Source organism: Patiria miniata, unplaced genomic scaffold (assembly GCF_015706575.1).
Source record: "Patiria miniata isolate m_02_andy unplaced genomic scaffold, ASM1570657v1 HiC_scaffold_19, whole genome shotgun sequence".
Lineage (NCBI taxonomy): Eukaryota > Metazoa > Echinodermata > Asteroidea > Valvatida > Asterinidae > Patiria > Patiria miniata.
The window spans coordinates 4,140,975-4,213,063 of NW_024037057.1; the positions used below are offsets into that span (position 1 = coordinate 4,140,975).

The 72,089-nt window shown below is 40.4% G+C and overlaps 1 protein-coding gene across 1 annotated transcript; it reads right to left on the bottom strand.

The window, feature by feature from the left end:
* Positions 1-28,751: 28,751 nt before the first annotated feature.
* Positions 28,752-32,416, bottom strand: LOC119726038. The gene is made up of 5 exons (XM_038197656.1): positions 32,171-32,416; positions 31,757-31,940; positions 31,315-31,417; positions 30,216-30,476; positions 28,752-28,915 (listed from the first exon to the last, which is right to left on the bottom strand). The coding sequence occupies exons 1-5, from the start codon at positions 32,404-32,406 to the stop codon at positions 28,752-28,754; spliced, it is 948 nt and encodes a 315-aa protein (XP_038053584.1). The 5' UTR covers positions 32,407-32,416.
* Positions 32,417-72,089: the final 39,673 nt, after the last annotated feature.

Below are 72,089 nucleotides of genomic sequence, written 5' to 3' on the forward strand. Positions count from 1 at the left end.
CCGGTCTTTTAATTCACTCCTGCAATGATCAGCAGCATCACCCGCTCTGGATATAGCTCTTCCCGTATCGGCTGTTGAAAGAAAAGAGGCAACATTACTGGTGTATCTTGCAGCGGCACCGGCGTAAACAAAATTTAATGATTCGCTAAAATTCAGTGTCCCCACCATTAAAATCATTAAATGAATCCCATTAAAACCAGTTCTTTTGAAGCAAACAGTATACAATCGCACTTCATGTTTTTGACTCGTAAAAGCCGTTTTTCAGCCATACTATCAGTTAGTGGCACAATTGGTGTCTTCGTCACTTTTTATAGCCTAATATTTAAAGATGTCATATTTGCCAGTTAAACCCCATATAATTCACTTTATTTTTAAATATTTTCTTGCAATAAAAACAGTAGTTTTTGACATCAAAACAAGATCCCACCTTCAACTAAAAAAAAAAAAATTAGGTGTCGATAATGTAGGGACCGGAAACAAGTCTACTTGCAAGAACCCCCCTCCCCCCTCCACCAAAAAAAGGTTTTTTTTTTCCCCGGAGGATTGCAGCTGACCAAATAGACATAAAGTAGTTTTTTTGTAGTGGAGTGGCGTAGCATTCGGGGATATTCAAAATCAAAATGTCCTGGCTACGCAGCTGTGTTGTCTTTAATTATAGCATTTTAAAAATATATCTATAGAATTTTAGTTGAGTATTCGGTGGTAGAAAAGGAGAACATTTTGTTGGGCACGGACAGTGCATCTTCAAAACAATTTTCGACTTTGATAAAGAGGGGGAAAAGAGTGAAAATAGCAAGCGAGAGAAAGATACGAAATATGTGTACAATTATTTACCTGGACTGCTTTCTGTCGTACCCACGCTCTGATTGATAATCACAGTTGGTTCATAAACAGGTCCCAAGAAGGTCGGATTATTTGTACCGCCAATATGCATGGATCCCAATGACTCCTGTTGCAGAGGTCCACATCTGAGGACAGCAGGTGATGGGGATGAGGCTTCAAGTTGGAGTCCTACAGGTGCAAGGTCTTGAACTGAGCTTGGACCCTGCATTATCTGTCGGTCTTGTGATGTCCCTTCTCCGACCACTGTCTGTTGGATCGCTGAAGGATTTCTTGGTGCAACACCCCCTTGTTTCTGATGTGTCGACCATTGTAGTCCCTGGTCCTCGGATGATTGCAACATCTGAATGCTAGGATCTGTTCCGGCTGCTTCTTGCTGGCTTTGTAATGACTCCTGCTGGCTTTGTCTTTGTCCCTCAGATGATGTAGTCCCTTTCTGCTTACTCTGTTCTTTTGCCCGTTCCTCCTCTTTATCCAGGTCAGGTTTGTCTCGATGGGCCACTACCTCCTGTCTCGGTCTCTGGTTCTTAGACGACGTAGTATCTTTCTGCTCCTTCTGCTCTTTTGCCCCTCCCACCTCTATGTCTAGGTCAGGTTTGTCCCGATGGGCCACTTCTTCCTGTCTTGGTATTAGGTCTTTAGATGATTTAGTCTCTTCCTGTTTGCTTTGTTCTTTGGCCCCTCCTACTTGAACCTCTGGTCGAGGTTGGTCTCGATGACACTCTAATTGCCCATGTCTCGATTCAGGTACTTCAGGTGACGTCATCCCCTTTTGAGCAGTCTTCTCGAATTGACCAAGCTTTTGTTTTTTCTGTAGGAGCCCCTGACTCGGACTATGTTCCTCATTAGACGGTCTTGCCCGCTTCTGCTTGTCCTGGTCTTTAACAACTATTCCCTGTCCCGGTGTTTGACGATTGCTTTGCTCAGCAACGTCCTCCTGTCTTTGTCTTTGGCCCTCAGATGATGAAGTGTCCTTCTGTTGTCTTCGTTTCTTAGCCCCTCCCATTTGTGACGTTTTCTTACGTTTGTCCCGGTGGCCAACTCCCCTCTGTTCTGGTGTTTGGTCTTCAAATGATGTAGTTACTTTTTCTTTGCTCTGTTCTTTAGCCCCTCCCTCGTTAACCTCTGGTTGAGGTCTGCAACTTTGTTCTTCCTGTTTCGGCTCCTGCTGCTCAGGAATCATTGAGGCAAGCTCAGCACGCCCGATTGAGTTGAACGCATCTCTCAAACCCTGAAATCCTTTCTCTCGATTTGTTTGCTTTCTCCACCAAGAAAGCAGCATCTGTAGGCTCCTTTCTCTGTTTTCTTGGGAAGTGGTTTGGATTTCTTTGATTTCTGCTTCTTCATATCCTAGTAATTTTGCCAATTCTTCCCAGCAAGATACAATTTTCGAAGCCAAGACGCGGAAGAGCTGATCATCAAGAGGGTGTTTGTCTGCCAAACAAAAAAACCTTTTTCTTCAGTATGTAATTATAAGTATGAGCTTGTTGCTGCCTTTTTGGTTTGAAAGGCAATTAACTTGAGACATTGCATGTACTAAGGTTGAAGAAAAAGCTAATTATTAATCAAATTTCCTTAAGACGCTTTAATTATCAATGCAGATCTTATTTTGCTGTTGTGAAATTACATGGAATGAAGCGGTGTATAACATTTATTAAACTGCATTAAGAATTGTTGTCATTGCTACTCACAATGCTTAAAAACAGTTTAACGCCTGGGCATCGATAACGTTTTAACACTTTCACTTTCCAAGAGGATTTCGTAAAACTTGCTTAGGTCGCATTGTCGTGAGGTAAATCTAGAGAAACGGATGTGTCAACCCCAGCTTAATCGTCAGGGTCTAACGCCCGTGGATCCTACTCTATCTTTTAAGGTAATGTAGCATTTACCTTTTGGTCCACCGCCCAGTAGGCCATCAGTAGACAGACGAAGTGAGATGTTCTCGTCCTGATGAATACCGCAGTCGTTGAGTGTCAGCAAGTTACATAGCTGAAAAAAATGCAAGATCCTTAAATATAATAAACACTCTTTGGAAAGGTCCAATTGAATTAAAGTGCCAATGACATGATTTGTACTCGGGAACAGTTCTTATGAAACTTTCATTTCCTCTTAAATGAATAAACATTTATTTGACATACCTTTTTGGTTAATTTAATTGATAAGGTAACTTCTTTCAACATTTAAAACAAATTTTTTCCTTTTCCTGACAAACGATGGCGCAGCTGCTGTGATGTCATTTCAAAGGACACTGGTTCAGTTTAGAGGTTTTTTGTTCAAATAATTGTGCACTTTGCACTTTGAAAACATTGGCGAAAAAGATTGCTGATAAACCTACTGTCATGCATTTACTGAAACAACAACGAATCGACAAATGTAAATGTTAGTAAATTATAGATGTATATATAACGTTGAAGTTTCTGCCTGAAATGACATCACACTTTTGCTCATGAATATGCAAATTTGCATGAGAATAAAAACGAACAAGGACACCAAATGCGGGGGGGGGCAGAGGGGGCAGCTTGCCCCCTCTCCCGGCTGATGTTTGTATTTATATATTTCATTTTTGTTTTAGTATATATAAATGGTATAGAGAAGTCTGACATGAACGACAAATAAAGAAAGGTTAATTGGGACGCAACGATGCATTTACAAGGACTGAATTAAAAAACAATATCTTACATGGGCCCAATAAGGATACAATTAACCTTTTCCCAGTTCATTATTATCGTGCGACTACATCAGCAGAGCTCACATCAACAACTAGTTGGTTTTTTTTCTTATAATCGTTTATCATTTTTCGAACTTAAGTGTTTGAACTCCATTTTATCGACATTAGAAGCAGCCCTTTTTAATATACACGGCTGATATCAATTGAATCATAACAGGTTGTCACTAAAACCCACAATGCATGGTCTTTAATTCGATGGACTGTTGATTGATACTGTTCAACATGGTTACTTTGTAAAAGATGGAGCTATCTTTACCTCAAAGTTGCGAAAGTTTCTTCGGATGAACAATCGCTGTTGTTGAGGCTGCACACCCATTTTCTCGCTTATTATCACTTTCAAGATCAAGACAGGTGTCTCTGGATCCACTTGCAAACACATTGTCTTCGGTATTTGTGAGCAGTGGCTTTGGATGAAGACTTGCACATATCTGCGACTGTCAGAAAAGAAGTACTGCATGCTTAGGGTCTTCGAATTGTTTGAATTTACATATTAAAACAAAGGAATAAAGGAAAGGTCATCAACTATTACTGTAACCATCTTCTACGCTATAATTAAAGTGAGGACATTTTGCTTTCCAAAGGAGTGAACTTATCCTAAAAAACAACCAAAAAAAAACAGCAATAAAACACGAAATTTGATGCGTCGGTAATTTTCAAACACCAGGTGTTTTACGAATACCAGCGTTCAATCATGTTTTACCTGACAAGCTGAGGCTTTTCTTGATCACACACTTGTTCCTTTTTCAGTTTCTCTTCCTCGGTTGATGCCGCTCCATTTTGTTTGCTCTCTTCGTCTGCTCCTGCATCTTGACGCCTTTCTGGCTCGGGTCCAGCTGCTTCGTCTCTCGATTCACTCGTTACTGAAGTAAAGAAGGCAAACAGAGTCGACATAATTTTATTGTTTACCAATTGTATGAAACTATCTCTACTGTTTTTTTAAACCATTAACAGTTTGTAACAATTAGGCAGTTTTTAATTGCTTATTTGTTTAAGTAGTTCGGTTTGAGAGCAGGGTACCATATAAACAAATTGTATCCAAAATGTAGCGTATAAAGTAAAGTTTAGTCTAAAGCCACTCCCGAATATAAGAAATCTGCTTGTTCACATTTTTGCTCACCCGGTACATTTTGGGCCAAATCAGTCATTCCGACGGCCTCCAATGCTCGTCTCAGCTTCTGGGCTGCTTCGTCGCGATCTGTCGTCTTTTCCCACCAAGTGAGTAGCATGTGACGGCTCCCTTCAGTGCTGCCTTCGTTGGTGGTTTGGAGGTCTGCAATTTCCGCTTCTTCTAGTTCTTCATATCCTAGGTGTTTGGAAAGTTCCTTCCACGATGATTCGATTTTTGATGACAAGTCCCTGAGGTACTCATCGTCAATGCTGGCTTCGTCTGTCAAAAGAAAGAGTTACGTCAGTGAAACATTTTCAAATACGACCGCCACGGTATTATAAGTTATCAACAACAGGTTCAACAAGAAGAGACTCTTGGTCTGAATATTGAATTTTCTGCATTTACCGACAGTCCAACTCCCAGCTCCGATGAAGGCCTAGTCAGGCCCAAAATTTAGCGACAAAAATTCTTGGTGAGCACTGCTTGAACTTATTTTTATCATATATTTTCAAATTGAGATTGTTTTTTTTTACTAGGACATTTATTCGTACCCTCTACCATTTACCTTTTAGTACATCGTCGTCATGTGCGTCATTTAAGGATAGACGAAGAGAGATGAGTTCATCCTTGTCAACACCATTCTCCTCAAGTGTAAGCAAGTCACAGAGCTAACAAAGTAAATCATGTAAAAAAGTAAATTACACAATCAGAAGAGAAAGTGAGAACATTTTAGTTGTGCATTGTTTAAACAGCCATCAAATTACGTTCGTTCAAGCCTAGTTGGAAGGAATGGATACTGATTTTCAGGGACGGCGGAACACGCGGGGAGGGGGTGGCGGGGGAACTCCCCCCCCCCCCCCCGCCCCTCAGATTTACCCAAGTGCCCCTCTTGCGGACATAAATGTACCCCTTCGTGATGCCCCCAGTTGGAAAATATATATTCCCACAATGCAAACATTAGATTTGGATATATTTGAAATTGATACCAACCTGGACGTTTTCCCTGATGTACAGACGCTGATGTCGTGCCTCCACACCGATCTTCTTCTGGATTGTTTTTTTGAGAGATGAGACGGATGTCTCAGGATGGAGTTCGAAATAAAGTGTCTTGGATCTATGTGAGGAGGGAGTCCGGACAAAGACCTGCAGTTTCTGTTTTACGTCTTTGGTGTTACTGTGAAAATAGGGGGAAATCCCGAGTAGTTTTAGAAATGCATTATTCTAAAATAGAATGGGATCAATGAATAATTTATTTTGAAGCTATAGCCAAAGTTACATTCACGGTCATGAGTCTCGCAAAATTAGAAGTATTGCACAAGTTCACTCAACTTTTACACAAGTAGCTGGAAAGAGTCAATGATTCAAACAAATCCTTCGATATTAACTTACAGTTATAACCCTCATTTTAAATGAATAATGTCATTGCTGTTTACCTCTGACTTCCACGTGTCTGCTTTGATTGTCTTCGAGTCCATCGTTTCGATGGTCTCCTGTTTGCACAGCAATCATCCGATGACGTTTTCCTGTAATGCAGTACAGACAGGAAAGCTTGTTTCCTCCTTGGTTTGACTTTAGTCCTCCTGCTGATGAGTTTGGCGTTGGAGTGGTCGTACACGACGGTTGTTGCCTTAATGTATGCATTCAACTGCTGAACTGTCTTTTGCGCCATCTTGGTAGAGATCAGCACGAGTTAAAGTATCCTTACTGAAAGAATAGAAAAAAAAAAAAACCAAGTTAAAACCAGTGAAGTACTATCCACCGGTTCTGAGGAGCTGTACATATAAGCCATTTCACAAACACCGCAATCTTTAAATTTGTGTTCAGGAGGAAATTCAATATAGCAACGCGTCCCATCACATCGAAGATACTACGATGTACATCGAGGATAGTGACTTTGAATAGCAGGTGAGTTGACTTGAGACGGCACAGCTTATGATGGATTTGTAACTGACTTGTGATGGACTTGTGATGGACCTGTGATGGACTTGGGATGGACTTATGATGGACTTGTGATGGACTTGGGATGGACTTGTGATGGACTTTGGATGGACTTGTGATGAACTTGTGATGGACTTGTGATGGACTTGTGATGGACTTGGGATGGACTTGTGATGGACTTGGGATGGACTTGGGATGGACTTGTGATGGACTTGTGATGGACTTGTGATGAACTTGTGATGGACTTGTGATGGACTTGGGAAGGACTCGGGATGGACTCGGGATGGACTTGGGATGGACTTGTAATGGACTTGGGATGGACTTGTGATGGACTTGTGATGAACTTGTGATGGACTTGTGATGGACTTTGGATGAACTTGTGATGGACTTGTGATGGACTTGGGATGGACTCGGGATGGACTTGGGATGGACTTGTGATGGACTTGTGATGGACTTGTGATAGGCTTATGATAGACTTTTGATGGACTTGTGACGGACTTGTGATAGACTTGGGATGGACTTGTGATGGACTTGTGATGAACTTGTGATGGACTTGTGATGGACTTTGGATGAACTTGTGATAGACTTGGGGTGGACTTTGGATGGACTTGTGATGGACTTGTGATGAACTTGTGATGGACTTGTGATGGACTTGGGATGAACTCGGGATGGACTTGGGATGGCCTTGGAATGGACTTGTGATTGACTTGGGATGGACTTGTGATGGACTAGTGATGAACTTGTGATGGACTTGTGGTGGACTTGGGATGGACTCGGGATGGACTTGGGATGGACTTGTGATGGACTTGTGATGGGCTTTTGATGGACTTCTGATGGACCTGTGATAGACTTGTGATGGTCTTATGGATACTTACAGGGACTCGAAAACAACAATGCCAAAGACCACCCCACGTATACCATCTTTGAAGTTGATATGTGATGTTTAATATCAACTTAACGGTTTATATACGAATTATTTTGTTGGACATTCGGCTTAATGTATTTCTAATGTTTGAACCATGACGACCTTGACCTTCAACCTATCGTGCTTAAAACAAATAGACTTTGGGGGTACCCCGAGACGGACTCCCACACCGTCTGAAGTTAATACGTTCAGTAATTCTAGAGATTTTCCTCTTAAACCATTTTCATTGTCTGAACCATTATGCTACAGCATAATGAGGTCCACAAATAGCTTCTGGTGTCCCCAAGACCAATTCCCAAACCCAAGGCACAAGAAATCGATGTTTGATTAGTGTTCTTTTCAACCGATGTCAATTATAATAAATACATTTGAATTGTGATTTATTTGTGAATCCTTTTGTTTGAGAAATCCGCTGGAAAAGTAACAATATTTTGGGTCGAATGAATCAAAATTAGGATATGCTTGGAAGTACAAGCACAGAAAAAATTAATTCTGAGGAGTAAGCTCATTTATGACAAGCAAATGCAATGAATCAATAAGCCTCTGTACTAATGACGTCACACTTTGATTATTTGAGCACTTTCCTATGGAGCCAGTGGGGGCCCACGGTCCACTGAGAACCATAGTAAAGTGCACATGTAATCAAACTGTGACTTCATTAGTACAGAGACTTCTTTAAACAGATATTTTTTTTTTTACTGCTAGGCATTCACTATACTGTAGGCAGCAGATATGCGTCCTTACTGTTGGATCGATTGCACGGACGAGTGGTTGCCAACAATAGGCTCTCTTGTATGTGCACGAATTCGCACACACACGGGGTTTACATGTAGGGTAACCGAGTCCAAAACATCATGGTGCAGGTGATGCATACAATGCTGTGATTACTTTGAGTTTTAAATTAAACTCGAATGATACAGAATATTTTCGACATTTGCAGAATGCCGAAAGTAATTTCGGGAAAAATGTAAAACACAAGTGTCCTGTAGACTAAGTCACGGTTGCCGAAAAAATTGTATTCATCCAGAAATAAACCGGACGCTTATTTCAGTTTGATAAAAAAACTTCTCCTTATTCTACTGACTCAAAAAATACACTTCTCAGATCTTTAAGTCACGAAACAATTTTTTTTCTAGTGATGTAATTAATTATTTAAAAAAGTGTATTACTTTTGCTGAATGTGATTAAAATAAAGTGTATCATTAATAATATATAAATTATTTTTTTTGGAAGTGCCTCATGCTATTAGTTACTGTCGTTTGAGGTGTCGCACTGATATACCCCTGTTCATACCACGTACCTTTTATCTCTCTTTCGGTCAGTTTCACGGCAAACTCGCACTCTACACTTTGTAACGACAAATCCTCATCATGTCTTTTAAAGTTCCATCTCCATTTTACCTCTACCAAACTGGACGAGTTGACTTCATCCACATTACATTATTCAGAAGAAACAACCTATTACAACTACACGATGGCGATCGAAGAAGGGAAGAAACAGTCATGGAAACAATCACGAAATCGTAGGCAGATATGATGTTGCAAGCGCAACGTATCCTATTTTACGCCCAGTTTCATATTTCCGCATACCGATTTCAGAATTTCCCTGATATAATATTACTATTAATATAATATAACAATAGGGGCAACGTCACAGTGCGCGTGCGCTGTACCGCCCTGTAAACTTGACTGGTTCCCAGGCCCTCCATCATCGATTATAATTTGAACGGAGCGGGAGCCAGCCTACCTGTTCACCTCCTCGTCGTTACGGTCCAACAGACTCGTTGACCTGATTGTTGCACAGAATGCAAGCCCTCGCACATATAATAGTCTCTATTAGTAAAATTTTCTGTTACCTTGAAGAAAACTTGATATGCAAGGTAGTTCTTGAGATATCTTGTTGAAATCATTTCCTTATAAACAATATGCCTAAGTTATTCTAGAGATATTCTGTTCAACCATTTCTATTGTTTGTGCAGAATGACATTGATCTTTGATATTTGGGGGTTTCCAGCTTGAAATTAACGTGCCAATTAATTCTTCATACATTCTGCTGAATCCACTTTATTTGTTTGAGCCATGATGACCTTGACCTCTGACCTATCGTTCCAAAGCCAATAGAATTCTGGGGCACTCCGAGACCAAAATTAAGTTGATATTCACAGTTATTCTAGAGATAGTTTTCTAAAACCATTTCTGTTGCTTGAACCATCATGACCCTGAATTTCGAAAATATCGAATGTTTGTATTGGTGTTCTTTCAAAATTTTTAAAATACCTTTAAATACTGAATACATTTAACTTGCCAACAAAATTAGCTGGCCCGTGGCATTTCGGTCTTTGCTTCAGAGGCAAATGACAGGCATGGCCAGAAACAAACATGCAGGGGGACACACAAGCATGCAAGGGTGGAATGAGAAACAGAAAGGAGGAATTAAACAACTAAGGGGATTGAACAATGGAGGGTGGCGGTTTGGCAGATCAAAGGGAGTGGTTCAGGAAGGAGCAAGGGGGTTGAGAAGGGAGGGATGATGCAGCTAAGCTGTGGGGGGGGGGGGGGCAAAGGAATGTGGTAATGCATGAAGTGGTAGAGCACGAAATTTGACTTGTGGTGATTAATTTAATTTATGTAAGAAATTTTAAAATGAAAAAAAAAGTGGTAGAAAAAAGTAATAATTTCATCACCTCCCCCCTATAAAACACCCAAAAGTTAAGAAAACAAATTAAATTCTCAGAATAGAATGACAGTCTCACAAATTGTCTTTTTTTACTTGGATCTCGCTGTTTACAAACAACTGTAACATATGCGACTTCGCTGATCACTCACGAAAGTGTGCCATCCAGCTCTCATGTTGAAAAGACACTATAAAACGCACTTTCACATGAGGGCGCAATAAAAGTATCTTTGTTTATATTACTTTTCAAAGTACATTTAAAAGTAAACAAAATTCAAGGGGACAGGTTCAAATTTTGACAAGCCGATTTTAAGTTAAGCAGGGTTGTATATCATAGTTTTACTACTGAAGGGAATGGATTCTTTGTTTGACTTAACAAATGTTTTGAGTTATCAGAGTTTGCCTTATCGAGATGTCACAGTACATTTGTTTTGACATTCAAAATGCTTCATGCTGGTCCTGCCAATTGAGGGCGCCGTTACTGTGATGTCACTTCAGGGCATAAACCAGGCAAGGCGAAACTAATGTGCAAATAAAGTGATATTTAACACAAGTTTGAATTTCCATATTCATGCACATTTCATATTCATGCACATTGGTCTGGGGCATGAAATTCGTGGTCTGCAGTTTATTCTGCAGGTTTTTGGTTCGAGTCCAGCCTGGGGTTATGGTGCGTGCGCCCTTGGGCAAGGCATTTTGTCACTCATTGGTTCTCCCCACCCAGGAGTAAATGGGTACATGTGGTTATTGTGATTGATTGCAGCTGCTTTGCTCTGAAATTGCTGCATCGAGCTGTATACTCCCCAGGGAGCTGATTTGGTACGTTTAATTGGCCCAATGATCAGACTCATAGGTAATAATGATGTAAAACACTTTAATCTTAGTTAAAGCACTATACAAGAACCCGTTATATTGTTGATGTACCCTAACGTGGCGCGGCCCCCAACGTGGCGCACTTGGATTTTTCGCCGGTAGCGCCTACCTAGAGCAAAATTTTAAACTGAAATTTCACAGAAAGTGAAATTTCATCAAGTTCTAAACCGTCCTGTTCATAAATCGCGAGTTTATTTACCCGTAACAAAGTTAGAAGGAAAAGCTATTTTGGCGTGATTTTCCGATTTTATTTTCAAGGGCAAAGTGAACCCTTTGAAAATGCCCAGAAAAATAAGAAAATAATTTTCTGACAAACATTTGGCTGGGTATGTAAGTAAAGATATTAATTATTTATCAGAATTTATCAAGTTTACAGTGCAGTGTTAATTTGGAATTTCCAAGATTTATTCAAGTGCGCCACGTTAGGGAACACTCCGCCAATTTGTTAGGGAACACTCCGCCAATTTGTGCCCAATTTCCGGACACCACCGTTTTTGAATTTTGGATTAAATTTTATGAAACTGAAATTGTTCACAGAGGTAAAATACCAAGCATTGATAAGGTAAAAGTACTAGTATTTCATTGCATGCATTAGAGGTTTGTCAACAAAGAGGTTTGGCAACACTACACGAGGAAAGTCGGGTAAGCTTCGAAGTGCGCCACGTTAGGGAACACGACTATATTATTATTCAAAAGGCAACTAATTCAGAAAAGTCAACAAAATACCTGGTTTTGCCTTTTCACTGCTGTTATTTCATGAGCACGGTATAGCCTACTCGGAGATATAATAACTTTTAGAAATCACTTAGAAATACTGTGTTTCTCTCATCCCCCCCCCCCGAGCTGATATGCCCCTGATTAAAACCTTTACCTGTTATCTCTCTTTCGGCCAGGTTCACGGCAAAACTGCACCCTTCACTGTGTAACGACAAATCCTCATCATGTCTTGTAAAGTTCCATCTCCATTCTACCTCTACCAGACGTGGTGAGTTGACTTTATCCGAATAACTTTTTTCAGAAGAAACACATTATCAAGACTGCACACAGATCGAAGAAGGGAAGAAAAAGGCACGGGAAAAATCACTAAATCCTAGACGTATATACTGCAAGTGCAACGGCCAAGTTGAATACTTCCGCATACCGATGTTAGAATTCACTTGTAATGCTAATGTCGTTTAACAATAGGGGCAACGTCACTTGTGTGTATGCCCGCCTTTCGACTAGACTGGTTCCCATGCTCCCCTTTGTCGATTTTGACCTTCAACGGAGCGGGAACCAGTCTATACCTGTCACCTCGTTACCGCAGCGGTCAAACAGAGTCAATGACATTGATTATGGCACAGACGTAGCTCAAGCGTGCAGACCTATATACAGGCATGCAACTGGAAAGTCCCCCCCCCCCCCCAAAAGAGCAAATTCCAGTCTTTCCAAGACTTTGTACAGTGTTTCTCTATTTTTAATGACACACATGGGAGGTCAAAAAAGAGGAAATCAGCTGATCTGAGGATAGGTTGCATGCCTGTATACATAGGCCCAGAATTGCCCCTCCAGGCCAAATCACAATTTGTATGCTCTAAAAAATTCATTTTGTGGGCCATGAACGTGAAGGTTTGAAAAATAAAAAAAAAATTTGGAAGCCGTGCAGAAACTATTTCGTATTTCTGTGAAATTCGCATGAAATTGGGTCCTGAAATTTTTACCATTTTGCAAAGGAGCGCAGGCATCATTTTTCAAAATGGCGATGTGCCAAAGGACTACTTTTCAAGTTGATCATCTTTGGATGGAATTGAAAGATTATGAAATAAGCCTCAAACACCTTGAAGAGTTGTGATATTTTTAATAATTTTCGGAAGTACCCGTAGTTATCACTGAGGTCTATGGAAGTCGATTTGCAGGTCTGCACCCCTCACGTTTCATAGTCGGTATAATCATTGTCTGCTTATTTGGGGGACAGCAATAAATCACAGTAATGAACAGCGTATTTTAACTTGTAAAAATGCTGATTATGAACACAGATCATCCAATCAAGTTTCCGCTCTGATGTAAACGATGTAAATCAAAACTCTTCATATGGATGGAGGGTTACGAAAAAAATAGTAAGATTGAAAATGTATCAGTGTAACCGGAAATGAACACGCAAAAGGTTCGAACACCTTCACTTCAACAGCCTAATACTATATAAGTAAGCATGATGACAAAAACGTGAGCGCAGTATGTTAAAACTTTATTTCGTTACTAAAACATATGTTCGTCAAATAATTAAAGCATAATGAAACATGTTGTAACAACAACTCCCAGATTCTTGGGACTCCGAGATAAACAACCCGGCATGGCAACTGAAAAAAAAATCACAATCTAGTCAAATGAAAATCAACTACAGTCTTGATGATTTTCTGTAAACCGTATAGACTGCTTTTCCACTTTGCTTTTTGCATCTGATATACAGGGAAAAGGAATAAATATTTCCCATAATGAAAAAAAAATTGTTACAAGAAATACACCTGTTAAAGTACATTTCCATTGTGTTTTGTCTATACATAATTATGTACTCCAACTCAATAAACCCAGTATTTCACTTTAAGAACTTTAAAACATAGATAGAATGAACTGGCATTCACATGACAAGTTTTAAAGCGAACAGCGATTGATTAAAAAAATATTTCAAACTTCTTTTTAGAATGAATTATGATCACTATAATTATAAACTAAACCAGTGTTATATATGATAAATACAATATTATGTCACGTAAAAGTAGCCGGACTTACTGAAAGATAGCGGTATACATGTATTCATACCATATTTTATTTCAATCAACCTCTCAGAAAGCAACACTTTACACACTGACACAGCTGTCGAGAAATCTTTGTAGAATCTTCTTAACTCGCAATATCTTCAAACTCAAATTAAGTTTCTCTTCAATATCGATGTATAACAAACTCTGGCGTTGACCAAACAAAAATCTGACTTTTTATGAAGTAAAAACGAGACATCGCAGTGACATAATATGCACTTACCAATAACAATTGGTCACTTTAACAGTAAATAAAAATCAGAGAACAAATTTGGTATCATCAGTATTTAAAATCTAATATCAAATTGAATTATTATTGCGACTGTGAGTGTAGTCATACGTTATGCTTGGCATGCGCATCAGGAGGACTTCCTAAAAGACTGGCTGCAATATGGTTATACTGTCTATAACAGTTGACTAATAATACAGTTAAGACCAACTGTATTAATCAGGTGACCTCTTAAACAATGAATTAAATGCACATTTTGATTTTTGTAAGCATTAAAATCTACGACAGAATCAGCCACATACAAGACATACATAGTTATGCTAAGACTTTGCAGTACCACAGTATGAAACGTATAGAAAATGCACACTTTCAGATTTCAGTTCGATTTCTCTTATACAAGGTTGGGTTAAGCAGAGATATGTACAAGTTATGAACAGTTAATATACAGCTTATAAAAGTTATTTACAGGCATGACACATCCTGAAATTTAAATTTGTCTAACTGATTGCATGTCATACTCTTATTGTTCCACAGATTGATATTCTCATATATTCCATACTGAGAAAACTCTTTACCAGGCTTACAAAAATAATATTCAAACAGGAAAAAAACCCGGCGAGTATATATAGACATACATTGCATACGCAAATATTTAGCTGAAAATATTTCTATTAGGCTGTTCACCAATTAACGAGAATTAACCAATTCATACAGCCGATGAGATGATGTCGTTTGAGACGGTATGTAGAATGAAATATATATTTACAATCTTTACAATTTATTTTCAGGATTTCTGAAGTTAATAATTATTTATCTCATGTTTCACATTTTTAAGCAAGCAACAGAACCGATGTTAATCCGTCCTCGATTCTATTACGATGTCATTTACGCTGAGCCTGCATTTTAACTCTCAATTACACTGATATTAAATTGTCACAAATGCCGATGCGCGTTGGATATTCATTGTTATCAATCTGTGAAGCGGGTACAAAAATAATTCAACCCGTATAAAAAGGAGACCGGAGAATGCTTACGATCCCCTTCCCAAGAATTATCAGAGGTCCACTTGTCTTTGTTATACACAGAGGATTGTTCAGGAGACAGTGTTGAATGATATACACTCCATGTGTCTGTATAATGTGTTCAGAGCAATCAATTCTTTCACGACCTGCACACGGCCCCTCCCTACATTCCAACCATTTTATTTGAGCTCCAAAACAAAAAACTGGAGAAACTCCGTTACCACAAATACTTCATCCGTGGATGGCGGGCTGCGATATTTTGACTGATGAAGCTCAAGGTTGCTGATATTATTCAGCAACCAAATGATACATTCTGCGACATTTTATTTATGGGATATACATGTATTATGTCAGCGCTATTTCCGAAATTCTTACAATTATGAAAAAGGAGAAGCGTTTTCAGTTTACCGTGAATTTCACTAAGTACATATTGACATCAATCAGAATACCCGCCTTTTACCAAAGTTGTGTACCTATTAGTTATTGCTAGATATTCGGTCGAATGATTTTTATTGGAAAAATGCGTCAGATCACAGCTTGTTCCCCCCCCCCCCAATGTTTCGATATAATTCACTGCATTCAAACAAAATGTCTGGATTCAATAAATATAGAAAGCCTCGTTCCCTGCGTTTGTTTGCTGGATTTCGGGCAATTAGTGACGTGAAACTTTTGGCCTTGCTTGTGGATTGGAGCACAACTTGATCCTACTGCGGGACCATACTCGAGACTCTGAGACTGACTCGATCCAAATGATCACACTCGTGCTCGCTCATCTTGTACTTAAGCATGCTCATCACAGATGTCAGTGCAGTCATAAATCGTACACGTCCTCTCGCGAGAAATCCTTAGAAGAAGGGTCCTCTTCAGAGGAAGAGTTCTCATCAGGAGAAGAGTCCTCTTTAGAAGAAGAGTCCTCTTCCGAAGAATTAAGGTCCTCTTCAGAAGAAGAGTCCTCTTCACAAAGAAAGGTTTTCATCAGAAGAAGAGTCCGCTTCAGAAGAAAGGTCCTCTTCAGAAGAATTAAGGTCCTCTTCAGAAGAAGAGTCCTCTTCAGAAGAAAGGTTTTCATCAGAAGAAAAGTCCCCTTCAGAAGAAATGTCCTCTTCAGAAGAAAAGTCACTCCCCCAGTCGTCATCGAACTCAAAATCCACTCCACTTCCCAAGGACTCAGATATGTGTTTCTTATCTTCTTCTGTAAGTGCACATCCGCCCAATTTTAGGCTACTGATATGTTTCATTTGTGTCAGACTGGGAGCCCACGTTTTTGCAGAGCCACCCAATGAACGATTTCCCACAAGGCTGAGGGATTGTACTCTTGACATTCCACTTAGTGCTGTAGCAATTGGTTCAATGTCAGTACTCTTCAATGAGCAATGAGTTAATCTTATCTCTGTCAGGCGCGTCAGGTTATGTAATGGTATGGTCCATAAATCTGTGGAACCACCCAGACCATGAATGTGATCAAGGTTCAAACTGACTAAATCTTTGCGATTACTGAATGACTGTAAAATATCAGCCATATCGTTGCCGGTTAATGAGGATATCTCAATGCTCAGTTGTATGCCATCATCGCATGGTTGTACAGAGAAACTAGCAACATGACATTCCACCAGATTCCCCATGCGACTGACTGATTGAGCGACGTATTTTATATCCCTACTGTTTAAGTCACAATCCCTCATTTCCAGCATTTTCAGGTGAATCATCGACTGCAAACTAGCCGCCCACGTTCCTGCGTTACCACCCAATTCCTCATTGGATGAAAGGTCAAGACAGGCCAGGTTTGCTATTTGACTGGAAATATGTTCAATGTCAGTGCTTTGCAGAGAGCAATTTCTTAAATTCAACTTCCGAAGTCCCGTCAGTCTTTGAAAGGGTGGTATCCATATATCCGCAGAACCACCCAGACCATGAATGTGATCAAGGTTCAAACTGACTAAATCTTTCCGATTACTGAATGACTGTAAAATATCCGCCATATCGTTGCCGGTTAATGAGGATTTCTCAATGCTCAGTTGTATGCCATCATCGCATGGTTGTACAGAGAATCTACCAACATAACATTCCACCAGATTCCCCATGCGACTGACTGATTGAGCGACGCATTTTACATCCCTACTGTTTAAGTCACAATCCCTCACTTCCAGCATTTTCAGGTGTATCATCGACTGCAAACTAGCTGCCCACGTTCCTGCGTTTCCACCCAATCCCTCATTGGATGAAAGGTCAAAAAAGGCCACGTTTGGTATTTGACCAGAAATATGTTCAATGTCAGTGCTTTGCAGTGAACAACCACTAAGATTCAACTTCCGAAGTTCCGTCATGTTTCGTAAGGGTGGGGCCCAAATATCCGCAGAACCACCCAAACCATCAATGTGTTTAAGGATCAAACTGACTAAATCTCTCCGATTACTGAATGACTGTAACATATCCGCAATATTCTCAACGGTTAATGGGGAAATCTTAATGCTCAGTTGTATGCCATTATCGCATGGCTGTACAGAGAAACTACCCAAGTCACAATCCACCAGATTCCTCATGCGACTGACTGATTGAGCGACGCATTTTGCATCCCGACTGTTTAAGTCACAATCTCTCATTGTAAGCTTCTTCACGTGAATCATCGACTGCAAACTTGCCGCCCATGTTCCTACGTTACCACGCAGATTCGGATTAAGGATCAAACTGACTAAATCTCTCCGATTATTGAATGACTGTAAAATATTCGCCATATCCTCGCCGGTTAATGAGGGTCTCTCAATGCTCAGTCGTATGCCATCATCGCATGGTTGTACAGAGAAACTACCAACATAACATTCCACCAGATTCCCCATGCGACTGACTGATTGAGCGACGCATTTTACATCCCTACTGTTTAAGTCACAATCCCTCACTTCCAGCATTTTCAGGTGTATCATCGACTGCAAACTAGCCGCCCACGTTCCAGCGTTACCACCCAATCCCTTATTGGATGAAAGGTCAAGACAGGCCACGTTTGGTATTTGACCAGAAATATGTTCAATGTCAGTGCTTTGCAGTGAACAACCACTAAGATTCAACTTATGAAGTTTCGTCATGTTTCGTAAGGGTGGGGCCCAAATATCCGCAGAACCACCCAAACCATCAATGGGTTTAAGGATCAAACTGACTAAATCTCTCCGATTACTGAATGACTGTAACATATCCGCAATATTCTCAACGGTTAATGGGGAAATCTTAATGCTTAGTTGTATGCCATTATCGCATGGCTGTACAGAGAAACTAACCAAGTCACAATCCACCAGATTCCTCATGCGACTGACTGATTGAGCGACGCATTTTGCATCCCGACTGTTTAAGTCACAATCTCTCATTTTGAGCTTCTTCAGGTGAATCATCGACTGCAAACTTGCCGCCCATGTTCCTTCGTTACCACGCAGGTTCGGATTAAGGATCAAACTGACTAAATCTCTCCGATTACTGAATGACCGTAAAATATTCGCCATGTCCTCACCGGCTAATGAGGGCATCTTAATGCTCATTTGTATGCCACCAACGCATGGCTGTACAGAAAAACTACCAAAATCACAATTCACCAGCAGATTCCTCATGCGACTTACACAATAGGCGATGAATTTTACATCCCGAATATTTAAGTCAGAATCCCTTATTTCGAGCTTGTTCAGGTGAATCATAGACTGCAAACTAAGCCCCCACGTTTCTGCGTTTCCACCCAAGTTTGAATTCTTTGAAAGGTTAAGATAGGCCAGGTTTTGTATTTGACATACTGCTGCAGCAATATGCTTAAAGTCCGCACTTTGCAGTGAACAATCACTTAACTCCAACTTACAAAGTTCCGTCATGTTTCGTAAGGGTAGGGTCCAGATATCTGCGGAACCACTCAAACCAAGAATGCTATTAACGATCAAACTGACTAAATCTCTCCGATGACTGAATGAAAGTAAAATATCTGCCATATCCTCACCGGTTAGTGAGGACTTCTTAATGCTCATTTGTATGCCACCATCGCATGGCTGTACTGAGAAACTAACAAAATCACAATTCACCACCAGATTCCTCATGCGACTTACAGAATAGGCGATGTATTTAACATCCCGAATGTTTAAGTCACAATCCCTCATTTCGAGCTTTTTCAGGTGAATCATAGACTGCAAACTAGCCTCCCACGTTTCTGCGTTTCCACCCAAGTTCGAATTCTTTGAAAGGTTAAGATAGGCCAGGTTTGGTATTTCACTTGTTGCCGCAGAAATATGCTTAAAGTCAGCACTTTGCAGTGAGCAATCACTTAAATCCAACTTACAAAGTTCCGTCATGTTTCGTAAGGGTGGGGCCCAGATATCTGCGAAGCCACTCAAACCACGAAAGCTATTAAGAATCAAACTGACTAAATCTCTTCGAATACTGAATGACTGTAAAATATTCGCCATATCCTCGCCGGTTAGTGATAGCTTTACCATGCTGAGTTGTACGCCATTATCGCATGGCTGTACTCTCCACGTCCCCATACTACCGAAATCACAATTCACCCGATTCCCCATGTGACTAACTGATTCACCGAAATGTTTCAAATCGCGACTGTTAATGTTGCAATTCCTCATAGTAAGCTGCTTTGAGAAAATCGTCGACTGCAAACTAGCCGTCCACATTCCCTCGTTACCACCAAAGTCCCTATAGCCAGAAATTTGAAGGTCGGTCAAGTTTGGCATTCCCACAACCGAAGATGCAATGTCTACTACATCGCGCTGGTCTAAGCTACATTCCCGTACGCGGAGTGTTGCAAGGGATTTTATCTCTCGCAACTGGTCCGCCCAGTCTTTGACAGAGCCAATCGAATTAATTCTTTCAAGTTGTTTTTCAGTCGGGTTACTTTCTTTAAGAATTGATAAAACATTGCTAACAGTTAGTGAGCATCCATCGAGATGCAACTCGCGAAGACTTTTCATTGTGGTCAAACGCAAAACTACGACTTTACTCAACCTAGAAAAGTCACACCTGTGAAATGTGACATCATGTACTTTAGCGAGGTAATCTACCCCTGAAAGCTCGGCAAGAGTCTGCTCGGCAACATGCTGCAGCAACCACACGAGCGAGTTCATTGAGTCGTTGCTATAACCACCTATCCTCATAGATGCAGTCAAAAATGACTTGATGAAATATACTGATAACACCTCTTTTGACTGACTTTCAAAGTAGCAATTTAAGGCCAACTGTTTTTCTTCATTGCAAAGCTTGTTCAACATCTTCAATATGTGTCTTGTACACTGCTGATTGTCGCCGCAGCAGAAGCGCAACATGACCTCAAAATTCTCTGGGTAGTCAAGTTTATCAAGAATCTTCTGAAAGTCCCCGTGGTCCTTGCCTAACAGACTCTGGCAGTACATAGCTGCGCAGTACTCTTGAAGCGTCTTATGGATAAACTGCACGTTATTGTGCGTGTTAATCCACTTCATGACTCTCTTACTAGTGAGAATGCCCGCTTGCAATGCTTTATCAAGTACACTCTTCTCAAACTCTCCCTCCTGAAATGAAAGCCTTTGCTCTGGGGAAACAAGCCCTTCAAATGCTACTTTGCCGATTGCAATCACTACTTCCGATATTTCTTCTTCTGTTAAATCAGGCATCTTTCTTCGAAATATGTAACTAATTGCTTTACTGAACAATCTTGACAAAGTATCGGGTAGTGTTTCATCTTCCCTCCATAAAACACACATTAGAAGGAGTAGCATGGGACTCCTTGCTAATTCAGACAGGACATCGGATGATTGAATCCTTTCAAGAAGTCCCCCAACCATATGACGTTCTTTAGAAAAAAATTTGTTCACATACTCTTCAATATCTTCCATCCTAAAGCCAAGAACATTCACGTGTGTGAAAGGTTTAGTAATGAGTGATTTGCTTGCCAACTTAACAAGGTGGGATGGGCGTGTTGTTACGACTACAAAACATTCTTTGCCAAATTTTCGATTGAGCATTCTCAGAATGGAACCAAACTTCTTTGGTTCGAGGTTAGTTGTCCTAAATTCATCAAAACCGTCTATGAGAACGAGCACTCTACTACCATTGTTCTGAATGAATCCTTCCAAATCACGCTGGTTAACGTTTGTATCGTCTGATAAAAGTTGATCAAAGACTGACTCAACAAGATCCGAAGTTTGGTCGAGAGCGGACATTTTCAAAACAAACAAAAGTGTGAACTGTTCATGTAAAATGGAACCAACAGCCCAGTCGTATGCAATTTTGTCAATAATAGTGGACTTGCCCAACCCAGGTAACCCACACAAAATGACGCGTTTAATCACTGTCCCGTGTTTTGTAATGAGAAAAATGTCCCCATACTCATTAACATACCCCTCAATGTCATCCTGGTCACCCTTTTCTAATTGCAACTCTGTATATATATCCATAATATGTTTCATGTCATCATCGACCCAGGGAATTAACTGAACGTAACTACCTGTGGTAGTATACAAGTGTTTTAATTCACTCCTGCACTGATCAGCAGCAGTATCACTCGGACTGGATTGCGCTCTTCCCGTCTCGGCTGTTAAAAGAAAAGAGGCAATGTTAGGAGTGTATGTCAGCGGCGGCACTTGCAATGGGTTCAAATGGATTCATGATTTTTCTTCCTGTTGATGTTTCTTAAGGGTATTTTAAGCCTTCATATGTTTTTTTTTTTTGGTAAAACGCAATTTTTCTGGCAGCGGGTCTATACTAAAATGTTATGTCTTGATTTCCTTCTTTCCCACAAATACTCTTAGTGAATATTTTTTTTTCTCCCGATCAGACAATTTTGCTTGCCAGTTTAGCACAGTGCGAGGGTGGTCTACCAAAAACCAATTTGCCGAACTGTGACTTCAGGCAGAAGAACACTGACGTTTTGATCATCTACTAGCAACTATACTACAGGCTACACATGCGCATCTCTAAGGAAGAAATTAATGCACCACCATGATGGATGTTATACAAAGGATATGTTTAGTCAGTATCTAAGTTGGTTAGTAAAAGTAAGTCTTGTTGGATGTAGTTATTGTTGGATGCAGTTATTTGTGTCGTATCCCAGTAGGATCTCGTAGACTGCAGTTTCCTGTGCCCAGTTCGCCTTCAATATACACGTATGTCGAGTGGGTGGTTCCATATGGAACACCAATAATAAACTGGTGGTTCTATATGTAACACCAATAATAAACTAGACAATAATGCTATTAATTGAGAGGTCTGCCCGAACCCAAAAATCTTGACTGTAAGATTTTACTGAAAAATCTTTGCAAATTGGGTCCCTTGTAAAAGCGTGCTGTTTAGGTTAATTCATTAACAGAAATCGTCATGCGAAATTCCGATACAATAACTGATTTAATAGGATCTCATTCTGCCATTCAAATCACAACTAATTATTGAGTTACTCTTTGCCACTATTTCATTAGTTTCATTAGTTTTAACACACTCGATAAGGCTGCGTTCCTTTCAAAATCCTTTTGGGTACTTTTTCTTCGTGCACCTACAAATTTGTGAATTTGGTATGAAATGGAAGTGTACGATTTGCACAACTTTCTTCAGTTACTGAGCGTACCTAATGTGCCCCGAACCAAGTCGTTCCTGCCTGAATCAATCAGAGCCTTCTCCAACGTCCGCCATGCTTCCGTGTAATTGTCCTGCTTTCTCCACCATGTGCTTAACATCTCAAAGCACTGCCCTACAACATCATTGGAATGATTAGCCTTAATCGTACCAATATGTTCTTTTGAACATTTCAAGTATAAGGCCAATTTTTCCCAGTCTGCTGCAATCTTCTCAGCTTGTTTCCAGATTGCTCTGTCGTCAGGTAGAGTATCTATAAATGAATAAAATGCCAGTACACCATAAATAAAACGTGTACAGCTTTAATTAGAAGTCATTATTATCGTTAGAATGTATTCTTTGGGAACGACTGCGATAACATCCCGAAAAAAAACAGGTTGTAACGTTGCAACTGTACTGCAAGAGACATGGAATTTATATGACGCTATTTAAAATCGTAAAGGTAAAGGTCCCATAGCCATTACTGGCCGTAGGGGCAGTGGGATGTTAGAGGTCCACTGTGTCTTGTCCGCGGCATATGAGTTGCGGGGCCCAGTCCTCTCCTCTCGCCTTTTTACCTTTCCTGAACGAATCAGGTACCCATTTTTACTGTTGGGTCGTCAGAGAGAGTTTTCCAGCTTTTGGTCCGAATGAGATTCGAACCGCCAACCTTCCACTCCGTAGCTCCACGCTCTAACCGCTCGGCTACGGGGCCCCTCTTTGAGATCATATGACATACTAAATAGTTCAGTTTCATGATGTCTCATTCACACATATATTTATATTAACGTAAAGGATTTTTACTAGTCTGATGCAGAAAAAATTCTTCCCACCACATTTCAGTAAATGTATAGGAACCGAGAACAAGTCCACTCGCAGACCGGATACGTTCGCGCGCAAAAGGAACCATGAATAAGTTGTTTGCAGCGGCCCAAAAAAGTCGTTACTTCTTACTTTACACTTTAGATGAAACGAGCAATACATTTTAACAAAATTGTATACCTTATAGTACAGAGGGAAACTATGAATGAAATTCAGGGAGAGACCATACAAAATATTGGATTCTGTGTAATTATTTACCTGATCTGCTTTCTGTATCAGTCACTCCCACATAAACCCCTGGATTAGATGTAATCTCTTTCTGCTTGCTCTGATCTTTAGCCCCTCTCAGTTGTACCTTTGGTTGTGGTTTGTCTTGATTAGCAACTTCATCATGTCTTGGTCTCTGGTACTCAGATGATAAAGTCTCTTTCTTCTGGCTTTGTTCTTTTGGCCCTTCCCAGTGAACATCTTGTTGAGATTCGTCTCGGTGACCAATTTCATCCCGTTTCGGTCTCTGGTCCTGGGTTGATGCAGCTCCTTTATGCTTTCGCTGTTCTTTGGTCCCTCCCACTTGTATCTCTGGTAGAGGTTTGTCTCGATGACACTGTAATTGCCCCTGCCTCGGTCCATGTGCTTCAGATGACGTCGTCCCCTTTTGAGCATTCTTCTCGAATTCTCCCATATTCAGCTTTGCCCTGGGAAGCACTTGACTCAGTCTATGTTCCTCATTAGGTTGTTTTGTCCGTTTCTGTTTGCCCTGTTCTTCAGCAACTACTCCTTGTTCATGTATCTGAGGTTTAGCTTGTTTAGCAACTTCCTCCTGTCCCGGTCTCGGTCTCTCAGTTGATGTACTTACTTCCTGCTTGCTCTGTTTTTGAGCCCCCTCCACATCTACTTCCGATTCAGGTTTGTCCAGATTACTAACTTCCTCCTGGCTAGGTTTCTGGTCCTCAGATGATGTAGTCGTTTTCTGCTTGCTCTGTTCTTTAACATCTTCCGCTTGTACTGATGGTTTGCGTGTGTCTTGATAGCCACTTTCCTCCTGCCTCGGTCTCTGTGCCTGAGATGATTTAGTTCCTTTCTGCATGCTCCTTTCTTTTGTTGGAGCCACAAGAACGTCTGTTTGAGGTTTTCTTCGTTTACCAATTTCCTTTTGTCCCGTTCTCTGTCCCTCAGATGATGTAATCCCTGTCTTCTTTCTAGTTTTGTCTTGATTACCACAAAACTCCTCCTCATGTCGTCTTTTCTGTCCCTCAAGTGATATATACCCTTTTTGTTTGCTGTGATATTTAACCTTTCCAACTTGTTGAGGTTTATCTCGATTATCATCTAATTGTCCATGCCTCAATCCACGTTCTTCCGATGAAGTCAACTCCTTCTGAGCATTCTTCTCAGATACCCCTAGTTTCTGCTTTTTCTGTGGAAGCTCGTGACTCGGTGTTCGTTTTTGTTTGGCCTGTTTTTTTAAAAGATCTCCTTGTTCATGTATCCGATGTCTGTCTTGTTTAGCAAGTTTCTCCTTTCTCTGATCCTCATATGATGTATCCCCTCTCTCTTGTACTGATGGTTTGGGTTTCTCTAGATGGTCAACTTCCTCCAGTCTTGGTCTCTGTTCCTCAGATGTTGAAGTCCTTTTGCGCTTTCTCCGTTTTTTAGCATGTCCCACTTTCATCTCTTGTTCTGGTTTGTCTCGATACCCAACTGCCTCCTGTCTCAATCTCTGTTCCTCAGATGTTGGAGTCCTTTTGTGCTTGCTCTGCTCTTTAGCCCCCTCTTGTTTTACTGATGGTTTCTCTTCATGACCAACTTCCTCCAGTCTTGGTCCCTGTTCCTCAGATGTTGAAGTCATTTTCCGCTTTCTCCGTTTTTTAGCCCGTCCCACTTTCATGTCTTTTTCTGGTTTGTCTCGAAACCCAACTTCCTCCTGTCTCAATCTCTGTTCCTCAGATGTTGAAGTCCCTTTCTGCTCTCTGTGTTTCTTAGTCTCTCTCTCTTGTACTGATGGTTTGGGTTTCGCTAGATGACAAAGTTCCTTCTGGCTTTGTCTCTGTTCCTCAGATGTTGATATGCTTTTCTGCTTTCTTCTTTTTTTAGCCCGTCCCACTTTCATGTCTTGTTCAGGTTTGTCTCCATACCAAACGTCTTCCTGTCTTGGTCTCTGTTCCTCAGATATTGAAGATCTTTTCCGCTTTCTCCTTTTTTTAGCCCCTCCCACTTTCATCTCTTGTTCAGGTTTGTCTCGATAACCACAGTCCTCCTGTCTCAATTTCTGTTCCTCAGATGTTGAAGACCCTTTCTGCTCTCTCTGTTCTTTAGCCCCTCTCTCTTGTACTAATGGTTTGGATTTCTCTAGATGGCCAACTTCCTCCTGTCTCAATCGCTGTCCCGTAGATATTGAAGTCCATTTCTGCATGCTCTGTCCTTCAACCCTTCTCTTTTGTACTAATGGTTTGGGTTTCTCTACATGACCAACTTCCTCCTGTCTCAATATCTGTGCCTCGGATGTTGAAGTCCTTTTCCGCTTTCTTCGCTTTTTAGCCCGTCCAACTTTCATACTTATCTCAGGTTTGTCTCGATACCCACATTCCTCCTGTCGCAATTTCTGTTCCTCAGATTTTGAAGTCCCAGCTTTCTGCTCTCTCTGTTCTTTGGTCCCTTTCTCTTGTACTGATGGCTTGGCTTTCTCTGTATCACCAATTTCCTCCTGTCTCAATCTCTGTTCCTCAGATGTTGAATTCATTTTCCGTTTTCTTCGTGTTTTAGGCCGTTCCACTTTTATCTCTTGTTCAGGTTTGTCTCCATACCCAACTGCCTCTTGTCCCTGTTTCTCAGATGATGAAGGCCTACATGCAGTATCTTTCTGATTATTCTGTTCTTTAGAGCCTCCCATCTGAACTTCTTGTTGGGGTTTGTCTGGATGAAGCTGAAATTGTCCAAGCCTCGTTCCATGTTCTTCGGATGATGTCATTACCTTTTGATTATTCTTTTCAAATTCTTCTAGTTTCTGCTTTTTCTGTGGAAGCTCTTTACTCGGTCTCTGCTCCTCAATAGATGGCCGTGGCCGTTTCTGCTTGCCCTGTGCTTTCACAAATACCTGTTGTTCATGTATCTCAGGTTTGTCTTGTTCAGTTATTTCCTTCTGTCTTGGTCTCTGTCCCCAGGATGTAGTCCCTTTCTGCATGTTCTGTTTTTTAACACCCTCCATCTGCCCCATCGTTTTAGGTTCGACTAAATGACCAACTTCCTCCTGACGCGATCTCTGACCCTCAGATGATGTAGTACCTTTCTGTATGTCTTGTTCTTTAGTCCCTCCTGTTTGTATTGATGTTCTGGCTTTCTCTTGATTAACAATTTCTTCCTGTTTCAACCTCTGTCGCATATCTGATGGAATCATGAAGGCCAGCTCTTCACGCCCTATTGAATTTAACGCATCTCTCAAACTTTGAAATCCTTCCTCGCGATTTGTTTGCTTTCTCCACCAAGGAAGCAGCATCTGAAGGCTCCTTTCTTTGTCGTCTTGGAAGGAGGTTTTGATTTCCTTGATTTCTGCTTCTTCATATCCCAGGGATTTGGCCAACTTTTTCCAGCATGATTCGGTTTTCGAAGCCAAGTCCCGGAAGAATGGATCATCAGCAAAATGTTTGCCTGCCAAACAAAAAGAAACCTTTTTCGTAAGGATAAAAGTGCAATGCATTTATTATTTTATTTATTATTTCACTTTCAATGAGTTGTCTATCTTTGGGAAGCAAAAGCAGGGTAAGGTGAAACATTACAGTAGAGGAGGTGGCACAAACCTTCCGACGCAGAAAGCCCATTTGCTAACACACTTACAGTAAGGGATCCCTCCGGGGACGCAGATATTTAGCGCCTTGGTTTGAGGCTACACAACACTGTATCTATTTGAACACAATCTCGACATGTCTGTAGACTATAAATAAGGAGGTCATTGACAGGTAACAGATGTTTTATACATGCTCTGTGGTCAAGTCGTGCACTGGCTACCAGCAAGTGACTTTGTTTTGTGCACGTGTATATGGACAGCCCAGGTTGTCAGGCTCAGATATGCCTGACCCGGGGTCACACACTAAAGGTGACTGCATATATCCGTAGTGGGTGTCTCTGGCTAGGATTAGATGGAAGATCACCAGAATTGGTTTAATTTTTTTTTTAATTAAGGTAATTAACCAAATTGGGTCCCCAAAAGGGCCAGTTTCTGCGTCGGAGGGTTAGATCGCTCTTTAAATATAAGTTTTTGCACCAGTACTCCTCATAATGCACCCCCCCCCCCCAAAAAAAAAGAGAAGATGCTACAGGGTCAATCATGTTCTCATCATTGCACTTTCCAGGATGCATTTTCAAATGCAGTTGCTTTTCCCCCGTGACTTACAGAGGAGGATGTGGTATATCCGGCCTATGAGGGTAAAATCCCACAGGTTGTTCCCCATCTAGAAAGATACTGTACATGTTTTCCTAGAGCATTTACCTTTTAGTCCACCGCCCAGTAGGCCATCGGTACACAGACGAAGTGAGATGTTCTCGTCCTGTTGAATTCCATAGTCGAGAAGTGTCAGCAAGTTACAGAGCTGGAAAATAATTTTTAATATCCTGATATAACACACTCTTTGGAACCATTTTCATCATGAGACTAAATCGGTAGTGCTAAAACCAGCAAACTTTAGTGCTAAAACACCATTATACTGGCATCAGACGTAGCACTACTCTAGAACTCTAGAGCCAGAAGAGGTTATCACTAAAACCCACAATGCATGGCCTTTAATTCGATGGAATGTAATGGTAATTTCGTTATGGCTACTTTTAAAACATGAAGCCAACCTTACCTCTAAGTTACGGAAATTTCTTCGAATGAACAGTCGCTGTTGTTGAGACTGGACACTGATTTTCTCCTGTATTTTCTGTTTCAAGGTTGATACGGATGTCTGTGGATCTATTTGTAAACAAAGCGTAGTTGGTTTTTGCAGGAGGGGACTTCGAATGAAGACCTGCACTGCCACATATCTGGAACTGTTAGAATGGAAGTTTTGCATTTTAAGGGTTTTTAAATAGTTATAAATAATCTTTTTTTAAAGTACATCAATTATTCTTGGAAAATGTTTTCTATTGACACCAATTTAAAGTAATTGTAATCAAACGGAGTTTAGTATACAATGCAACATTTGAAGAGCTTCATTGGCTTAGGTAATTTGTCAAACACGAGGTGCATAACGAACAGGAGTATTTAATCGTGTTTTACCAGATAAGCCGAGGTTTGTCTTGATCACCAACTTGTTCCTTCTTCAATTTCCCCTCCTCGGTTGATGCCGCTCCGTTTTGTTTGCTCTCCTCGTCAACTCCTGCATCATGACGCCTTTCTGGCTCGGGTTCAGCTGCTTCGTCTCTCAATTCGCTCACTACTGATGTAAGAAGGAAAACAGAGTGATCATCATTTTTTTGTTTACTAATTGTTTTAAACTATCTCTACTGTTGTGGGTTTTTTTTAAATTAAGAGTCTTTTTTTTTTTACACTTTGTGGGATCAAAGGACTTTAGGAGCCAGTATCAAAATATACTTTTTAAACCGATATTTTGCTCGTTGCCATGATTACGGGCCACTATTAGTTTTGGCCATTCTGAGGCTGCAAAAATTCTTCTTTTTTTGGCGTTATTTTCAAAGGTCATCGAGCCAAACTGCGAAGTAATGTCACAAAGGTAACTATATCACGACAAAGTATCGTCCTTACCCTTACGAGAAAAAAATAGAAACACTTCTGAAAAAATCTCTTTTATATTCCCTTCTTTAATTTCCCTTCGTCTATGGTTAGTTCAGACATTGGTCTTTTCATATCTGGTGAGAAAATGTTGGCTTATTGTATATCCTTTGTGCAGTAGCGCCCCAAATTGGTAATGGTAAATTTTACAAAACCTTAAAAAGTGTATTTTCAGTGTTGTCCTTTGTTTTGAGTAATAACTTGTATAATTGGTATTGTTCTGGAATCTCGCACATTTTCACAAACAGAGCCAGCCTGTGTATCATTTATAGACCAGTGGATGAATAGTAGGTCGTGTACTCCCCCCACACCTAGCTAGGCCCCGCCCACTCCCCCTGTGCCACCGAATTTAGAACTTGTATGTTTCATAACGAAACAAATGTAAATAAATGATATGCAAGTGAACGCTTTAGAAATTACATAGACATCCTTTTCACAGCCCCCATCCCCCACCCTGGGGGCATTGCTTGGGGTTGAGGGTGGGGTGTGACCACCCACCAATAACTTGGCTTTGTTGGTAAAATCATTGTCACATGGGCAAAACTCATGTGTTTGCAAGCCGCAATGAATAATAATGGCCATATCCATTGTCCTCTGATTGAAGTGCATTCATTAATTGAAATAATGATGTCTAGTCCTCCCCTCCCAGCTAGGCCCCGCCCCTTCCCTTGCCACCAAATTCAGATTTTGATTGCTACTTGTATTTGCCTACATTAAAATTGTAAATAGATATAAATGTGCAAGTGAACCTTTCATAATTTACACCTATAGGCGTACCCGCCTCTTAGCTCACCCTCATGCCCCCCCTCTTCCTACTCCAGTGCTCATTATGAGCAACAACCCCTCCCCCTCCCACAGAAATCCACATGTTAATATGAAATAATGTAAAGATTAGTCTTAAATCACTTCTGAATATAAGAAATCTGCTTGTTCACAATTTAGCTCACCCGGTACATTTTGGGCCAAGTCAGTCAGCCCGATGGCCTCTAATGCTCGTCTCAGTTTCCGAGCTGCTTCTTCGCGATCTGTCGTCTTTTCCCACCAAGTGAGTAGCATGTGACGGCTCCCCTCAGTGCTGCCTTCGTTGGTGGTTTGGATGTTTGCAATTTCCGATTCTTCATATCGTAAGTGTTTGGCCAATTCCTTCCATGATGATTCGATTTTTGAGGACAAGTCCTTGAGGTACTCATCATCAACGCTGGCTTTGTCTGCCAAAAGAATGTTCCAAGTGAGCCTTCAGTTACATACTTTGAAGTGCATGCACTACAGTACACTATAGGGTGAAACACCCTCCTCCCCCCCCCCCCAAAAAAAAAAAAAACCAATTAATTAAATTAAAAAAGAGGCAAGCCTTAAATTTTTGCCTTTTTTTAAAACGTGATCTGTGAATTTTTTATGTTTTGGATATCAAAGTAAAGCTGAGAGTTTTCTTCTTTCAATTATACTAGAACAAATAATGAAAACAGTACATTAGGCTGCAGAGAAAATACTAATTATGTAAAAGAAGTGATATTTTCATTTGTTGCAATGTTGCTTGAAACAGCATTCATTCGTGTAATTTCTGTAATATTTTGACATTTATGATGCTGAAAAGGTGTAAAATAGGACTAAGAAAGATAAGATACCTTTTGAGTTTGAAAATGAATGGAATTGCCATCATTATGTGCCGTGTTGTTTGTAAGGATCACAACACAATGCGCTACATGCATTTCATGCACAATTGAGGTAAAGTGTAAATCCCTTAACTGTGGTAATGGCATTGGAATGGACCAAAAAAGAGTTGTGTTACAGAATTGACATTTTCCTAGCAACCCAATGTGCTGTTTTCGTGATATTTAAGTATTGAAAGTAAAAAAACCCAAAACATCAGCTTTAATCTGATAACCAAAACATAACAATTCAAATATCACGTTTTTGAAGAAACCCCCCCCCCCCAAATGTTTCAGGGTTGAAATTTTTTTGGATGGGGGGGGGGGGGGTTCACCCTGTATAAGATATTCGTGGTTAACTTTTTAAACTACAGTAACAACAAACTTTGTCATTTACCTTTTGGTACATTGTCGTTATCCTGCTCATCTGTTGATAGACGGAGAGAGATGATTTCCTTCGTGTCGACACCATTCTCCTCAAGTGTGAGTAAGTCACAGAGCTACCAAAGTGGATTATTAATATACAGTAAGTTACATGATTCTGGAAAAACATAGAGGATTTCAGTTGAAAGATAGTGGATTTCAGATTTTTGTTATCTTTTAAACGTGTAGCAAATTGATTTAATTTGTTTTAAGCTTAGTTGGGAGGGAGGGATTGTGATTGTGGGCAGTTTGTCATAAATAAACAAATTGTGAATTAACTATGGAAATGTGAGATTTTGCGTTGTATATTATGAAATTCCACAAAACGAAAAAAAAAATCTAGGTGGACCTTTTAGATATTTTAAATTATCGAAGTGCATGTACGGCATCTTCATTTTAAACAAGAGTATACTTACCTGGACATTTTCCCTGATGTACAGACGCTGATGTCGTGTCTCCACACCGATCTTCTTCTGGATTACCTCTTTCAGAGATGAGACGGATGTCTCGGGACGGAGTTCGAAATAAAGTGTCTTGGTCTTAAGTGGGATGGGAGTCCGGACAAAGACCTGCAGTTTCTGTTTTACGTCTTTGGAATTACTGCGAAAATAGGGGAGAAATTCTGTGTAGATTTAGAAATGCATTATTCTACACAAGCTATATTCAAAGTCACATCCACTGTCATGAGTCTATGAAAAGAATTGCACAAGTTCACTCAACTTTTACCCTAGTAGCCAGAAAGAGTCAATGATTAAACAAACCCTTCGATGTTAAGTTACAATTATCATATGACCCTCAATTGAAATTAAATAAATGTCATTACTGTTTACCTCTGACTTTCATGTGTCTGCTTTGATTTTCTTCGGATCCATCGATTCCATGGTCTCCTCTTTGCACAGCAATCATCAGAAGACGTTTTCCTGTAATGCAATACAGACAGGAAAGCTTGCTTCCTCCTTGGTTTGACTTTAGTCTTCCTGCTGATGAGTTTGGCGTTGGAGTGGTCGCACACGAAGGCTGTTGCCTTAATGTATGCATCCAACTGCTGAACGGTCTTTCGCGGCATCTTGGTTGTAATCAGCACCAGTTAAAGTACCTGAAAGAACACCAAAGAAAAATCACTGTTAAAACCAGTGTAATACTACCCACCGTCTCTGAGGAGCTGTATAAAGCCGTTTCACTGATACGGCTATCTTTAAATGTGTGTTCAGTAGGCAATTTGATAGCATCACGTCCCAGCACGTGCAAGAGCAGGTGAGTTGACTTGAGACTGCATGGCTTGTAAATGACTGGTGATGCGCTTATGATGGACTTGTGATAGCCTCATGAGGGACTTGTGATAGACTTATGATATACATTGAGTTTTGATAGACTTGTGATGGACCCAGACCTCCATCAGGAAAGTCCACATTATAAATAAAAATAAAAAAATTAACACATGTATGCATTTGAAGTACATGTATGTACATGTTAACGACTGCATTGAGAAAATAGAAAATTACATCATGTCATGTACATTTCTTTCAAACGCCACGTAAATCAGAAAATTCAACATTTGGTTTTGCCCTTCACTGCCGTTATTACATAAGCAATGTGCATTAGGAGTTATCAGAGTATTGATTCAGAAAAAAAAAACCAATTTCCTTTAGGAGCAGCGTTCCCCGCCCCGATCTGATACACCCCTGCTCATAGCTTGTACCTGTTATCTCTCTTTCGGTCGTTTCACGGCAAACGTGCAGTCTACACTTTATAACGACACATTCTCATCATGTGTTGTAAAGTTCCATCTCCATTACACCTCTACCAGACTTGACAATTTTACTTCTTCCACATTACATCATTCAGAAGAAACAACCTATTACAACAGCACGATGGCGATCGAAGAAGGAAAAACAGTCATGGAAAACTCAACAAATCGTAGACAGACATGATGTTGCAAGTGCAACGAATCCTATTTTACACCCAGTTTCATATTTCCGCATACCGATTTTGGAATTCCCCTGATGTAATACTACTATTAATATAATTTAACAATAGGGGCAACGTCACAGTGCGCGTGCGCTGTACCGCCTTGTCAACTTGACTGGTTCCCGTGCCCTCCATCATCGATTATGACTTTGAACGGAGCGGGAACCAGTATACCTGTTTACCTCCTCGTCGTTACGGTCCAACAGACTCGTTGACCCGATTGTTGCACAGAATGCAAGCTCTCATAGTGTAAAAGTCGTTATCAGTAATAACGAGATATATCTTGTTGAAGCCATTTCCGTTGTTTAGTTGAACCATAATGGTCATGACCTTAAACCAACGTGGCTAAAAATCAATATCTTAGGAACCCTGAGACCAACTTGCATTACAAAACAATACTGCCTAAGTTATTCTAGAGATATTCTGTTACACCATTTTTATTTTTTGTGCAGAATGATATTGATCTTTGATATTTGGGGTTTCCAGTTTGAAATTAACGTGCCAAATAAATCTTCATACATTCTGCTGAATCCACTTTATTTGTTTGAACCATGATGACCTTGACCTCTGACCTATCGTTCCAAAGCCAATAGAATTCTGGGGCACCCCGAGACCAAAATTAAAGTTTATATTCACAGTTATTCTGGAGATATTTTTCTAAAACCATTTCTGTTGCTTGAACCATCATGACCCTGAATTTCGTAAATATCGAATGTTTTTATTGAAGGTCAAACATTTTAAAATACCTTTAAAACACTGAATACATTTAACTTGCCAACAAAATTAGCTGGCCCGTGGCATTTTGGTATTTGCTTCAGAGGCAAATGACCGGCATGGCCAGAAACAAACATGCAGGGGGACACACAAGCATGGAAGGGTGGAATGAGAAACAGAACGGAGGAATTAAACAACTAAGGGAATTGGACAATGGAGGGTGGCGGTTTGGCAGATCAGAGGGAGTGGGTCAGGAAGGAGCAAGGGGGTTGAGAAGGGAGGGATGATGCAGCTAAGCTGGGGGGGGGGGGGCAAAGGAATGTAGTAATGCATGAAGTGGTAGAGCACGAAATTTGACTTGTGATGATTAATTTAATTTAGATAAGAAATTTTAAAATGACAAAACAAGTGGTAGAAAAAAGTAATAATTTCAACACCTCCCCCCTATAAAACACCCAAAAGTTAAAAAAACGAATTAAAGTCTCGGAATAGAATGACAGTCTCACAAATCGTCTTTTTTTACTTGGATCTCGCTGTTTACAAACAACTGTAACATTTGCCACTTCGCTGTTCACTCACGAAAGTGCGCCATCCAGCTCTCATGTTGAAAAGACACTATAAAACGCACTTTCACATGAGGGCGCAATAAAAGTATCTTTGTTTATATTACTTTTCGAAGTACATTTAAAGGTAACAAAAAAATTCAAGGGGACAGGTTAAAATTTTGCCTTGTTTATAAGCAGATTTTGAGTTAAGCAGGGTTGTATATCATAGTTATAACACTGAAGGGAATGGATTCTTTGTTTGACTTAACACATGTTTTGAGTTATCAGAGTTTGCCTTATCGAGATGTCTCAGTACATTTGTTTTGACATTCAAAATGCTTCATGCTGGTCCTGCCAATTGAGGGCGCCGTTACTGTGATGTCACTTCAGGGCATAAATCAGGCAAGGCGAAACTAATGTGCAAATAAAGTGATATTTAACACAAGTTTGAATTTCTATATTGATGCACATTTCATATTCATGCACATTGGTCTGGGGCATGGAATTCTTGGTCTGCAGTTTATTCGGCAGGTTTTGGGTTCGAGTCCAGCCTGGGGTATGGTGCGTGCGGCCTTAGGCAGGGCATTTTGTCACTCATTGATTCTCCCCACCCAGGAGCAAATGGGTACCTGTGGTTATTGTGATTGATTGCAGCTGCTTTGCGCTGAAATTGTTGCATCGAGCTATACACTCCCCTGGGAGCTGATTTGGTATGTTTAATTGGCCCAATGATCAGACTCACAGGTAATAAGGATGTAAATCACTTTAATCTTAGTTAAAGCACTATACAAGAACCCGTTATATTATTATTCAAAAGGCAACTAATTCAGAAAAGTCAACAAAACACTTGGTTTTGCTATTTCACTGCTGTTATTTCATGAGCACTGTATACCCGGAGATATAATATTTTTTAGAAATCACTTAGAAATACTGTGTTTCTCTCATCCCCCCCCCCCCCGAGCTGAAATACCCCTGTTTAAAACCTTTACCTGTTATCTCTCTTTCGGCCAGTTTCACGGCAAAACTGCACTATGCACTGCGTAACGACAAATCCTCATCATGTCTTGTAAAGTTCCATCTCCATTCTACCTCTACCAGACGTGGTGAGTTGACTTCATCCAAATAACTTTATTCAGAAGAAACACATTATCAAGACTGCACAAAGATCGAAGAAGGGAAGAAAAAGGCACGGGAAAAATCCCGAAATCCTAGATGTATATACTGCAAGTGCAACGGCCAAGTTGAATACTTCCGCATACCGATGTTAGAATTCACTTGTAATGCCAATGTTGATTAACAATAGGGGAACGTCACTCGTGTGTATGCCCGCCTTACAACAAGACTGGTTCCCATGCTCTCCTTTGTCGATTTTGACCTTCAACGGAGCGGGAACCAGTCTATACCTGTCACCTCGTTACCGCAGCGGTCAAACAGAGTCAATGACATTGATTATGGCACAGACGTAGCCCAAGAGTGCAGATTTATATACAGACATGCAACTGGAAAGTCCCGAAAAAAAGAGGAAATTCAAATCTTTGCAAGACTTCGTACAGTGCTTCTCTATTTTTGATGACACACATGCGAGGTCAAAAAAGAGGAAATCAGCTGATCTGAGGAAAAGTTGCATGCCTGTATACATAGGCCCAGAATTGCCCCTCCAGACCAAATCACAATTTGTATGCTCTGAAAATTCATTTTGTGGGCCACGAACGTGAAGGTTTGAAAGAAAAAAAATAGGTGGAAGCCGTGCACAAACTAAGAGCTTAATTTCGTATTTCTGTGAAATTCGCATAAAATTGGGCCCTGAATTATTTTTATCATTTTGACAAGGAGCGCAGGCATCATTTTTCAAAATGGCGATGGGCCAAAGGACTACTTTTTAGGTTGATCGTCTTTGGATGGAATTGAAAGATTATGAAATAACCATTAATTTCCTGGGTGTCTCAAACACCTTGAAGAGTTGCGAGTATTTTTAATAATTTTCGGAAGTACGCGTAATTATTACTGAGGTCTCTGGGAGTCGATTAGCAAGTCTGCACTTCTTACGTTTCGGTACAATCATTGTCTGCTAATTAGGGGGACAGCAATAAATCACATTAATGAACAGCGTATTTTAACTTGTAAAAATGCTGATTATGAACACAGATCATCCAATCAAGTTTCCGCTCTGATATAAACGATGTAAATCAAAACTCTTCATATGGATGGAGGGTTACGAAAAAAATAGTAAGATTGAAAATTTATCAGTGTAACCAGAAATGAACACGCAAAAGGTTCGAACACCTTCACTTCATTAGCCTAATACTATATAAATAAGCATGATGACAAAAACGTGAGCGCAGTATGTTAAAACTTTATTTCGTTACTAAAACATATGTTCGTCAAATAATTAAAGCATAATGAAACATGTTGTAACAACAATTCCCAGATTCTCGGGACTCCGAGATAAACAACCCGGCGTGGCAACTGAAAAAATACACAATCTAGTCAAATGAAAATCAACTACAGTCTTGATGATTTTTTTTGTAAACCGTATAGACCGCTTTTCCACTTTGCTTTTCGCATCTGATTTAAATGGAAAAGGAATATATTTTTTTCCATAAAAAAAATTGTTACAAGAAATAGACCTATTTAGAGTACATTTCATAATTATGTACTCCATCTCAATAAACCCAGTATTTCACTTTAAGAACTTTAAAACATAGATGGAATGAACTGGCATTCACATGACAAGTTTTAAAGCGAACAGCGATTGATTAAAACAATATTTCAAACTTCTTTTTAGAATGAAATATGATCACTATAATTATAAACTAAATCAGTGTTATATATGATAAATACAATATTATGTCATGTAAAAGTAGCCGGGCTTACCGAAAGATAGCGGTATACATGTATTCATACCATATTTTATTTCAATCAACCTCTCAGAAAGCAACACTTTACACACTGACACAGCTGTCGAGAAATCTTTGTAGAAACTTCTTAACTCGCAATATCTTCAAACTCAAATTAAGTTTCTCTTCAATATCGATGTATAACAAACTCTGGCGTTGACCAAACAAAAATCTGACTTTTTATGAAGTAAAAACGAGACATAGCGGAGTCATAATATGCACTTACCAATAACAATTGGTCACTTTAACAGTAAATAAAAATTAGAGAACAAATTTGGTATCGTCAGTATTTAAAATCTGATATCAAATAGAATTATTATTGCGACTGTGAGCTAAGTGTAGTCATACGTTATGCTTGACATGCGCATCAGCAGGACTTCCTAAAAGACTGGCTGCAATATGGTTATACTGTCTATAACAGTTGACTAATAACACATTAAGACCAACTGTATTAATCAGGTGACCTCTTAAACAATTAATGCACATTTTGATTTTGCATGTTAACATTAAAATCAATGACAGAATCAGCCACATACAAGACATAAATAGTTATGCTAAGCCTTTGCAGTGCCACAGTATGAAACGTATAGAAAATGCACACTTTCAGATTTTTAGTTCGATTTCTCTTACACAAGGTTGGTTTAAGCAAAGATATGTACACGTTATTAACAGTTAAAATACAGCTTATAAAAATTATTTACAGGCATGGCACATCCTCAAATATAAATTTGTCTAACTGATTGCATGTCATACTCTCATTGTTCCACAGATTAATATTCTCATATATTCCATACTGAGAACATTCTTTACCAGGCTTACAAAAATAATTCTTAAACAGCGAAATAACCCGGTGAGTATATATAGACATACATTGCATACGCAAATATTTAGCTGAAAATATTTCTATTAGGCTGTTTACCAATAAACGAGGTTTTCACAATTCAAACAGGCGATGAGATGATGTCGTTCGAGACAGTACGTGAAATGAAATATATATCTACAATCTTTATAATTTATGTTCAGGATTTCTGAAGTTAATAATTATTTATCTCATGTTTCACATTTTTGGCAAGCAACAGAACCGATGTTAAGCTGTCCTCGATTCTATTACGATGGCATTTACACTGATCCTGCAATGGACTAAACTCTCAAGTACACTGACATTAAATTGTCACAATGTCGATGCGCGTTGGATATTCATTGCTATCAATCTGTGAAGCGGGTACACAAATAATTCGACCCGTATAAAAAGGAGAGCGGAGAATGCTTACGATCCCCTTCCCAAGAATTATCAGAGGTCCACTTGTCTTTGTTATACACAGAGGATTGTTCAGGAGACAGTGTTGAATGATATACACTCCGTGTGTCTGTATAAAGTGTTCAGAGCGATCAATTCTTTTACGACCTGCACACGGCCCCTCCCTACATTCCAACCATTTTATTTGAGCTCCAAAACAAAAAAACTGGAGAAACTCCATTACCACAAATACTTCATCCGTGGATGACGGGCTGCGATATTTTGACTGATGAAGTTCAAGGTTGCTGTTATTATTCAGCAACCAAATGATACATTCTGTGACATTTTATGTATGGGATATACATGTATTATGTCGGCGCTATTTCCGAAATTCTTACAATTATTAAAAAGGAGAAGCATTAAATTTCAGTTTACCGTGAATTTCACCAACCGCTTATTGACATCAATCAGAATACCCGCCTTTTACAAAAGTTGTGTACCTATTAGTTATTGCTAGATATTCGGTCGAATGATTTTCATTGGAAAAATGCGTCAGTTTACAGCTTGTTCCCCCCCCCCCAATGTTTCGATATAATTCACTGCATTCAAACAAAATGTCTGGATTTAATCAATATAGAAAGCTTCGTTTCCTGCGTTTGGTTGCTGGATTTTGGGCAAGTGGCGTGAAACATTTGACCTTGCTTGTGGATTGGAGCACAACTTGATCTTACTGCAAGACCATACTCGTGACTTGGAGACTGACTCGATCCAAATGATCACACTCGTGCTCGCTCATCTTGTACTTAAGCATGCTCATCACAGAGCGTAGCGCAGTCATAAATCGTACAAGTCCTCTCACAAGAGATAATTTCCAAAAGAAGAGTCCTCTTCAAAAGAAGAGTCATCTGCTGAGGTAGAGACCTCTTCGGAAGAAGAGACCTCTTCGGAAGAAGAGTCCTCTTCGGAAGAAAAAGTTAGACATGTCGATTGCCAACCTTAATTTAGGCCGGTCGTATGTTATACGTGAATATCATCTGATTCAAAGAAAGTGGTCGTAACTTCGTTTAGTGGGGGACGTTGTTATCACGTCATATTCCAGTTGACAAAACATGGGGGAACTGGTAAAAATATTCACGTAGAATCACGTCATTTATGGTCAGCCAGAACCTTGAATTTGACGATAAAAACTCAATTTACGTAAGACGTAATTCTCACGTCATAATAACGTCAGTCACACGACGTCCGACGAGATTACCTGAAGACGACAGCTTCACGACGTCTGCTAATCACTCCACTTCGCCGTGACTTATAGTTGTGTTTCTTATTTTCTTCTCTCAGTGCCAATCGCTTAATTTCAAGCTACTGACATGTTTCATCTGTATCAGACTGGGAGCCATTGTTTGTGCACATCCTCCCAAAGAAAGATTTCCCTCAAGGCTGAGGAATTACACTGTTGACATTTGACTTACTGCTGCAGCAAGGTCTCCAATATCAGTGCTCTGCAATGAGCAGCAAGTCAATCTTAACTCTGTCAGGTACGTCAGATTATTTAAAGGTGGGGTCCAGATATCAGCGAAACCGCCCAGACCATCAATGCAATCAATTGTCAACTTGACTAAATCACTCAAATTATTGAATGACTGTAAAAATTTCCGCGATGCCCTCACCAGTTAGCGAGGACCTCTGAATGCTCAGTTGTGTGCCATCATCGCATGGCTGTATAGAGAAACTATCAAAATCACACTCCACCAGATTCACCATGCAACTTACTGATTGAGCGACGCATTTTGCATCCCCAATGTTTAAGTCACAAAAACTCATGTCGAGCTTTTTCAGGTGAATCATCGACTGCAAACTATAACCGCCCATGTTCCTGCGTTACCACCCTTACAATCCCTTATTGTATGGAAGGTCAAGATCAGCAAAGTTTGGTATATTTCCAACCGATGATGCAATATGTGGTACATCATGTTAATTTATGCCGCATAAACATGAACTGGGTGATTTCAGGTCAATCATGACCTGCAATCTAGCCGCCCAGATCATTGCCTGAAAGGTCAAGATCGGTCAGGTTTAGCATCTCTTTAACCGAAGATGCAATATGGGGTTTGTCATCTATATTTATATTTTTAACTATGCTGCACGAATATAATGCCGCATGAATGTAACCGGAGTGATTATAGGTGAACTATCGACTGCAAACTAGCTGCCCACGTTCCTGCGTTACCACCCAATCCCTCATTGCCTGAAAGGTCAAGATCGGTCATGTTTGGCATCTCTTTAACAGAAGATGCAATATGTGGTATGTCATTTATATTTATGCCGCATGAATATAACCGGAGTGATTTCAGGTGAATCATCGACTTCAAACTAGCTGCCCACGTCCCTGCGTTACCACCCAATCCCTCATTCAATGAAAGGTCAAGATCGGTCATGTTTGGCATCTCTTTAATCGAAGATGCAATAAGTGGAATATCATTTGAATTTATGCCGCATGAATATAACTCGAGTGATTTCAGGTGAATCATCGACGGCAAACTAGCTGCCCACGTTCCTGCGTTAACACCCAATCCCTCATTGCGTGAAAGGTCAAGATGGGACATGTTTGGTTTTTGACAACGTTCATTGTCAGTGCTTTGAAGTGAACAATGGCAGAATTCAAAAGCCCGAAGTTTCATCATTTTTTGCAAGGGTGATTTCCAGATATTCGCGCAACCACCCAGACCATCAATGTTATAAGGGGTCAAACTAATTAAATCTCTGCGATTAATGAATGACCGTGAAATATCCGCTATATCCTCACCGGTTAATGAGGACCGAAAAATTGTGAGTCGTATGCCATCATCGAATGGCTGTACCTTGAAAATACCAAAATTACAACACACCACATTCCCCATGCAACTTACTGATTCACTGATATATTTCAAATCGCAAACTTGAATGTTACAATCATTCATGACAAGCTCCTTCAGGTGAATCATCGACTGCAAACTAGCCGCCCACGTTCCGGCGTTACCACCCAAGCCCTCATTGTGTGAAAGCTTAAGAACGGTCATGTTTGGCATTTGACTTACTGCTGCAGCAATGTGTTGAATGTCACTGCTTTGCAGTGCGCAGTGATATATGTTCAACTCCCGAAGTTCTGTCAGTTTTTGTAGGGGTGATTTCCAGATATCCGCGGAACCACCCAAACCATCAATTTCATCAAGAATCAAACTAACTAAATCTTTCCGATTACTGAATGATCGTAAAATATCCGCCATATCCTCACCAGTTAATGAGAACCACACAAAGCGGAGTTCTATGCCACCATCGCATGGGTGTGCAGAAAAAGTATCGAAAGAACAATCCACCAGATTCTCCATGCGACCTATTGATTCAGCGATACATTTCACATCGCGACTGTTAATGTCACACTCCCTCATTTCAAACTTCTTGAGGTGAGTCATCAACTGCAAACTAGCCGCCCACGTTCCATCGTCACCACCAAATGGATTCATCGATAGGTTAATATAGGCCAAGTTGGGTATCTCCCTAGCCGATGATGCAATATGTGATATATCTTGGTCATCTATGCCACATGCAGACAAATTGAGTGATTTCAGGTGCTTCATCGTCTGCAAACTAGACGCCCACGTTCCGGCGTTACCACCCAATTCGTAATTGTCTGAAAGGTTGACATCAGCCAAATTTGGCATCTGTCCAGATAATGATGCTAAATGTGGTATATCTTGCTCATTGATGCCACATTCCGATAAATCGAGTGATTTAAGGTGCATCATCCTCTGCAAACTAGCCGCCCACGTCTTGGCGTTACCCACGAATACCTTATTGCCTGACAGGCTCAGATTTGCCAAGTTTGGCATCTCCCCAACCGATGATGCTAAATGTGGAATATCTTGTTCACTGATGCCACATTCCGATAAATCGAGTGATTTCAGGTGCATCATCCTCTGCAAACTAGCTGCCCACGTTTCCGCGTTACCACCCAAGGCCCTATTCTGTGAAAGGTCAAGGTCGGCTAGGTTCGCCATCTCTCCAACCGATGATGCAATGTCTATTACATCGCGCGGGTTTAAGCTACATTGCTTTAAATGGAGTGATTGAAGATTTTTCATTCTGGTCAAACTCAAAGCTAGAACTTCACTCAACCTTGACGGGTCACACGCCTTTAAGTGAATTCCACTTACTTTAGCGAGGTAATCTACTCCCGAGATCTCGCTCTGCTCGGCAAAATGCTGCAGCAACCATAAGAATGAGTTTACGCAGTCGTTGCCACTTAACTCTATGTCCCCAGTCAAAAATGACTCAATGGCATCCACTGATAACACAACTCTTGCTTGACTTTCAAAGTAGCAATTAAAAGCCAATTCCTTCCATTTCTGGCTTGTGAGAATTTCCATAGTGTCCTCGTGCAGCGTCCGCAATATGTGCGTTGTGCATTGTTGATTGTCGCCGCAGCAGAAGCGCAACATGTACTCATTCCGAAGATCATCGCAAATTTTAGCAAGAGTCTTCTGAAATTCCCCATCGCTATTGTTTAAAAGACTCTGACAGTACATAGCTGCGCAATACTCTTGAAGAGTCTTATGAATGAACTGCACGTTATTGTGCGTGTCAAGCCACTTCCTGACCCTCTGGCTAGTGAGAATACCCGCTTGTATTGCTTTATCAAGTGTACTCTTAACAAACTCTCCCTCTTGAAATGAAAGCCTTTGCTCTGGGGAAACAAGCCCTTCTAAAGCAACTTTACCGATTGCAATCACTACCTCCGATATTACTTTTTCTGATAATTCAGGCATCTTTCTTCGAAATATGTATCTAACTGCCACACTGAACAATCTTGATAAAGTATCGGGTAGTGTTGCCTCTTCCCTCCTTAATAAGCACATTAGCAGGAGTATCATGGGACTCCTTGCCAAGTCAAACAGGACATTCGATGATGCAATCCTATAAAGGAGTCCCTCAGCCACATCAAGTTTTTCAGAGAAAAACCTTCTCACATAAGTCCCAATATCTTCCGCTCTGAATCCCAATACTTTAACATGGGTAAACGGTTTTTGAATGAGTGTTTTGCTTGCCAATTGGATATAGTGTGAGGGGCGTGTTGTTACAACTACAAAACATTCTTTGCCAACTTTTCGATTGAGCATTCCCAGAATGGGACCAAATTTTGCTGGTTCGAGGTTTGTTGTCCTGAATTCATCAAAACCATCTATCAGAATGAGCACACTATTGCCATTTTTCTGAATAAATGTTTCCAAATCACCTCTGTCAACAGCTGTGTCTTTTGCTAAAAGCTGGTCAAACACTGACTCAACAAGATCTGACGTTTGGTCAAGAGCGGACATTTTTAAAACAAACAAAAGTGGAAACTGTCCGAGTGCAATTCCTCTTGCCCAGTCGTAAGCCATTTTGTCAATAATGGTTGACTTGCCCATCCCAGGTGACCCACACAAGATGGCCCGTTTAATCAATTTACCGTCTTTTGTTTTTATGAGGTAAATGTCCCCATACTCTTTAACATCCCCCTGTATGTCATCCTGGTCACCCTTTTCTAATTGCAACTCTGTATATATATCCCTGATATGTTTTATGTCGTCATCGACCCAGGGTATTAACTGGACGTAGCTACCTGTGGTAGTATACCGGTCTTGTAATTCACTCCTGCACTGATCAGCTGCGGCATCACTCTGACAGGATTGCACTCTTCCCGTCTCGGCTGTTAAAAGAAACGATGCAACATTAGAAGTGTATGACAGCAGCAGTACTGGCCTAAAAATTGTTAATGATTTTTCATTTTTTTTTGAGATTTCCTAACGGTATTTTAATTCGTTCATCTACCTCTTTTGTAAAACGTCCTTTCTCTGGCAGTGGGTGTATGCAAAAATGTTTTGTTTTTATTCTTTTTTTTTCTTTTTCGATCGGTCAATTTGGCATGCCAATTTAGCAAAGGGCGAGGGTGGTCCACCAAAAACTGATTTTGCCATTTGTATAGAACTGTGACTTCTGGCAGAATACGAAAAACACTCACGTTTTGATCATCTACAAGCAACTTTGTATAGACCCTTTGCTCGACGACCATTTTGATTTGCGTGTAAGTAACTGAGGCCATAATTACTGTCATCATGTAGAATTTCACTTGAATTCAAATAGTATTGTTTGATGTTGTCATTTGTGTATCCAAATGTATATGTCAGTGTTATATTGAGAAAACAAAACAAATAAAACAGCATGCCGTGTATACTGCATGGTCCTGTGCTCATTTCCCTTATTAAAACATGCATGTATTTAGAAGTGGTTGTTTTAGGTAACCCAATAAAAAAACTGCACAATAGTGCTGTTAATTAAAAGGTCCGCCCCCCAAAAAATGCTGACTGTAAGATATTACTGCACATTTTCTGCAAATTGGGTCACTTTTGTTAAAGCTTGACGTTTATGTTCATTTTACTAAAATCGCAACGCAAAATTCCGATACTTATCATACCTGATATGTCCCTAACCAAGTCGTTCCTGCCCGAATCAATCAGAGCCTTCTCCAACGTCTGTCTTGCTTCTGTGTAATTGTCCTGCTTTCTCCACCATGTGCTTAACATCTCAAAGCACTGCCTTACAACATCGTTTGAATGATTAGCCTTAATTATACCAATGTGTACTGCAGAACATTTCAAGTATAAGGCCAATTTTTCCCAGTGTTGTCCAATCTTCTCAGATTGTTTCCAAATGGATTTGTCGTCAGGTAGAGTACCTGTAAACGAATAACATGACATTGCATCACAAATAAAACGCGTACAGTTTTAGACGTCTAGCTCTCTTGTCGTTAGAATAAATACGACTAAGTTTACATCCCTCAAGATAAACCGGCTGTTCCAACTGTATCGCAAAAGAAGCGCTTATAGCGAAGTAAGACTCACAAAGTGTACCTTAAAGCCCTGTCCGCACTGGACTTTTTTTGGTCAAACTAACCGAGACTATGGGTACTTTTCCCATTTTAAGTCCAGTGCGGACAGCCTAGGACGTTTTCCTCTCAGTTACTTTTCCTGAGTCCAGCGGTTACTTTTACTGGCCAACTGCTGCCCAGGAAAACTTCCCACGCGCCCAGGAAAACTGACCGAGTCGCTTTTCCCGAGACGATTAGTCCAGTGCGGACAGTGCGAGTCGGTAAAAGCGGCTCAGGAAAGCGTACATCCGGCCCAAGCGCCCTGTTATGCATACAGAGACCGCACGAACCTGCACGTGCAGTGGCCGAACATTTTGTAGAAACACGCTGCGGTGTATTATCAAGTCCGAGCGGTAAAATCTCGTTAAAATATATATTTCAACGGACAAATACATACACAGAGAAGAGAGATCACATTCTGAGAATTAATTTGCGGAAATTCTCTTTCTCCACCGATGTATTGTTATTTTCTACGATCCAAATTCGTCCTGATACGCTACTGTAGTCATGCACGGAACATCATGGTCCGGTACCGTACGTAGGCCGTAGTCACTGGTTCCTGGCCCACATCATAGCTTCGATTCTGTAAGCATGCGATGGGAACCAACGAATACTGATGGCACTGCTGCCGCACGGAACATCGTACAGCGGCATGGCTTCGACGACGTGCATCACAAATGCGTCAGAATTATAGGCCCTTTCGTCAAGATTTAGCGTGTCAAAATGAAATAATATCGTGTAAACGATTATGTTATGCATGCAAATGGCGTGTGTAATATTACTGAGCGTATCGGTGGCTGAAAATGTGATCGGCAATTTGTTTTCTGCGTACGGTGAGTCATTATACTGACACTGTGACAGCTCGGTTACTTCTCCCACGCGGTCGGGGTAAAATTTCCCGTGTCGAAAGTCCAAGTGCGGACAGTGGTCACATTTGACCATTTTTCATTTTACCATCGTCTCGGTAAAACCTTCAAAAAAAAAAGTCCAGTGCGGACACGGCTTTAGATGGTTGTTCTGTTTATAATCTGTGTACATGTAATCGTATTTCTTATACATCGTTTTTGACTTTTCTGTTGAATTCTTTGGCAGCTGATTTTTAACATATTAGTTGCGTCTTTTTCACTTGTTGCTGTTGAATGATAAAAGATCCATTGGAAAAGATGATTGTAGCTGTAACAAAATATGTTTACTTTTATGTTTACTTAATTTTGAACGAAACATCAAAATAATCCCACTAATATTTATGGAATAATTACTTTATAAGTATTGCATTCTCTGTAGCCCGAAAATACATGTAAGTACATTTACACAGGAATGACTGGTTCCCGCCATTAATTACATTTTCTGCAACAAAACTTAGAATGGTCAATTATCATAATGCGCAAGCGTCAAGTCGTAATGCAATGGTTTTCGGACTTCATTTTCCCTATAAAAATAAAAAATCTCCAAGAGAGCCACGAATCAGAACAAAATGAAATGTATTTCATCGGTTAGTAGGACTTGATTAAGCATTATTTTATTTTTTTTAACGAAAGTTTACTTCTTGGGTAAAAATGTAAAATTCCTAGGACGCCGTGCATTATTGGGACCAATGGCCTAGCGTATAGCAGGCGACATTGATGCTACACTTTTCACCATGGAATTCGAACTACATATATGACACTATCTAAATCGTATGACATACAGACCGGATACGTTCGCGCGAAAAAAATGAACCATGAAATTAGCTGTTTGCAGACGCCCAAATACAGGCATCACATTTTAGAAAATACAAGATATTTGATACTGTGAAATTATTTACCTGATCTGATTTCTGTATCAGTCACTCCCTCTTGAACCTCTGGGTTAGTTTTGTCTCGATGACTAACATTCTCCTGTCCCGAACTCTGTCTCTCAGATGATGTAGTCCCTTTCTGCTTGCTCTGATCGTTAGCCTCTCCCACTTGTACATCTGGTTGAGATTTATCTTGATGAACAACTTCATCATTTCTCGGTCTCTGGTACTCAGATGATGCAGTCTCTTTCTTCTGGCTCTGTTCTTTTTGCCCTTCCGAGTGAATGTCTGGTTGAGATTCGTTTCGATGACCAATTTCATCCCGTTTCGGTCTCTGGTCCTGAGATGATGTAGCCCCTTTCTTCTTTCTCTGTTCTTTTGCCCCTCCCACTTGTATCTCTGGTTGAGTTTTATCTCGATCACACTCTAATTGCCCATGCCTCGGTCCACGTGCTTCAGATGACGTCGTCCCCCTTTCAGCGTTCTCTCCGAATTCCCCCCTTTTCAGATGTATCTGTGGAAGCTCCTGACTCGGTCTATGTTCCTCATTAGATTGTTTTGTCCGTTTCTGCTTACCCTGTTCTTGAACAAGTACCCCTTGTTCATGTATCTGAGGTTTGTCTTGTTCAGTAACTTCCTCCTGACCCGGTCTCGGTCTCTCAGTTGATGTACTTACTTTCTGCTTGTTCTGTTTTTGAGCTCCCTCCACTTCTACCTCCGGTTCAGGTTTGTCCTGATTACTAACTTCCTCCTGTATAGGTTTCAGGTCCTCGGATGATGTAGTCATTTTCTGCAAGCTCAGTTCTTTAACGTCTCCCGCTTGTACTGATGGTTTGCGTGTGTCTCGATGGCCAACTTCCTCCTGCCTCGGTCTCTGTGCCTGAGATGATTTAGTCCCTTTATGCTTGCTCCTTTCTTTAGCCGAAGCGACATGAACATCTGTTTGAGGTTTCCTTCGTTGACCAAATTCCTCTTGTCCCGTTTTCTGTCCCTCAGATGATGTCACTTTCTGCTTGCTCTTTTTCTCAACCCCTTCTTGTTTTACTGATGGTTTGAGTTTCTCTACATGACCAACTTCCTCCTGCCTTGGTCTCTGTTCCTCAGAAGTTGAAGTCCTTGCCCGCTTTCTCCGTTTTTTAGCCCGTCCCACTTTCATCTCTTGTTCAGGTTTGTCTCGACACCCAACTTCCTCCTGTCTTATTTTCTGTCCCTCAGATGTTAACGTCTCTTTCTGCTTGCTCTGTTCTGTAGCCCCTTTCTCTTGTACTGATGGGTTGGGTTTCTGTAGATGACCGACTTCCTCCTGTCTCAATTTCTGTCCCTCAGATGTTGAAGTCCCTTTCTGCTTGCTCTGTTCTGTAGCCCCTTTCTCTTGTACTGATGCTTTGGGTTTCTGTAGATGACCAACTTCCTCCTGTCTCTGTCTCTGTTCCTCAAATGTTGAGGTCCTTTTCCGCTTTCTCCGTTTTTTAGCCCGTCCTACTTTCATCGCTTGTTCAGGTTTGTCTAGATACCCAATTTCCTCCCGTCTCAATTTCTGTCCCTCAGATGATGATGACGTGTCTGTCTGCTTGCTCTGTTCTTTAGCCCCTTTCTCTTGTACTGATGGGTTGGGTTTCTGTAGATCACCGACTTCCTCCTGTCTCAATTTCTGTCCCTCAGATGTTGAAGTCCCTTTCTGCTTGCTCTGTTCTGTAGCCCCTTTCTCTTGCACTGATGCTTTGGGTTTCTGTAGATGACCAACTTCCTCCTGTCTCTGTCTTTGTTCCTCAAATGTTGAGGTCCTTTTCCACTTTCTCCGTTTTTTAGCCCGTCCTACTTTCATCGCTTGTTCAGGTTTGTCTCGATACCCAATTTCCTCCCGTCTCAATTTCTGTCCCTCAGATGATGTTGATGTGTCTGTCTGCTTGCTCTGTGCTTTAGCCTTTTTCTCTTGTACTGATGGGTTGGGTTTCTGTAGATGACCAACTTTCTCCTGTCTCGGTCTCTGTACCTCAGATATTGAAGTCCTTTTTCGCTTTCCCCGATTTTTAGCATTTCCAACTTTTATATCTGATTCAGGTTTGTCTTTATGACCAACTTCCTCCTGTCCCTGTCTCTGAGATGATGTACCGGAAGTCTCCTTCTGATTAGCTCCTTCCACCTGAACCTCTTGTTGTGGTTTGTCTTGATGAAACTGAAATTGCCCATGCGTGGGACCATGTTCGTCAGATGATTTTATCACTGTTTGAGCGTTCTTCTCAAATTCCCCTAGTTTCTTCTTTTTCTGTTTAAAGTCTTGACTCTGTTCCTCAATATATGATCTTGTCCGTTTTTGTTTGCCCCATTTTGTCACTAACTCTTGTTTATGTACAGGTATCGGATGTTCTAGTTTTTCAGTAATTTCCTCCTCTCTTGGTCTCTGTCCACCAGTTGTAGTCCCTTTCTGCCTGTTCTGTTTCTTAACCCGTTCAATTTGCCCCATTATTATAGGTTTTACTTGATGACCAACTTCCTCCTGACGCGGTCTCTGACCCTTAGATGATGTTGTGCCTTTCTGCTTGCCTTGGTCTTTAGCCCCTCCTGCTTGTAACGATGGATTAACCTTTTCCTGGTGACCAATTTCCTCCTGTTTTATCTTCGGTTGGTCTTCAGTTGAAATCATTAAAGCCAGTTCAGCACGCCCGATTGAATTTAACGCATCTCTCAAACTCTGAAATCCTTCCTCGCGATTTGTTTGCTTTCTCCACCAAGAAAGCAGCATTTGTAGGCTCCTTTCTTTGTCGTCTTGGAAGGTGGTTTGAATTTGCTTGATTTCTGTTTCTTCGTTTCTCAGGAATTTGGCCAGGGCCTTCCAGGATGATTCAGTTTTCGAAGCTATGTCCCAAAAGAACTGATCATCAACAGGGTGTTTGTCTGCCAAGAATAAAAATGTTTAGTCGTGAGTATAATATGATATGTGGATATTCGGATTGAAAGGCAATTAAAAACTCTAATTTCCAAAGAGTCACACGAAACAGACAATTTCGACTAAAAGTAACTTTAATGTTCGACTGAAATACTTTTTAAAAGTAATTCAAGTAAAAACTCGACTGAAACTCGATCCAGTCGATTGAATGAATTTCATCCAATTTCAATGAATCGCTGAGAGTGAATTTTCCCTCAAATAGCGTGAAGTCCACTCTTTCGAAAAAGAAACATTAGGCCTACATGTACTTTGGTCGAAGAAAAAGCAAATTATTCATATGATTTCCTCCGGACGCGCTAAATACCAGTGCCAATCTTTGTTTCTCTGGTGAGAAAAAAAGTGAAACAAATTGAATTTGATAAGAGTGAGTTTCTAGATCGTACAATTGATAAAAATTCTTAATTGTGTTTCCGCTCATTCGTGAACGATTGCATGATAATTGAAGCGTTTAACGAATCAGAAGAGTGTTTCGGTCTTGTTCACGTGGTCATTTTTCAGATCAACTTTGATTCCATCATATGAGCACTCTGGATCACGTGGTGATAAATCGCCATTAATTGCGCGACGCCGGCAATCTTTCATGTCAGGCAGCGTTTAGTGGCACACCCGGGGGGGGGGGGGGGCTCAGGGGCTCAAGAGGTTGTCTCATTTTTTTTTTTTTTTTGTGTGTAGGTGGCGCCACCAACGTCAAAATAGGCCGCCCCTAAAAAAAATCAATATTTTTCTGCAGCTACAACTATTGGGCAAATTCTTTTGAAAAAAATCAACTTTTAACAAATTTGTAAAAAAATAATTTTTTGAGACCCCCGAAAAAAAAAATCCTGGGTGCGCCACTGGCTGCGCTGGCTGCATTCAGCCAAAAAGGAAGGATTTCTTATAGGAATAAGGGCTTGAGAAAGACGTAGTGATGTCTGTGTTTTCCTTTTTTTCATCAGTTATGACCTTTTAGATTTCATTTGTTACCGCGATGATCGCCTGTAACACTGACATGACTAACATCATGCGCGTACCGGCGGACCCATATTTTTTTATCAAGTTAATAGGGTCGAGTGTTTTTAAATTCATCATTCCATCCAAAATGACTTGTGCAACGTAAAGTAGACTTCTTTTAAGTCCTAACGACCCTGTTTCTTTACTCATTACAGTTTTTGTTTTCGGTATAAAATGCGATTATCTGACTCTTTACGGTTCATATAATGCGAATCAACGCAGTTTTTGCCATTCCTGTCGTAGCGCAAGGAAATCGTAGGTCGACCTAAGGGCGGCATTTAGTCTGTGGGCTACAGGGGGTCTAAGTGCACCCTCCCCAGAACCGACTGCTACCGGTATTTTTAATCCTTGGCATGTCTCCAATAGGAAAAATTGTTAACACTGACAATTTAGGGATGCACTCTCTCAGGAGGCCACTTATTTGAACTGCCTCTAATTAAGCTTACATGCATTTCTTAGCACTAGGATTGGAAGGGGAAGCAACAAAACGCCATAACATGCGTACAACTCGACCGATCTTAATCAAACTAAGCACATTACTAATCTTCATCAATATCGTGTTCGGAAATATTCGGTTGTCATGTCAAGCAAAGTATATATACACGTTTGTTTCGAAAATTGTCCGAAACTTTTCTTGTCATGAGTCATTACAGTTTACTTTTTATCTGGAGAGCCACTTCAACCTAAACATCACCTCATTTATGTCAATATCTGAGTCTTGACGCAACAGTTGAGCATATTTCTGGCATTAAAAAGTTTGAAGTTATTTTGTGTGTGACTGGAGCCAGTTGTCCAATCCGACGCAATGTTTTCCAAAATAATGGATTTTTGCTCATCATCTGGTCCAAGAAGAATGGCCAGGTTAATCGGATCACCCTCTCGTGTTTCCACGAGGAAAACATCACCATAATATTACCCTTTTCTCTTTCTCAAAGGTATCCGTAACCAAATTTACCTTTGGCATTATTTACTTTCTTGGTGTCACCATGTACCCATTTCACTACTTGCGAATATGTATCTGTGGTCAAATACAATTGTTTCTTTAGGTATATCAGCAGCGTGTTGTACCTCTGTCATGCCGCTTGAAAAAAGAAAGAATGTCAACAACGAAAGCGTTGACTCATTTTTGATATATAATTTTAGAAAAGGAGTTGATTGCAGTTTTTATTATACAGCATTAGGCTACCTTTCTGCTGGACTTTTTCCAACTCGTCAAAAACTCGGCAGGCCTGTTCGTAGTCGCTTTCCAGTATAGTCGCCTGGATAGCCAAGTCACTCTTATCCTCTGTTGTCAGTTCACCCGTGATGAGAATCTCTGTCAGTTTCTTGGCGAGTTCTCCAGTGGTGTACATACTCCAGAGTCTGTTCAGACCCTCTCGACTCATGATGCGAACAACAAATGTCACAGATCCATCTTTTACTTGCTCAAGCTCTCCATCGCATGATTTTAGGCAATCATAGACCTGCTCAAATATATAACCCCGTCCGTGTGTTTCATATACAGCAGCAATGGCTCTCCAGAGATCATTAGTCTTGGCGCAGTCCTTGCAACCTTGCCTTGTTACATTCGTTTCTATAGGCACTTCAGGATACTCTGGGGGGGGGGGGGGAGATAAAGAGACACTTCGTTATCAAACTCAAGCTTTTCGTCAAATGTTTGACATAAGCCAAAAATGTCTGTATCAAAACAATCTTCTCCGTGAGTTCGTATTATTTTTATTCAGCACTATTCATAAGAGCTTTTTCAATGGATCGTACTTCTTCCTTTTCTCTATGGCATCCAAAATCATTGGCACCTGTGGCAACACTGAAAAAAAATACCAAGTGTCACCTCGGAATATAAAACTAATTCGGTTTTAGAGTGATTAGTACATGTAAAACCAACTTCGAATCCTGACACATGTTGTTGTTTTTTCCTAGACTGACATTTAAACTTCATATTTAGTTGACATACACCCTTTCATTTTCATGCAGTTGGTCGCGCTAATGGGCCAAAGTCATAAAGCTTTTCATGACGTCATGGCGACACGAAAACATTTTATGAATTCACCTGACTTTTTCTCAAGGCGAAGATTAGAAATTGTCGAATTTCAATTGCACTTAAACGAAAGAAAACTCGCCATTTATAGACACTTATCTGTTGCATGGTTTGTTTTCAATTTCATCTATCGCTTGCACGTTCAGTTCCACCTAGTTTGACAATCTGGATATCTGGTTCTTTAAGTTAAGTAATACCCATTTAAAACAAACACATGGCTACTGCATATTTGCTGGCTACTGAGAATGTGGCTGTCATGTTGCTTAATATTACGGGGGAAACCTGCAGTACAGAAAAGTGGCATGTGTATTTTTGTACGCGCGTGTGTTTTTTAACATTTTTTTGCACAGCGTGTTCCGATAAACATTGTGCATGAAAATATCGATGATTTTTTCAAAAGTTGGTAAGATTAGCTTATCAAATTGTATAGCATTTTCAAGCCTATGGTCTTGTTTAGAATTTGTGAAAACAATCAAGAAAATCCAACGATGCAAACCTATGTAACGAATCTGTTTAGTTTATCCATAAACTGTTTCATGCAATTATCCTCTAGCACTGACTTGTAGCATCTAGCGGACTAAGTATCTATTTTCCCATTTCACTTCCTAAAAAGCCTACAGGAAAATATATACGAATCATGACAATTGCAATTTTCCGGCAGAAATAATGCCGCGAAAAGATTAACTCCCAGGAATTTGATCGTAAAAGAAAAAAAAATTATATGGTTCTTTTGGGGTATTTTCCTTAAAGGATAGAACATGCGTCGTTATACTGAGTTGTGGGTGTCGTGGGGGCACCCAGACCAAAAAAAAAACCAAAAAAAAAGGAAAAAAAAGAACACAATTGCAGTTTTAGAATGTAGTTTGTAGACTGTAGTTTCCTGTGCCTATTTCACCTGTTAAGAAATTAATAGACGTTTAGATGTGGTGGTTCCATGTAACATAGCACCAATAATACAACTGTCCAATGGTGATCTTAATTAAAATTGACTATAAGATAATACTATACATTTTCTGTAAACTTTGCTCCTTGTTAAGGTATACAATAAATATTAATTAATCATAGAAAACATCGCCATGAACACTTCCGATACAAAACCGCATTAATTCTGCAATTCAAACCATAATAGGGGATATCACTGTTGAGTAACAATTAAATTTCCCATTGTCACGTGCGTTTTATTAGTTGGTTTTTTTTTCACGCGATAAGGCTGCGTTATTATGTGAAAATCATGACAATCATGTACTTTTTTTCTTCGTGCACCAAAAATATTTGTGAACTGTGAAATGTGCGTATACCTGATGTGTCCCGAACCACGTCGTTCCTGCCTGAATCAATCAGAGCCTTCTCCAACGTCCGCCATGCTTCTGCGTAATTGTCCTGCTTTCTCCACCATGTGATTAACATCTCAAAACATTGCCATACAGTCTCTTTGGAATGCTTAGCCTCAATAATATTAATTTCTTCTATAGAAAATCTCAAAAACAAGGCCAATTCTTTCCAGTGTGTTCCAATCTTCTTAGATTGAATCCAAACGGATCTGTCGTCAGGTCGAGTATCTATAAAGAATAAAATGTCATTTCACCATAAATAAAGCGGAACAGTTTAATTTGAGTCCATAATTATTGTAAGAATGTATCCATTGGGAACGACTGCGTTACATTATGTCAAAGTCCCTCAAGATAAACCGGTTGTTACGTTCCAACTGTATCGCAAGAGACGTGCATAGCAAATAAGAGTCACAAAGCGTACCTTTAGATGGTTGTTCTGTTAATTATCTCTATATATGTCAACGTACTGCACTGTGTTTGATTTTCCTACGGAAATATTCTTTGGTAGTTAGTTCTCAACTTTTAATATCAGTTTGTGGCACACTTGCGTCTTCGTCATTTGTTGTTGTTGTTGTTGTTGTTGCCAAATGATTGAATAAGCCTGATGACGTCACACTTTGTTCGTTAGGCTACGAAACCGTCGTCCCCACCAGGCTCCCATAAGCAAGCACATGTGTATACAATGTGTGACTTCATCAGTACAGAGACTTATTGTGAGGGTATACTCCCGTTGGTTTTTCCCACCTTCAAAGGTAATGATTCCCATAAGCATTTACCTTTTAGTCCACCGCCCAGTAGGCCATCAGTACACAAACGGAGTGAGATGTTCTCGTCCTGATGAATTCCACAGTCGTGAAGTGTCAGCAAGTTGCAGAGCTGGCAAAACAATGTATTGATCCTGATATAACACACGCTCTCGGGAACAAAGGTTTTCAAAACTAAGGGTTTCTGGTTGGGATTACACAACTTTTTCCGTGGTGTATTTTTTACCCTGAGAATAAAACAGTGGGGCTAAAACCAACTAATCTATTTTAGAACCTCACAAAGAAACAAAAGAGATTTGTCACATGATGCCACTGTCATGTCTTTATCTTACAACAATAAATCGTTCATCGTTTCTTGTATAATATTGTATGAACCTGCATCAGAAGCTGCCATTTTTGATAAACATGTAACTTTGAAACGGAAGAGGTTGTCACTAAAACCTCTAATCATGGCCTTTCATTGGATGGGACGTTGAATGGTACTTTACAACATGTAACATTTGAAGCAATCTCTACCTCAAAATTACGAAAGTTTCTTCGGATGTACAGTCGTTGGTGTTGAGGCTGGATATACATTTTCTCACTTATTATCTGTTTCAAGGTTGTGACAGATGTCTCTGGATCCATTTGTAAACATAGTATCTTTGGTCTGTGTGCCAAGTGACATCTGATGAAGAGTTGCACGTATCTGAAACTGTCATAAAGGAGCTTTACACGTTAAGGCACTTTTAATAATTTGAATTGATAAGTTAAAGTATAAGAGTGAAGGTAAAGTGGGGAAAGACTGTTTTCCAAGCGACTGAAGCTGTCCACAATAAAAAAAACTGTGATGTTTATAACTCTTCAAACACGAGGTGCAAAACAAATATTTTCAAACATGTTTTACCATATTAGCCGAGGTTTGTCTTGATCGTCAACTTGTTCCTTTTTCAGTTTCTCATCCTCGGTTGATGCCACCCCATTTTGCTTGCTCTCCTCGTCAACTCCTGCATCTTGACGCCTTTCTGGCTTGGGTCCAGCTGCTTCGTCTCTCGATTTGCTCGTTACTAATGCAAGAGGGAAACAGAGGATCAGAATTGTATTGTTTACCAATTGTTTTAAACTATCTAATTGTTTTCATATTTATGTTTTTAATAACATGTGAATATAAGAAATTTCCTTGTTCACATGTTAGCTTACCCGGTACATTTTGAGCCAAATCAGTCAACCCCATGACCTCCAATGCTTGTCTCAGCTTCTGAGCTGCTTTGTCGCGATCTGTCGTCTTTTCCCACCAAGTGAGTAGCATGTGACGGCTCCCTTCAGTGCTGCCTTCGTTGGTGGTTTGGATGTCTGCAATTTCCGCTTCTTCATATCCTAGGTCTTTAGCCAATTCCTTCCAAGATGATTCAGTTTTTGAGGACAAGTCCTTGAGGTACTCATCATCAATGCTGGCTTTGTCTGCCAAAAGAACTATTAACTGAGCAGTCAATGAAACCATTTCTAGTGCGCCCACAACCGTTTAAGTTATTAACATATATTACAACAATTAACGGCTCCGCTGAAGGTAGCAAAATCTCCATGTGCGGTACTTTATTCACTAAATAAAGAAAGGCTTGCGGAAACACCATGTGCGAATAATTTCTCAACTAAGAGAATGGATCTGAAAAGAACCAGAGGAGTTTATACCTCTGTTTCTTTTCACGTTCTTTTCAGAACCATTCTCTTAGTTGAGAAATTATTCGCACATGGCGTTTCCGCAAACCTTTCTTTATTTATTATCTCCACCATGCAAAGCCTCAAATCTTACTTACTTTATTCACATTAACATTTATTCATAAATACCTCAGACAGTTTAGCCATTCCTATTGGTCGAGAGCCCGTCACGTGGCCGGTATTAAACGGATGATAAAGACATGGCTAGCTGGTCTTAAACACTTTTCCAGTGTCACAATAAAATGTGGACTCCTAAAAATCCAGTGCCTCTTATCGTTTCATTGGTTGAACGTTCACAATCTTCACGTAGGCATGCGCAACACTACCAGGGAGTTAGAATTGTATAGTTCTAAATTCAAAACGCAACGCGCCAGGTGCGTTCTGCGCGACATCGCATAGAACATGATTCGCGCGCGTCAATCTCCATAAAAGGGTTGTTTTCATCTTACTCGCCAGCTGAACACTCCATTATTTTGCAGGAGGGATGATTCAAAAAGCATAAAGTGAATTTGTTGAACAAAATCGGGATGTTTTCGGCTCGGGTAATTATCAGCACCCAGACTCTAAGTGGTATTAAACAGAGTGATAAAAACCTCCGGAGCACACATTTATTCCCTTATTAATTACCACTGTCATTTACCTTTTGGTACATCGTTTTCATCTGGGTCTTCTATTGATTGATGGAGAGATATGATTTCATCCCTGTCGACACCATTCTCCTCCAGTGTGAGTAAGTCACAAAGCTGACAGTAGATACATATTAAGAGTACATGAATATCTGTTACAATGACTATATAGCAAATTTAATGCAAATTCTTGAATAACAAAGGAAAATGTGAGATTGTGTTTCTTGCATATCAATTTCCACAAGTCCCCTCTGCGAAAATCTTATTTTTGCATCTTTCAAATTTAAGTGTCCATACAATTGAAACATACCGACCTGAAAGTTCCTCCGGATGTAAAGACGCTGATGGCGCGCCTCAATACCAGTCTGCTTTTCTATGAGCTCTTTTAAAGATTGAACGGATGTCCCTGGATGCAGTTGGAAGCTGAGCGTCTGTGTTGCATCGTTGTTATCATTTTTTGGAGTCTTGACAGATATGTTCAGCTTCTGTTGAAGGTTACTGATGACACTGTGATTAAAAGGGTTGGAGCATATATTTTAGTTTCTATTCAGTAAGTTTAGGAATTTGGTTCCAGCAAGAGTGAAATATATACTGTATAAAAGTATTCCTAATTCTGTCCCAAAGATCGATTGTATAGGAGTGGTTTTATTTCAACCGAAATTATTCTTGAAATCGAGACTTACAAACAAAGTTCATTTTGTGGCATTAAAATTGAGAAAAAAAAATATATATATATTGCTCCTTCGTCGCCTCGACTAACCATTTCCAGAAACTATATATCATCCAAGTTGACTCCGATTGACTCCTGCCGAGTTTAGTTTAATTAGTTTTACGTGTTTACTTTGCGAACATATGTATATTGAATAATTTGAATCCACATACTGAATTATTAGACTCGAAGGTATGCAGGGCATCGCTGCAACATTTATTTCATGTTTCAAGGAATTTGGATTGATGAATTTTGGATTGTAACCTGTACTTCTACCCGTCGAAATAAGCCACGGGTCATCCAAATTCTTTAAGTTGATTTGGAACAAAACTGTATTAAGGGTCAGTAAATTTTGTATAATTCCGTGGGACGTAAAATGGAATAGAAAAGTGGGAGTTTTTCACTTTCATCCCCAAAATGAAGTCCTCATTAAAGAGATGATTTTATAACAGACAAAATTATTTATCATATGATTGTCATATAACAAAACATAAAGGGACGTGTGCCTTTAATGTCAATGAGAGACTTATTGCATTTAAGAAAACATGTGTTTCTCATGCCATTTCCAGTGTAGAATATTTTGATTAACAGTTCTAGGTAACATTTCAGGCTTTGCATGGTGGAGATACTAATGAATGAAAGGTTTGCGAAAACACTAAAGAGAATGGTTCTGAAAAGAACAATATTATAGGTTATGTTATAATATGATGCACGCGACCTGCTTGCAATGAATTAGTTGAAAAGGGAAATGTGGAAGAAAAATTTGGAAGACATTCTGATTGTGCGTGCAACTTTTGTAAATATTTTGTAATTATTGTGGGAAGTGCAGCATCACCTCCCATTTTGTTTTCTGAGTGCTTGTCAGTTCATGTATTGATGGGACTGCCGAAGAACGATTTCTTCGGGAGGGCCAATCGAGGAGACGTGACATCATGTTTAGGCTGCGCCTCTAAGCGATTTTAGTGCAGTCACTCAATTGAAACAATATTTAATCACATAATGCCTTGGTTTAGAGACCTGGAGTTTTCTTTAAAGTTGACCATTTACGAAGTCCCTTACCTTTCTGTTGCAGGTTTACTCCTTCGTTTGCGGGTACTCGATGATGATGATGTCTTTCTCTCCGGTGAGTGGTAATGAGACGACGGTTTCCTGTATGGAAGCACAGAAAGAAACGCCTCCTTCCTACGCCTGCTGACTTTAGTCTTCCTGCTGACGAGTTTGGTGTTGGAGTGGTCGTACACGACGGCTGTTGCCTTGATGTAGGCATCCAAATCCTGAATGGTCTTTTGCGGCATCTTTGTAGCCGGTTGATGGTGAAGAAATGTGTGACGACTCACTCACAGACGAAAGAAAAATCATCTAGAAGTTGTCCATGTACTGGCCTTCAATGACCTACTGTGATAGATTGTACGTAAATCAGCTACACGCCCCAAAAGTACTGTTAATATTAACAGCCAGGCTACAGATGCGCATACTTCTCGGTTTGGTAATGAACCCTGGCAAGATAGCACAGACTACACCTGACCTGCTCTCGTTTAAACTGGTTTGTACACGAAGAGGCAGGACACCAGATCCTTTTTTTTTTATCTATCAAGGGTTTTCCAAACCACGGATTTGTCTCCAGTCTCTGCATCGTCTCTGACTTAAAAAATATTGTTTTGGAATAATGTCAAAACTCTTTGGAAATATTTACAATATGAGCGTCGCTTATAATAAGATTTAATGTTGCTGCAGCAGAACAAGGGCCTGAATTGATCCGTATTCCCCTAAGTCAGGGCCCTCAAGCTCTCCCGAAGCCAAAACAGAACCGAAGCTGTGTACTGGAAACCCACTTATATTTGGCTTTATCTAGCCAGCGGCATCAGACTTGGTAAACAATCGCATAACCGTCGTAAACACTTCAGTTTTGGACTTTTGGAACATGGCGTGATTTGATAAACCCCCATGAAGAATATTGGCACTGTGAGAACACACGTACGTATGCTGCTTTAACATGGACGACAACCAGTTACACAAGCATAACCAGAAACTATACCCGTATTTGCTGTGAAAAAAGTTCTTACAGAGTTGTTAAAAAATCCTGAAGATGAAACAGCCTCGTCACACCTGTCATTCCTGTGGTTTTGGATGATCAAAGGGCCGGGGCATTGATCGAGATGCCATTGTACTGGCACTGAAAGCATGCATGTGGTATACAGAACTAAACCTTACAGGGTTCATTGCTCGCAAGTGGTTATCAATTTGACACCGAAATGGATTTCAGAATAACACCGCTTTAAATAATTCTTCTTTTGAAATGATAAAAAACAGTGGCGCAGCCAGAACTATTCCAGGGGGGGATGGGGTGGGGGTGGGGCACCAGCACTTTATGAGGGGGCACCAAGGGCGGACCCAACATTTCCCGAAAATGTCCGGATCACCACAAAAGCTGCAAATTCGAAAAGTGAAAACCCAATCCACATATTGGCCCAGGCGGGATTCGAACCGGGTCACAGCGGTGGAGGGCGAGGAAAGTACCACTACGCCAACCTGACTCCCCGAGTCTGACTCCCAGAAATGCGAGTCGCCAGGGCTTACAAGCTCTATGAAATTGGTACTGCAGGTTTTGGTTCGGGGTAACCACCCCCACCCCGCTTAGTGAGGAGTTCCGCTCAGAAATTAAAACAAAAATCGCCGTCAAGAAATTCCACTTTTCATGACTCCCTTGGTATTGTGTTCACAATGTTTCGCTGATATCCTTTTGCTCTAAACGTCAGGAATAATGGCCAGCAAGTGACTGAGATTGCACAACCGATCATCTAGAATCAAAGCCGTATGTGCTCCTCACTCCGCGCTCGCATATAATAACAGGTCGACTTTTGGGGGGTTGTCAACCCCTCCCCCACCCATTTTCGAATCAGGCAACGGACTTGTACAGTGCATTGGGCGGGAGCAGGGCCTGTGGAACACTGGTGCCTAGGGCCTACGAAACACCTACGGCGGCCCTGGTGACCACGAAATCGCGACAAAACATCCCCCCACACACACCCATTCTAGAATTTGTATCCTTGTGGAGACATTTCTTTGTTCTCGTGTAGTAAAGCTTTCGATTTTGAAAGTGAAGTTTCAAAATGCTCTTATTTTAACCGGAATTAGTTTCCTTGGCTGAAATTTGGACTTACTATCCCTTTTCTAAAACATTTCCATTTGCGACGGATCAACCCACCTTGGAAATTCCTAGTTTTTGAGTAAAATCCATCTATCTATTTCGTAAAAAACTTGTGGGGTACCAAAACGGTACCCTGCAAGTCGGTGGGCATTCCTTGTGGGGTACCTCCCATTGTTCCGGTACCCCACAAGGCAGTGTTTGTACACGCACACAAAAGAATCTCTTGGGTGTATTGTTGAGGGCGCGTGCCACAATGTCCCATGAAGGGGTTCCAGTGAGTGTACAGTGATCGCGAGCCTGGATTTGGCCTGCTTTGGACCCGTAATTTGCCTCGTTGCAGCGCCCTCATTTGTCCAAGAGGCTGTAATGATCCAACATTTTGTATTTGCCTTATTGGCTTGAAATTTGCAGTAGTTGAAGAAATTTCAAAAAATTCAGTTCCCGAAATGCGTAAATTAGGCTGAACATCTCACAGAATGTATACAGAATGTGCCAAACCCCTACGGCACTTTTCAATCAGTTCTCAGATAAACAGCATTATTCATATCCCATTGCTATGATTTAGCGCCACCATTTTACCAGACCACTTTTCCCGGACTGGGGGGTGGCGCTATACATCACATAATTCATGAAGGTTTACCGGCATCCATGGCTTGAATGGAGTCCCTGCGTTTTAGGGTTTGTATCCAGTAAATGTCGAAACTCTGAATCGGACCTGAAGGTGCTTTGATTAGCAATAAACCATTTCACAGAGAGATCGGAAGTATATGCAATGAAGGTATGTTGCGCGTTGCATCCTGGGACTTGGTTGCTTCGCAATTATGTCCCACAATGCAGCGTAACATATTCATTCACTGCACATTTCCGGTCTGGTGGCTATCCTTAGAAAGTCTATGGAGTGGGAGGTTATTTTTCGGTTTTAACTCATATGTTATTGGTTAATTGCGTCCCGATTTTTGAAGACCGGATATTTATCGGTTGTATTTGTGGCAAATTATTAACTGGTATGCACCCTTCTACTATTTTCCCCTTTTGACCGCCTTTAAAGCAATGACAAATGAGTTCAAATTGTTCTCCTTTCCCATTCAGGCCTTTATTTGCCATTACTTATTTAAGACAAGTCTAAAAATGATTCACATAAATTACCAATAAAATGTAATAGAACTCTTGTTTCCATCAGGAACAAAATGTAAAAACAAAAACTCTTAATACTCTTCATTGTGCATAAAGTTTACTCAAACTTTATTGAAAGAGAAATTTTCGCAAAATGCAAACATTGATAACTCGCATTTGTTGCACTTCAAGATGTTTAAAATGTTTACCGTTCCTTTGATTGTCAACAATGTGATTCCTTTTAAAAACTTGAACCAAAAATGAAAAAAATACTGACCATTTTTTCATACGCAAGTGTCCACAAATCGTATACACAATGTAGTTGGGTTGACATTAGGATTGGTTTCTCAGGAATTACAGTCCGCTAAAATCCAAACTTCAGAAATAGTTGGTTTTTATATCAACTATCACCAATGGTATCTTAAGGTTTCGGGCTTTTGGCAAAATAATGCAATTTGGAGTATTTCCCCATATGACACCATTTAACATTAATAAAATAGTTGTTTCTGGTTTAACTTTTCTAACGTTGTCAATATAAGCATAACATGAACACCCCGAAGAGGAATGGTGGGTAGTGGCCGCATTATACATGTATACTGTCTACGCATGCGTACATATTTAATCTTTGAAGACCGGTCGCATTAAAAAGATTGCCTCTGCCAAATTAATCAAATACACTATTTCAATGGTACGTGTATGTAAACACTTCAAGTCATGAGATACTTTTTAGATACAAAAATAAACGGTTATGGGTAAGATCTTCTTGTGGCACAATCAATATAAGCGTATTAATATGTACACTTTTAACTTTCAGTTCGATTCCTCAGACAAAGTTAAGATTATCAAAGATATGTACAAGTTATAAACAGCATGGCACATTCTGGTAATCTTGATATTTCTTACTGACTGCATGCCATGATCTCATTGGTCCACATTATTGATATTCACATATATTGAGTAAATTCTTTACCAGGCGTACACAAACAATAAGTCAACGGGGACATCACCCGGTGATTAGAGTATACAATTACTTAGGTACAATCATGCATGATAGGCTGTTCAACAAAACCAGGCTTTACTCAATCAAACAACCGCAGTCTCTTGTTAGTATCTTATTATGTTTACTAGATGATGTCGTTAGAGAGGGTATATGAAATGAAGTATCTTCAATTTTAATGATTTTACTTGAAGGAGTTCTTAAGCTAAACATTTATCTCACGTTTCACTTTTCTGGCAAGCAACAAAGCCGATGTTAAGCTGTCCTCGATTTCATTACGATGATATTTACACTGAGCCTGCATTGGACTAAACTCTTCAATTACACTGGTATGAAATTGTCACAATGTCGATGTGTGTTTGATATTCATTACTCCCAAATCTGTGAGGCGGGTACAAACTAGTCGGCCCGTATACAGAGGAGAGCGGAGAATGCTTTACGATTCTTTTCCTGGAAATTATTAGGGGGCCACTTTGCTTTGTTAGAAACAGAGGGAAGTTCTGAAGTGTGCCGTGATAAAGCTGGGTGTGTCTGTATGTGTTTAGAGACTGATCTATTCTTTCACAAGCTGCACCAAGCCCCTTCATTTCAACTATTTTGCTTGAGTTCTAAAATTGAATACTGAAAAGAACTTCGTATCGAAAAAAATCTCGATCCTGGTGGTTCGTGAATAGCCCGGGGAGCGATGGAAGTACAAGTATTATCAATAACAATACCCGTCTCAAATTTACCTGTTTTTTAAAGTGAGAAATGGATTAGCTTGATTACGAATACTAATTTGTTTTTAAGTTGTTGAACAAATATGCATCAATTCTCTGTTCACACCAAAATGCCTGGATTCAGTAAATTACTGCATTTCCCAAGTTTCTCACAACAATTTGTGACTTAAAGACTGACTCGATCTAAATGACTTCAAAATTATGTACATCATATACTCTAGCTCACTCATGTTGTAGGCTACTTGGGCATGCACATCATATAATAGATCTCGGCTCAGACATACATTGGACAACTAGTCATCTTCAGAAGACCCAAAATCAACTCCACTTCCCCGTGCCTCGGATATGTGTTTCTTATCTTCTTCTGTCAACGAACAATAGCCCAATTTCAGGCGAACATGCTTCATCTGTTTCAGGCAGCGAGCCCATGTTTGTGCAGAGCCACTCAAAGAATCATTTCCCTCAAGGCTGAGGGATTCTAGGGTTGGCATTCGACTTACTGCTGCAGCAAGGTGTTCAATGTCAGTACTCTGCAATGAGCAATGGATTAAATCCAGCTCCCGAAGTTCCGTCATGTTTTGTAAGGGTTGGGTCCATATTTCTGAGCAACCACCAAGACCAATTCCACGAAGGGTCAACATGACCAAATCGCTCCGATTACTGAATGACTTTAATATATCCGCAATACCCTCGCCGATTAGTGTGAGCCTCTTAATGCTCAGCTGTATGCCATTATCGCATGGCAGAACACGACACTCCTCAGCGGAAGTATCGCAACTGTCAGTGTCCAAATCTCTCATCCAACGGTAAATCCACCTCTGCAAACTAGCCGGCCACGTTGTTGTGATGCGACTAAAGTCCCATTTTCTTGAAAGGTTTAAGATCTGTCAAGTTCGACATCTTCCCAACCGATGATGCTATGTGTGGTAGATCTTGTTCATTTATGGCACATTTCGATAAATTGAGTGATTTCAGGTAAATCATCTTCTGCAAACTAGCCGCCCACGTCTTGGCGTTACCACCCAATTCCTTATTGCGTGAAAGGTCAAGATCGGCCAAGTTTGGCATCTCCCCAACTGATGATGCAATGTGTGATAGATCTTGTCCATTTATATTGCATTTCCATAAATCGAGTGATTTCAGGTGAATCATTTTCGGCAAAGAAGCCGCCCACGTTCCTGCGTGACCACCCAATCCCTCATTGTCTGAAAGGCTAAGATGGGCCATGTTGGGCATGTCCCCAACTGCTGATGCAATATGTGATATATCTTGTTCATTTATGTCGCATTTCCATAAATCCAGTGATTTCAGGTGAATCATTTTCGGCAAAGAAGCCGCCCACGTTCCTGCGTGACCACCCAATCCCTCATTGTCTGAAAGGCTAAGATGGGCCAAGTTGGGCGTGTCCCCAACTGATGATGCAATATGTGATAGATCTTGTTTATTTATGTCGCATTTCCATAAATCCAGTGATTTCAGGTGAATCATCTTCTGCAAACAAGCCGCCCACGTTCCTGCGCGACCACCCAATCCCTTATTGAATGAAAGGCTAAGATGGGCCAAGTTGGGCATGTCCCCAACTGATGATGCAATATGTGATAGATCTTGTTTATTTATGTCGCATTTCCATAAATCGAGTGATTTCAGGTGAATCATCTTCTGCAAACAAGCCGCCCACGTTCCTGCGTGACCACCCAATCCCTTAGTGCCTGAAAGGCTAAGATGGGCTAAGTTGGGCATCTTTTCAACCGATGATACAATATGTGGTATATCTTGTCCATTGACGCCACATTTCGATAAATCGAGTGATTTCAGGTGAATCATCTCCTGCAAACAAGCCGCCCACGTTCCTGCGTGACCACCCAAGTTCGAATTCCCTGAAATGTCGAGATCGGTCAGGTTTGGCATTTGACGTAATGATGCAGCAAGGTGTTCAATGTCAGTGTTTTGCAGTAAGCAATCACTTAACTCTAACTCCTGAAGTTCCGTCAGGTTTTGCAAGAGTGGGGTCCAGATACCTGCAGAACCACCCAGACCACAAATGCCATGAATAGTCAATCCGACTAAATCGCTCCGATTATTGAATGGTTGCAGTACATCCGCCAAATCCTTGACAGTGAGTGAGAACCCCTTGATTCTCAACGCTATGCCATTACCCGATGAATGTACACGCCACTCCTTAAATAAAGTACCAATATCACAATCCACCAGATTCCGCATGCGACTTACTGATTCAGCGATATATTTCAAATCGCGACTGTAAATGCTACAGTGTTTCATGTCAAGCCTCTTTAAGTGAATCATCTTCTGCAAACTAGTCGCCCACGTTCGTGCGTGACCACCCAAGTTCCAATTCTTTAAAATGTTGAGATCGATCAGGTTTGGCATTTGACGTAATGATGCAGCAAGGTGTTCAATGTCAGTGCTTTGCAGTGAGCAATCACTTAACTCTAACTCCTGAAGTTCCGTCAGGTTTTGCAAGAGTGGGGTCCAGATACCTGCAGAACCACCCAGACCACAAATGCCATCAATGGTCAATCTGACTAAATCTCGCCGATTAGTGAATGACTGCAACACATCCGCCATATCCTTGCCAGTGAGTGAGAACCCCTTGATGCTCAACGCTATGCCATTATCCAATGACTGTACACGCCACTCCTCAGAATAACTACTGAAATCACAATCCACCAGATTCCGCATGCGACTTGCTGATTCAGCGATATATTTCAAATCGCGACTGGAAATGCTACAGTGTCTCATGTCAAGCTTCTTTAAGTGAATCATCGACTGCAAACTTGTCGCCCACGTTTCAGCGTTACCACCCAATCCCATATTCCCATAAAGGTTCAGCTCGGTCAAGTTTGGCAGCTCCCCAATTGATGATGCGATGTCTACTACGTCACGCGGGCCTAAGCGACATCCATGTAAACTGAGTTTTTCGAGGCATTTCATCCCTCGCAACTGGACCGCCCAGTCTTTTGCCGAGCCTCCCAAATCACTCATTCCAAGGCTTATTTCAGTCAAGTTACCTCCATTACGAAATGACGACAAAAGTGTATTAACAGTGCTCCCTGTTAGTGTGTATTTATTGAAATCCAATACGCGCAAATTTTTCATTGTGGTCAAATGCAAAGCTACGACTTCACTCAACCTTGATAGGTTACACGCCTTTAGATGAATTTCACTTACTTTAGCGAGGTAATCTACTCCCGAGAGCTCTGTGTGCTGGGCAACATGCTGCAGTAACCACACAAGCGAGTTCATTGAGTCGTTGCTATCTATCCGCATAGATTCAGTGAAAAACGACTCGATGAAATCTACTGATAACAAATCTCTTGACTGACTTTCAAAATAGCAATTCAATGCCAACTCTTTCACAATTCTAATTCGACCTAATTCACGGTGCAGCATCCGCAATATATGCCTTGTGCATTGATGATTGTCGCCGCAGCAGAAGCGCAGCATGTACTCGAAATTCCGAGGATCGCCAAGTTTATCAAGAATCTCCTGAAATTCCCCGTCGCCTTTGCTCAATAGACTCTGGCAGTATTTAGCTGCACAATACTCTTGAAGTGTCTTATCGGTAAACTGCACGTTATTGTGCGTGGCGCGCCACTTCATGGCCCTCCGGCTAGTGAGAATACCCGCTTGTATTGCTTTATCAAGTGCACTCTTCTCAAACTCTCCCTCTTGAAATGAATGCCTTTGCTCTGGGGAAACAAGCCCTTCTAAAGCGACTTTGCCGATTGAAATCACCACTTCCGATATTGCTTCTTCCGGTATTTCAGGCATTTTTCTTTGAAATATGTATCTAATTGCCTCACTAAACAATCTTGATAGAGTATCGAGTAGTGTTGCCTTTTCCTCCCAAACTCCACACATTAGCAGGAGTAGCATGGGACTCCTTGCTAAATCAGACAGGACATCCGATGACTGAATCCTATCAAGAAGTCCCTCAGCCTCATCAAGCTTTGCAGGGAAAAAATTTCTCACATACTGCCCAATAACTTTCATCCTAAATCCCAAAGCCTTCGCATGGGTGAAAGGTTTTTCAATGAAAACATCCCCCTCTATGTCAACCTGCTCTAATTGCAACTCTGTAGAGATATTACCTTCAATATGTTCCAGGTAGTCATCGACCCAGGGTATTAACTGAACGTAGCTACCTGTGGTAGTATTCAAGTCTTTTAATTCACTCCTGCAAAGATCAGCAGCATCACTCGGACTGGATTGCGCTTTTCCCGTCTCGGCTGTTAAAGACAAAGAGGCAACATCAGGTGTGTATTTTGCAGCGGAAATGCCGTAAAAAGGGGTTCATGAAAACCTCGTGTGAAAATTGCTTAAATGTGTTTTATTGGCATTTATTTGTCTTTTCTGTAAAACGTCTTTGTTTGAAAATGTGTCTACGCTATGTTATGTCTCCAATTTCCTTCCGAGAAATGCTCTTGGTAACTATTTCATTCTAAGTGTTACGGTGGTCTGCTATAGAAGTTTGTCTTCTGCGTGGTAAAAGATGAAAAAACACTGAAGTTTTGGTCATCTGCAAGCAACTTCATATGTGACAACCATCTTGTCAAGTATACGCACTGAGTAGCGGGCCGTGAACATTTAACGCTTGGGCAAGAGTCCTCAATTGGGTATCATATATAAAACTTTCAATAACAGGAGGGTAGCAAAAATAATCGATTGAAGCATGCACTCACTTGTCGGTCTGTTTTATGTTCAGTAACAATCACCAAGAGGTCTATACCCCTGCGCATTGCTAAGCAAGAAATTAATGCACCTCCAAGATGGCTGCTACGCAAAGATTCTGTTTAGTTTATCCATTGAAGGTAGAGTACATAATTTGCAGATATTCAAAAAGTAACTCCTGGAACTCCTGAAAAATGGAACTCCTTAAGAAATTATGCCTTGTGGGATGCTGTTATGTTCAAGAAAACAATTAAAGACGATCATTTCCAAACATGCGGCTAAAGACGCATTTTAGGAAATTTCTGTTAGTAGTTCGTTTTACACGTACCGGTGTCATATGAAAATCGGACTCGTATGAAAATCGGACTCTTTTCCCCTTGGTTATTGGTTAGACCCTCTCACGTGACCGGTCCCTCTCCTAATTATCTATACATGAGCATGCGCAATACCACCAATGAGTCCGTATTTCATAAAACCTAAATTCATGCTACACCGGACGCTGATTTCGGACGCAATTCAAAACATGACTCGACAACTTTTGAATTGATATCGAGATATTAGAGTATTGTTTTCTCGGAATTTACAGCATTCACAGAGATACAATTTCATTGGGTTTTGGTTATTAATCAACCGTCTTTATAGATTTTAAAAACTTTTGTTGCTCCAAACCAAAAACAAAATGCACAAATCACAAATGATGTACTTTACCTTTAAATGTTTCATGTCATTTTCCTCTTGCACTGACTAGAGGATATGACTGGAGAATTTATTTTATTTTCCCATTTCGTAAGTAATAGGGAAATCGATGTAAGTAACGACAATATTTCCCGCAGAAAAGACACCGTCAAAGAAACCATTCCCAGGAATGTGATCGTATGAAACGACTTTGTGTATCTTTCGGGGGTTTTGGCCTTTATAAGGACATATAGTACCCCGTTGTACTGGGTCATGGGTGTCGTGGGGGATACCCATCGCCAAAAAAGGTAAAAAATTAAAAAGGACTAGTTAAAATAAATATCCTGTTTATTTAAATGGGCCCATGCACTGTATCTTTTAATCAATCCTTGAAAATGCACATATGTGTCCCAATAAGCCTTATTTTTCAATGTTCGTTTTGCCATATTCAAGGATATTTTGATTTTTTTTTGGTTTTTATGCCAATGCAAATTTCCATATTATTTCATGAGCAAATTGTTTCAGCACAAAACGTTTCTAGAATTTTGGATACTTTGCTGTTGTAAATATTCTTCGCTTGGGTGATTCGTTGTTGTGTCAGTACATGGCAGTTAGCCAGTGAGCAAACCTTTTTCACAAAATAGTATAGGCTGTTATGTACTTTTGCATTTGTCTTTGCTGAAGAAGGAACTTTTGTCATATTTGGATAGAATTTACCTTCCTGAGCCAGAAATCCATTGGTAACATTTTTTCCATCTACCATGTGGCGGCCATCTTGGATTTCAAAATGGCTGCCATTTTGGTTTTTCAATGAGAACATCCCCCTGTATGTCATCCCGCTCTACTCTGTAGAGATATTACTTATAATATGTTCCATGTCGTCATCGACCCACTGTATTAACCGAACGTTACCTGTGGTAGTATACCAAGCTCTTAATTCACTCCAGTACTGATCAGCAGCATCACTTTGACTGGATTGCGCTCTTTCCATCTTGGCTGTTAATAGAAAAGAGGCAACATCAGGTGTGTATTTTGCACCAGAAATGCCTTAAAAGGGGGTTCATGAAAACCTCATGTGAAAATTTCTTAAATGTGTTTTATTGGCATTAATTTGTATGTTCTGTAAAACGTCTTTGTTTGAAAATGTGTCTACGCTATGTTATGTCTCCAATTTCCTTCCGAGAAATGCTCTTGGTAACTATTTCATTTTAAGTGTTACGGTGGTCTGCTATAGAAGTTTGTCTTTTACGTGGTAAAAGATGAAAGAACACTGACGTATTGGTCATCTGCAAGCAACTACATATAAAGACCCTTTGCATGACAACCATCTTGTAAAGTATACGTACTGAGTAGCGGGCCGTGAACATTTAACGCTTGGGTGAGAGTCCTCAATTGGGTATCATATGTAAAACTTTCAATAACAGGAGGGTAGCAAAAATAATCGATTGAACCATGCACTCACTTGTCTGTGTGTTTTAAGTTCAGTAACAATCACCAAGAGGTCTATACCCCTGCACATTGCTAAGCAATAAATGAATGCACCTCCAAGATGGCTGCTACGCAAAGGTTCTGTTTAGTTCATCCATTAAAGGTTGAGTACATAATTTGCAGATATTCAAAAAGCAACTCCTGGAACTCCTAAAAAATGGAACTCCTTAAGAAATTATGGCTTGTGGGATGCTGTTATTTTCAAGAAAACAATGAAAGACCGTCATTTCCAAAGCTGCTAAAGACGCATTTTAAGAAATTTCTGTTAGTAGTTCGTTTTACGCATACCGGTGTCATATGAAAATCGGACTCGTATGAAAATCGGACTCTTTTCCCCTTTTATCGGTTAAACCCTCTCACGTGACCGGTCCCTCTCCTAAATATCTATGCATGAGCATGCGCAATACCACCAATGAGTCCGTTTTTCATAAAACCTAAATTCATGCTGCACAGGACGCTGATTTCGGACGCAATTCAAAACATGACTCGACAACTTTTAAATTGATATCGAGATACTAGAGTATTGTTTTCTTGGAATTTACAGCATTCACAGAGATACAATTTCATTGTGCTTTAGTTATTAATCAGCCGTCTTTATAGATTTTGAAGACTTTTGTTGCTCCAAACGAAAATAAAATGCACAAATCACAAATGATGTACTCTTCCTTACATGTTTCATGTCATTATCCTCATACACTGACTAGAGGATATGACTGAAGAATTTATTTTATTTTCCCAT

Excerpts from the sequence above, each read along its gene's own strand:
- LOC119726038 (XM_038197656.1), bottom strand. The coding sequence starts at position 32,406 with ATGCCGCGAAAGACCGTTCAGCAGTTGGATGCATACATTAAGGCAACA. Across the intron at positions 31,418-31,756 it reads ACATCAGGGAAAATGTCCAG|CTCTGTGACTTACTCACACT; the intron begins GTAAGTATACTC and ends CCACTTTGGTAG. Across the intron at positions 28,916-30,215 it reads CTTGGCCCAAAATGTACCGG|TAGTGAGCGAATTGAGAGAC; the intron begins GTGAGCTAAATT and ends TTCTTACATCAG.